This window comes from Coregonus lavaretus (genome assembly GCF_964263955.1).
Source record: "Coregonus lavaretus genome assembly, chromosome: 15".
In the NCBI taxonomy this organism is placed as follows: Eukaryota; Metazoa; Chordata; class Actinopteri; order Salmoniformes; family Salmonidae; genus Coregonus; species Coregonus lavaretus.
Window position 1 is genome coordinate 40122776 of NC_140002.1, and position 72089 is coordinate 40194864.

Here is a 72089-nt window from a genome sequence, read left to right on the forward strand (position 1 = left end):
TCACGCTGAGGAAGCTAAAGAATGGCATCCCATTAAAATAACTATATATACACCTCATGGATGGACAAACAGACAGACAGAGAGAGAGAGAGAGAGAGAGAGAGAGAGAGAGAGAGAGAGAGAGAGAGAGAGAGAGAGAGAGAGAGAGAGAGAGAGAGAGAGAGAGAGAGAGAGAGAGAGAGAGAGAGAGAGAGAGAGAGAGACAGACTGAGAGACAAACAGACAGACAAACAGACAGATAAACAGAGAGACAGACAGACAGATGAACATGTGCGCTAACTCAGGGATTGTGCTCATTTGAACAAATGGCTTCTGCTTCACATACATCTAGGTAAATTCACAGATCAGAGGTTAAGCTTGCAAAGGTAAGGCTCATTGATGTGAACAAATGGTAACATTGGCAAACTGACCACAAAAATTATTTTCAAGCAAAGTTTTGTTGGCAGACTAGCCCCACATAGACACTAATACAGTCTAACGTCCTGCAATAGTTTGTGACACCTTCAGAATCTTTCTAACGGACCACGCGTCTCAGACATTCTGATTGGAAATTGACTCTGGACAAACAATTACAAATTAATTAATTTACTAAATCGATTTTAACTAACTACAGGTATTAAGCCCATAACGGGGGTTCGTACTTGAATTTGATGAATGGGAAAATGTTTTCAAAGCTTTGATTTTGAAAACCTGAACACACTGTTGCCCATCAGAGAGGCAGTAGTGATTGAATCAGCCTCGACTGCAGCTTTGGCTCAGCCATTCTCTATGTCAGATCTCTGAACGTCAAGTTTAGGGTGTCCAAGAAATTCCAGCTATGTCCTGGAGTACAACAGCCAACTGGCTTTGATGGATGGTTGCCACTTCTCTCCCTCCTTTTCTCTCTCCCTCCTTTTCTCTCTCTCTCTCTCTCTCTCTCTCTCTCTCTCTCACACACACACACACACACACACACACACACACACACACACACACACACACACACACACACCTGCAGAGGATGAGCAGGTTGCAAGTTGGTTACACAGAGCCAAAGTCATGCAGGCATATGTTGGTTCCAGAGTCCCGGAGTCTGTCTCTCATGTAAAATGTTCACTGCAGGAGAGGCCTTATGAAAAGGCCTAGAGGAAAGGGAACCAAGGTGATCGCTGGACAGAAAGGGGAGGAATCACAAGCTCTCAGTGCTGTTACTTTCGACTTCTCTTCCTGGATCTCTCCCTCTTGAAAAGGAGCACGTTTTTTTCTTTGTATTTTCTCTTTTTTTCTTTTTTTGTTTAGGAGCATCTACTCCCCTCACAGGACACACACGCTTACACACACACGCTTACACACACACGCTTACACAGTTCTGATGGACCGCTCCACATGTACAGAATGCTGGCGGACTAAAAGAGGAGGCAGGAAGGTGATTCAGTATCAGCGTCTGACCGCTGAGAGGCCCTGTAGGCCAGCTGTCCATCCTCTGTATGAGGCAGCAGGGGGCTGGTTACTGTCTGTCACACAACCCCATGGAGCAGGGTCCAGCTCTGTGTGTGGACACACGGTGCCCCCTAGCGGCTGCTGTTCTTTATGGCTTCCTTGGCTGCGACAATCAGGGGACTCAGGCTGGACAGGGGCTTGGCTAACTTCAGGAACGAATGCTGCAAAGAACACAAGACAAGAACAGTAATGAGGGGAATGCTCTGCGTGTACAGACTGTGATTTAAGGTTAGAACTGTATGTTAGTAATGTAGGGGTAGACTGGTCAGGGTGGTCGAGTTTGGGTTATGTTAGAGTGGTCAGATTAAGGTCTGGGTTATGTTAGTGGTCAGTGTGGTCAGGTTGGGGTTAACATGGTGGTCAGTACCTGGAGGAGCTCCTTGGCTGAGCCTCTGCGGTCGACGTCCATCTCCAGGCAACGGTTGAGGAAGTCTCTGAACACGGAGGTCAAACGCTCAGGGTTCTGGAGCTCTGGAGTCCCGTTGGTGGCGATAAGGTACAGGGCCTGAGGGGGTGGGAGAGAGGGGTGGAGGGGGCCAATCAGTTACTAGCACTTACTGATCAAATAGCTCCAGTATATCCCTGGATGTGTGTGAACTGTAGATAGTGTGTCTTACCCTGAGAGGGTTCTCATTCAGGTAGGGAGGTTCTCCCTCCACCATTTCTATGGCCATGATACCCAGGGACCAGATGTCCACCTTGGGCCCGTAGGCCTTGCGGGTCACCACCTCGGGTGCCATCCAGTAGGGCGTGCCCACCATGGTGCTGCGCTTGTTCTGCTCTGGGGTGATCTGGGCACAGAACCCGAAGTCGGCTGCAGGGAGAGAGGAACATGTCAGACACAGCTTCTTCAACCCCACCACTCCCCACAGGCTCACTACCCACAGGACCACTACCCACAGGTCCACTACCCACAGGACCACTCCCCACAGGACCACTACCCACAGGACCACTCCCCACAGGACCACTCCCCACAGGACCACTACCCACAGGACCACTACCCACAGGACCACTACCCACAGGTCCACTACCCACAGGACCACTCCCCACAGGACCACTACCCACAGGACCACTCCCCACAGGACCACTCCCCACAGGACCACTCCCCACAGGACCACTACCCACAGGACCACTCCCCACAGAACCACTACCCACAGGACCACTACCCACAGGACCACTCCCCACAGGACTCTCTACCCCAACATCCAATTGACTATCATTCCACCCTGGTCCCTCCTGCCTGTCCCTTACTGGTGAGATGACTTACTGAGCTTGACCGAGCCATCCATGCCCAGTAGGATGTTGTCACTTTTGATGTCTCTGTGGATCACCTGGTTGGAGTGCAGGAAGTCCAGAGCCTGCAGACACTGTAGAGAGTGGGGACACAGACACACATCTGGATCAGAGGAAATGCCTAGGCTAGTGTTCAGAAGAGGCTCAGCTCAAGTCACTAGGGGGTATTTGTTGATAGTAGAGGGCTGGTCTCTTACCTCTCTGCAGACTGCAGCGATCTGGCCCTCATCCATGCAGGTCTCAGTCACCACATCAGTTAGTGAGCCTCCAGCCAGGTACTCCATCACCACCCACAGCTCATCCCCTACTAGGTAACTACAGACAGAGGAGGACAGAGAGATTAAAGGTAGACTCAGCGATATTAAGTAGATGCAGAAAGAAAACAGCATAGTTGGTCAATTTCTGCAAGAACTAAGAGCATTGAAGCTCGAGGCTTAACTTCTCCACTGTTTTGGTGCCCCTGGCTAACAGCGTGAAGCGAACCCTTGCACATGCGCAGATACTGTGTGTGACCGTGTAAGAGTGAAGTCTTGCATCTCGCTCATCTCAATATCTATGGTGCTGCTCGTGGCAATGTCATTTCGCTGAGTCTACCTTTAAGTATAGTCATTGCATGAAATTGTCATATTTACAGTAGCTGCTATACTTGTGGTTCTCCCCATCAGTAACCATGGCGATGAAGGTTACCTGTCCAAGTAATTGACTATGTTGGGGTTTTTGTTTTCCCTCATCACCAGGATCTCATTGATGATGAGCTCCTTCTTGGGCTGCTGCTGGAGGTTCATCTGCTTGATGGCCACCTAACAGAGGCACAACCACAAATAAGACATTAGATGGTGTCTTCAGTGCTCTTCTGACAGATTACACAGTTACTGTGATTAGCCAGAAGAGATGGCTAATCAGGGTGGCAGATAGACACGTAAGATGTGGATGTTTTTCTGAAGGGACTGTGGTAGTAACATTAGTTTACCTCCTGGCCAGTAGCAATGTCAATGGCTGTGTATACAGTGCCAGATGCCCTGAGGAAACAAGAGAACAACACATTAATGCCACATAGACACAAGTCAATATGTAAGGAGTTATAACAGACCATGGTGCACACAAGCTATCCTTCCAAAACATGTCCCTCCACTGTATCTATCTCTATAATATTAGAGTTATGCAACTCTCCAGAGCCTGGAGGACACTTCCTTATTTTTTTATTAACACAATAATCTCAAAGAAAACAATAACACAATGTCTTTGAATGCAAGCAGTTCAATTGATTTTTTCCATAGATGATCAGGTACAATTTAATTTGACCACCAGAGGGCAGCATTGATGATTGGCCATTGAAAAGGCAACACTAATGCTTCTGGGTCAGTAATAACTAATAGGAGTCTTAAACCTGTCAATAAAGTGACCTTTCCTCTGTGATTTCTATAAATGTCTTGCATAGGTTATGTCCCTACAGTATATAATGTGCACATTGTACCACTTGCATATGTTGATAATGTCAAGAGCTCATTCTGCTATGAGTGGTGTGTCTGAGTTGCATGTGAAGTTTGAGTGGAGCAAGGTTATTATAGTTTTTCGTATTTATATATTTTTTTATTTCAATAATTTTTTTTGATTTTGATTTTGAATTCAGTTTAATTTCAGTAAGTTTTCAAGACCTGATTTGCAAGCTTATATTTAGTTTTAGTTGTATACAAATATTTAGTTATTATATTGTTTAGTTTCAGTTTTAGATTTAGTTTTAGTGTTCGGGACAGAAAGCATGTGTGGGAGGCTAGGAACCATTTGGGTTGTATAATTTTTTGTGATGTCACTTCTTGCAACTGGGGGTCAGTAATACATAAGGTGATGGGTCAGGTCATAGGTTAGGTTAGCCCTTCTCATGACTCAGTCCTTCCACGTCCCGTTTGAATAGCTGAGATCATTTGGTCAAGTGTGAAATGCTCTATCTAGAAACAATTGATCCTTGATTGCGATACAGTTTTGGAAACATTGAACACTAAACTTGAACACTAAAGTTATCATCCAAAATCAACTTTACAAATAAAAAGTATACACTTACTGTTAGCTGTTTTACCACAGATATCCACTGAGGTTTTTTGTGTAACACAGCTTCGAGCAGACGTTTTGTTTTTGTTCCCTCCCGAGTTTCCATTAGGTCAGGAAGTGCAACGCAAAACACCTCCGTGGGAATCTGTGCTAAAATGGCGCACAGTAAGTGTATCTTTTGTATTTATAAAATTATATTGGGGTGATATGAAAGTATACTGAACAAAAATATATATGCAACATGTAAAGTGTTGGCCCCATGTTTCATGAGCTGAAATAAAATATCCCAGACATTTTCCATATGCACAAAAAGCTTATTTCTCTCAAATGTTGTGCACAAATTTGTTTACATCCCTGTTAGTGAGCATTTGCCCTTTATCAAGATAATCCATCCACCTGACTGGTGTGACATATCAAGAAGCTGATTCAACAGCATGATCATTACACAGGTGCACCTTGTGCTGAGGACAATAAAAGGCCACTCTAAAATGTGCAGTTTTGTCACACAACAAAATGCCACAGATGTCTCAAGTTGAGGGGGCGTGCAATTGGCATGCTGACTGCATTAATGTCCACCATAGCGGATAATTGAATGTTAATTTCTCTACCATTAGCCACCTCCAATGTCGTTTGTGAGAATCTGGCAGTATGTCCAACTGGCCTCACAACTGCAGACCACGTGTATGGCGTTGTGTTGGCGAGCAGTTTGCTGATGTCAACATTGTGAACAGATTGCCCCATGGTGGCGGTGGGGTTACGGTATGGGCAGGCATAAGCTACGGACAACGAACACAATTGTATTTTATCGATGGCAATTTTAATGCACAGAGATACCGTGACGAGATCCTAAGGCCCATTGTCGTGCCATTCATCCGCCGCCATCACCTCATGTTTCAGCATGATAATGCACGGCTCCATGTCGCAAGGATCTGTACAGAATTCCTGTAATCTGAAAATGTCCCAGTTCTTACATGGCCTGCATACTCACCAGACATGTCAGCCGTTGAGAACGTTTGGGATGTTCTGGGTAGACGTGTACGACAGCGTGTTCCAGTTCCCAACAATATCCAGCAACTTTGCACAGCCATTGAAGAGGACTGGGAAAACATTCCACAGGCAACAGCCTGATCAACTCTATGCGAAGGAGATGTGTCGCGCTGCATGAGGCAAATGGTGGTCACACTAGATACTGACTGGTTTTCTGATCCAAGCCCCTAACTTTTTTTTAAAGGTATCTGTGACCAACAGATGCATATCTGTATTCCCAGTCATGTGAAATCCATAGATTAGGGCCTACTGCATTTATTTCAATTGACTGATTTCCTTATATGAACTGTAACTCAGTAAAATCGTTGAAATTGTTGCATGTTGCGTTTATATTTTTGTTCAGTATAGAATTTCTGAAATTTCCAAAACCGTATTGCATTGATTATTAACAGTTAAACAGAGCGTCAGCTGTACACATTGGCCCCGCTGTGGTCAATTGTTCAATTGAGAACCCTATGGCTGTACGGCATTTGGTTCTGGAGAGCTCAGGTTACGTTATATTAGTTTCTAGCCCAAACCGTTCGGACTCTCCAGACGTTTTCGTGAGAAGACCGATTTTCGGGATGTCTCCTGGTCTGACAAACACTGCTGTAACTCTGCCACCTTCCACCGCAGATGCGGAAGGCCAACATCGGCGGATGCGGTGGATTGAGATGCAGCCCATGCAAAAAACCTATATTTCTAGCTTAAACAGATTGACGTTGATGGGGATATTTTTAGTATGCTAATTATATTGACGCGTGGGCGCGTCAATCGAATCTAAGGGTAACTTTAGTAGTACATGTAAGAATAATCAAATTTGATACTTAGCCATTTTTTTCCCATTAGCTAGTGATAGCTAGTGAAAGTGATGCCCAAGCTAGGCCTTTTTGAAACATCCCCATCATCTGGCCGCAATTACCCGCCAGATTAAGTAGTTTGAAAATCCCATTAGATCTTTGCCCCCTCCCCCCGAAAAAAGTACTAAAACTGAACATAATTCACAATGGTTTTCATTTTATTTTATATAGTTTTGGAGAAACAAATGTATAATAGTTTCAGTATAGTTTTAGTTTGCTCTGCACTGTTGGAGCTAGGAACACAAGCATTTCGCTACACCTGCAATAACATCTGCTAAATATGTGTATGTGACCAATAAAATCTGATTTGATTTGATTTTGTTAATTATTATATTTCAGTTTACTAATTTGTTTTATTATTAACTTAGTTTTAGTTTTAGTTTCAGTTTTAGTTTACTTTAATAACCTGGGTGTGGAGTGCCCATTCCTCTATGATGTGTTTATGACTCTGTAATGCATACACTTCATGACTGGCATATGAACCCACTCTGCCAAGTGTACAGCGTGTTTAAAGTGCTCTTTTTAACATGTACATTATGATTCATTGCAAAGTGTACAGTGGGGAGAACAAGTATTTGATACACTGCCAATTTTGCAGGTTTTCCTACTTACAAAGCATGTAGAGGTCTGTACTTTTTATCATAGGTACACTTCAACTGTGAGAGACGGAATTTAAAACAAAAATCCAGAAAATCACATTGTATGATTTTTAAGTAATTAATTTGCATTTTATTGCATGACATAAGTATTTGATCACCTACCAACCAGTAAGAATTCCGGCTCTCACAGACCTGTTAGTTTTTCTTTAAGAAGCCCTCCTGTTCTCTACTCATTACCTGTATTAACTGCACCTGTTTGAACTCGTTACCTGTATAAAAGACACCTGTCCACACACTCAATCAAACAGACTCCAACCTCTCCACAATGGCCAAGACCAGAGAGCTGTGTAAGGACATCAGGGACACAATTGTAGACCTGCACAAGGCTGGGATGGGCTACAGGACAATAGGCAAGCAGCTTGGTGAGAAGGCAACAACTGTTGGCGCGATTATTAGAAAATGGAAGAAGTTCAAGATGACGGTCAATCACCCTCGGTCTGGGGCTCCATGCAAGATCTCACCTCGTGGGGCATCAATGATCATGAGGAAGGTGAGGGATCAGCCCAGAACAACACGGCAGGACCTGGTCAATGACCTGAAGAGAGCTGGGACCACAGTCTCAAAGAAAACCATTAGTAACACACTACGCCGTCATGGATTAAAATCCTGCAGTGCACGCAAGGTCCCCCTGCTCAAGCCAGCGCATGTCCAGGCCCGTCTGAAGTTTGCCAATGACCATCTGGATGATCCAGAGGAGGAATGGGAGAAGGTCATGTGGTCTGATGAGACAAAAATAGAGCTTTTTGGTCTAAACTCCACTTGCTGTGTTTGGAGGAAGAAGAAGGATGAGTACAACCCCAAGAACACCATCCCAACCGTGAAGCATGGAGGTGGAAACATCATTCTTTGGGGATGCTTTTCTGCAAAGGGGACAGGACGACTGCACCGTATTGAGGGGAGGATGGATGGGGCCATGTATCGCGAGATCTTGGCCAACAACCTCCTTCCCTCAGTAAGAGCATTGAAGATGGGTCGTGGCTGGGTCTTCCAGCATGACAACGACCCGAAACACACAGTCAGGGCAACTAAGGAGTAAGAAGCATCTCAAGGTCCTGGAGTGGCCTAGCTCCAGACCTGAACCCAATAGAAAATCTTTGGAGGGAGCTGAAAGTCTGTATTGCCCAGCGACAGCCCCAAAACCTGAAGGATCTGGAGAAGGTCTGTATGGAGGAGTGGGCCAAAATCCCTGCTGCAGTGTGTGCAAACCTGGTCAAGACCTACAGGAAACGTATGATCTCTGTAATTGCAAACAAAGGTTTCTGTACCAAATATTAAGTTCTGCTTTTCTGATGTATCAAATACTTATGTCATGCAATAAAATTCAAATTAATTACTTAAAAATCATACAATGTGATTTTCTGGATTTTTGTTTTAGATTCCGTCTCTCACAATTGAAGTGTACATATGATAAAAATTAGAGACCTCTACATGCTTTGTAAGTAGTAAAACCTGCAAAATCGGCAGTGTATCAAATGCTTGTTCTCCCCACTGTATGTTCTGTAACATGTACAGTATATGTCTTGTGCGTAAATGATGTGTTATTCTGATCCCTGTGCCACAGGGGTGTTGAGGCTCCAGTGGAATCACAGATTTGATATTCCCTCTATAGTAGCCTGAGCAGCCTTTTAATTAGCCAGACAAAGATTACAGTAAGCTGATAAAAGCTGTGTGTGTTTGGCACCCCCGGCCGGGGTACAGTAATCTGCACCTTTATCCCAAGATGTCCCTCTCTCTGCCCTGACATTTTACACCTCTGAGTGCTGGAGGGCAGAGACATGCTGCTGTATACCACCACCCTGCACTCTGCCCTGGGGAAAGACACATTTTTATGATGCTTCCATTTCTGAATCAGCTGCAAGGGAATATAACACAGTCCCATGGTGAAGGAATATAACACAGTCCCATGGTGAAGGAATATAACACAGTCCCATGGTGAAGGAATATAACACAGTCCCATGGTGAAGGAATATAACACAGTCCCATGGTGAAGGAATATAACACAGTCCCATGGTGAAGGAATATAACACAGTCCCATGGTGACGGAATATAACACAGTCCCATGGTGAAGGAATATAACACAGTCCCATGGTGAAGGAATATAACACAGTCCCATGGTGACGGAATATAACACAGTCCCATGGTGACGGAATATAACACAGTCCCATGTTGAAGGAATATAACACAGTCCCATGGTGACGGAATATAACACAGTCCCATGGTGAAGGAATATAACACAGTCCCATGGTGACGGAATATAACACAGTCCCATGGTGACGGAATATAACACAGTCCCATGTTGAAGGAATATAACACAGTCCCATGGTGACGGAATATAACACAGTCCCATGGTGACGGAATATAACACAGTCCCATGTTGAAGGAATATAACACAGTCCCATGGTGAAGGAATATAACACAGTCCCATGGTGACGGAATATAACACAGTCCCATGGTGAAGGAATATAACACAGTCCCATGGTGAAGGAATATAACACAGTCCCATGTTGAAGGAATATAACACAGTCCCATGGTGACGGAATATAACACAGTCCCATGGTGACGGAATATAACACAGTCCCATGTTGAAGGAATATAACACAGTCCCATGGTGAAGGAATATAACACAGTCCCATGGTGACGGAATATAACACAGTCCCATGGTGACGGAATATAACACAGTCCCATGGTGACGGAATATAACACAGTCCCATGGTGAAGGAATATAACACAGTCCCATGGTGACGGAATATAACACAGTCCCATGGTGAAGGAATATAACACAGTCCCATGGTGACGGAATATAACACAGTCCCATGGTGAAGGAATATAACACAGTCCCATGGTGAAGGAATATAACACAGTCCCATGGTGAAGGAATATAACACAGTCCCATGGTGACGGAATATAACACAGTCCCATGGTGACGGAATATAACACAGTCCCATGTTGACGGAATATAACACAGTCCCATGGTGACGGAATATAACACAGTCCCATGGTGAAGGAATATAACACAGTCCCATGGTGAAGGAATTTAACACAGTCCCATGGTGACGGAATATAACACAGTCCCATGGTGAAGGAATATAACACAGTCCCATGGTGAAGGAATATAACACAGTCCCATGGTGAAGGAATATAACACAGTCCCATGGTGACGGAATATAACACAGTCCCATGGTGAAGGAATATAACACAGTCCCATGGTGAAGGAATATAACACAGTCCCATGGTGACGGAATATAACACAGTCCCATGGTGACGGAATATAACACAGTCCCATGTTGAAGGAATATAACACAGTCCCATGGTGAAGGAATATAACACAGTCCCATGGTGAAGGAATATAACACAGTCCCATGGTGAAGGAATATAACACAGTCCCATGGTGAAGGAATATAACACAGTCCCATGGTGACGGAATATAACACAGTCCCATGGTGAAGGAATATAACACAGTCCCATGGTGAAGGAATTTAACACAGTCCCATGGTGAAGAAATAGAACAGTCCCATGGTGACGGAATATAACACAGTCCCATGGTGAAGGAATTTAACACAGTCCCATGGTGAAGAAATAGAACAGTCCCATGGTGAAGGAATATAACCAGGAACAGACTGAGTCCCCTGCCAGGAGTCTGGTTTACTTTTTGGTTACACACCATGAACTTCAGCCTAGTTTCCACTACATTGACTTTACCAGTGCACCATGGCAGTCTAACCCATAGAGATCCTATTACATTACTAGAGGGGCTATGTTATAAACACTCAAAGTTCCATAAATTCCCATCATTAGAAGGTTCTTGTCCATTCTACTATTCTAATTCCTAATTATATGGCCTAACCCATGCCTTCCTCATCCTTCACTAAACCTTCCCAGTCTCATAACACCCCAGCAGTCTATCTGACTATAGACTGTTCTGTCGCAGCAGAGTGGCTTCGTTTGGATAATGAGGCTTCACAGAATGACCTTAGACCTTGAGTGGATCGTTGGTTAAAAAGTGAACTTAGAAAGGCTGAACATAAATGGAAGGCCTGCAAACTTCAAGTATTCTTTGAGATATAGAAGGATCTGATGAGAAATTACAATGTTGTTGTTAAAGATGCAAGAGCGAACTACTTCTCTATCCTGATCTCTGAGAACTCCCACAACTCGAAAATTCTGTTTAAGACAATTGAGCGTGTTGCTGGTGCCCCCACTAACAGTGACATGCTCACATCCCCTGACCTCTGTCAACAGTTTTTAAGATACTTTACAGAAAATATAGAAAATATTAGATCCCAGAATGACAGTAGCCGACACCATACCAGCATTTCCTGTCAGGATGCACTTCAGGTAACTACTCTGAGACTGTCTACTGCTTCCTTTGAGCGAATATCATTTGAGTCCCTCCTTGATCCTGTAGCCCACATGAAGACCTCCTCCTGCCCCTTGGACATGATCCCTACTAGACTACTAAAAAAGCTTATGCCTACTGTTGGCCCCAACATTCTGTCTCTTGTAAATAGCTCCCTGACCTCTGGCTCCTTTCCAGCCTATTTTAAAACTGCTCTGGTCCAACCTCTCCTTAAAAAGCCCAATCTAGAACCCTCACTGAGTAATTATAGACCTATCTCTAAACTTCCTTTTTTATCCAAGATTTTAGATGTTGCTTTCAAGCAACTGGTCACTTATTTGAGCATGGAAACTGCTTCATTGACAGTCAGTAATGACCTTCTGTTGGCTGACGATGAATGCTCTCTTCTAGTTATTTTGGATCTCAGTGATGCGTTTGATACTATTGGCCATAACATCCTTGTTGACCGGCTGCATTGCCCTCGACTGGTTAAGGTCATATCTATGCGGCAGACATTTCTCAGTGAGGGTGGGTGGTTCAGTCTTGTCCCCAGAACCTATTCACTATGGTGTCCCCCAGGGATAAATTATGGGGCCCATCCTTTTCCCCCTGTACATGCTTCCCCTTGGTGACATAATCCGCAATCATAACATTCAGTTTCACTGCTATGCGGATAACACATAGCTTTATTTACTAATCAAACCCAGTGGCTAAGCTGCGTAACTACCCTTCACAAGTGTCTTGCTGACATCAAATGTTGGATGTCTGACAATTTTCTCTATCTCAATGATAAGAAATCAGAGGTTGTTTTATATGGCCCCCACCTTGCTAGATCCCAGATTGTAAATAACCTTGGTCATTTGTCCACCAATGTAAAGCCTATGGCCAAAAACCTTGGTGTCTTCTTTGACTCTTACCTAAACCTCGAACTACATGTAAAGAAGGTTATCCAGTCCTGCTTTTATCCCCTTAGAAATATAGCTAAAGTCAAGTATTTTATTCAGTCACTGATCTGGAGAAAGTTATAGCTACATGCCATTAGGGCCCCTAGCCTTTGGGATGGTCTGCCAGAAGAGATCAGGCTTGTAGTTTCAGTGCCTCTTTGTATCCCTGCTGAAAACACACTTTTATAAAGATGCTTTTAATGTATGATTTGAATGTATGATTTGAATTAGCTATCTTGTTTTATTCTTCTTCCTCCTGTCTTTGTTTCTTTGTTAGTACTTTTATTTTATGAAGTGAAGCACTTTGTTACCTGTATTGAAAAGTTATATTTGTATTGCTATACAAATAAAGTTAATGTTCTTAAGTTATTATTAGACAGAATGAAGTGGAAGACTGATTTCACAAGTCACAAGTCAGAGCTTGAGTCAAGTCACACATCTCTCTCTCCCACTTCTCTCCATCACTCTGTTCTCCTTGCCCTCTCTCTTCTCCCTCCCTCCCTCCCTCCCTCCCTCCCTCCCTCCCTGAGACTGTCACGCTACACCAGTGTATTGCATTGTGAGTGTGTATTAATAATGAAAGAGTGTTAATGTTTGGTCCAGTCAGCTCTCGTGGAGGCAGGCCCAGCCCCCGGCCCAGACACTGATACCCTGCAGCCAGCCAGGTAACGAACACTCTGTTATGTAGCTGTGCAACCAATCCATACTAATTATTGACTTGACTCATCAGGAATAGTCTCATGTGATCTATCTCCTGGTTTGTTAACGGCTCACATCCTTAGATAACATCTTCCTGTGGTTTCAATCAGAGGGATCTGTGTGCAACCACAGCGTAGTGTTCTTATCTTTTTGCACAGCTGTTTTAATTTATAGACAGTGTGTGTAGATTGTCTGTCATTCCCACCCACATTGATCAGGGGAGCCCTTAGGGGTGTGTTAGATTAGGCTACACAGACATACAGAGTGCCTCTGCAGTGCTGGAGGGAGCTGGAAGCTGCTGTTGTTGTGTTCAGGACTGAGGTGGAGGGAGTGGTGATATCAGGGCTAAGCTCACCCCAAACTCCAGAGAGAGAGAGAGAGAGAGGGGGGTGGGGGGGTAGTGAGAGAGAGCAGGCTGAGCTCATCTGGCCCGCAGCCAGGCATGGATAAAGTTCTGTTTTCCTCTCTACTTCTCTCTATTCTCTCTCTCACCCTTCAACCTCTTTCTTTCTCTCCTCTCTGTCTCTGGTCACATCTGAGTGAGGCACTGTATTTATTACTCTCAGCTGGGCTGACTAGCAAAGACCACTTCATTCCAATAAGAGGCAGTAAGTAGCTAGTGGATTTGAATTGAAGGTGGACTTACCCTTGTCCTATTTTCTCAAAGCGTGTGTACTTCTTTTTGGGGTCCCCCACACTCACAATGCTCCCTGGGAGGACAGAGAGAGGTGATTGGTGGAGAGTGTAGAGAGTGTGAGAGCATGACAATAGGGGATCTAGGTCAGGCTGAGGTAGCTACTACACACACACACACACACACACACACACACACACAGCACGATCATGGAGAAGGCAACAGTACATTACACACACACTCCTCTGCCCACGCCACTCAGGGATGTGGCCCGCTGTGGGGCCTCGTATTGCAGCCAAATACACTGCTGCATGCTGGAAGGTTGGCCTGCTCAGTAGAGCACTGCTGATGTTTTTGGACAGGGACACGGGCAGACACTGCAGCACTCTGACTATGGAGGGGCGCTTGGCCATCCTAAGGCTGTAATCTCTGGCTTACTGATCAGTCCACACTAATCACTGCAGTAGGATGGGTTTGGAGGCCTGGACACACATCACAGTACAGTTACAGCATACTCTCTATGGGACTCTCCATGCTCCATAGGTCCACAGAGAGACAACATACTCAGTCGCTCCAGAATCTCCTCGTCTGTCATCTTGGACTTCTTCTTCTGCCGGTCGGTGTGGCGGTACAGAGTGCTGGACGTGTTCTCTGGCTGGACCTGGGACTCCGGTGGGGTTGTGACCTCCTTCACAGGGGCGGGAGGCGCCAAGGGCTCGATGACAGAGCGGGTATATATCTGTACGGAGAGGAGCAGGACACAGTCAGAGTCAGAGAGGAGCAGGACACAGTCAGAGAGGAGCAGGAAAACAAGCATACTCTACAGCTCTGTAGTGAGTTGAGTTGTTGAGGTGGTAAGACTGTAAGTCTGTCTAGCGTAGATCTGTAACAAGGTTTTAAGTCATCGTTCATAACCTCAGTGTGACTCACAGATTTAGTGTGCTCAGGTCGAGGTGCGATGACAGGCGGTAGCTCATCGTCATCCTCCTCCTCCTCCTCCTCTTCCTCCTCCTCATCATCCTCCTCCGACACAGGGGGCGCTATCGGGGGCTCTGTGGATGTCTTTGCACCCTGATGGGTAAAACAAGGTGTCAGTGAGGAGGTCTGTAGTACGTTGGACTGTGACAATCTGACATCACTGGGACAGACTGCATCACCTGCATTATTGTCAATGGTTAGTCCAGGGACTCCTAATGTTCCATGTAATGAAGCATGTCCAAGCTTACAATAAACACCTCCTAAGACCATCCCATTACAACAGGGTGCTCAGCTGTGAAATAGGATAGGGTAAAACAGAAAGATTGTAATGTATTACACATGTGTAATCAGGAATGTAGGTATTCGACATTATCAGCTTGCTTAAACCTGGACAGGATAGCTACTAGAATGGCTTATGATCATATGGGCTGAGGTAGTTAAAATTAGATTTAAAAACACAGTTAAAATGAGAGTTAAAAACAGAGTTAAAATGAGAGTTAAAAACAGAGTTAAAATGAGAGTTAAAAACACAGTTAAAATGAGAGTTAAAAACAGAGTTAAAATGAGAGTTAAAAACAGAGTTAAAATTAGAGTTAAAAACAGTTAAAAGTGAGAAAACATGCTACAACAAGGCTAACAGGGATAATCTCTGTCGTGATGTATTTCAGTGTCAGTTCATTGAACTGCATTATACAGCATGCAGTTGGGCCTAGAGCCAAACACGCAAAACAACCCGTATCCGAATACTCCAACTCCAACCATAGCCACTAAAAACATCACCCAGCCTTACAGTACAGTAGGCCACAATACCTACTCTGATGGTGGTGAAAGAGCCATGCAAAGGCACTCCCTATCACTACTCGCTCCTCTAAATTATTTATAATGTCTCTCACCTCTGTACTGTACTCCATCATAAAAACCATCATCTGGGTGAGCCTGTTCTGTAAGGTGGGATAGAATTCATCCATCCCTAGCCTAAGTATGCAATGTAAGATGGCAAAGAATAGCCAAAGCAGCACAGTATAGCAGTAGTGGTGACTAGCTGCAGGCTATGAAATGGTGGCAAGCCAGCAGTCCTTCGTTTAGCAGTGGAAGGTGGTTTGGTTTAAGCCCTGCCATGGGGGATAATAGGGGTCAGTGTTCTGAGGAGAGCCCCAGAAACCGAACAAATAGAGCTGAAGGAGGCAGAGGAGATGAGGGGCTAGCTGGCTAATGATAAGTAGCGCTAGGCTAGCAGGTTTCTACTGGGCCATGCGGTCAGATCTAAACAGCTGATGGACAATTAAAGCAGGCACATATTGGCTATGTGATGAACACGGGATCAGACATGCAGGAATTTGAGGATCGTCACAGCCCTCTTAGGCATGTGCCCCTGCCCTGCCAGTTAAAGGATGGGCCATTTGGAATTGTTTAAGGAAATGCTTACAGCCAAGTGGTGAAATAGAGAAGCATCCATTACATTAGAAAATTTTGCCAGATCCAATTTAAATATAGAGAATGATGATGTCTCTAAAATCTCAAACATTTGCAGATGGTAAGTTGTGTTCATTGGTAAGTCATGTTTATTTTCATCCAATGGAGTCTGGATATCTGGGCAAATCTAGCATCAACAACATTAAGAGTGCAAAATGGTTCAATTTAGAGTATAGCCAATGTAGAGGTATGTGGAAAGTAATATGGAGGAGTTACCTTGTCAAATAATGCGCTGCAGGTTCTAAGGCTGACAGGAGGCCCAGACGACAGCAGTCGGTTCTGAATGTGAAGGTTGAAAATGGGAGGATTTACTGAACACAGACCCACACAACATTACAGAACAATGGATTGGACTATAGAGGGATGGGACAGGGCAGAGGGCAGGGGACCGCTACAGAGGGATGGGGACTAATTTATATCATCAACATCTAACTACAGATTAATGGATCCTCACATATCAACTGAGGAGAGATTTTCATGGGTGAAGAGACACAAATCATATTTTGGGGACCTTCTCCTAATGACCAGACCTAGCTGCTGACATAGATGGAGATGCCAAGGTGATCAATACAGTGATACTAGTGGCAGAACCTTTTGCTTCTGGACAGTGACTTAACACCACCATATTATTACATATATCAGAGGGCTGAGCGATTCAGAGGTGTGGTACCCACTGCCAGGCTCTGAACTAGCTCCTTACTGACCTGCTCTACCAACACTTCATCAGGACCCTCAGAGTGCTGGGAGTCAACAGGCCGGCACCACCGCCTGGGAACAACAGCCTTCTCCAGACATAACAAAACCATAATAGAGAAAGAGCTCAGACTCTTCACACCCAAGCGGTAAAGTACCAACAGACAGAAAGACTGAATGCAGGTGAGTGCACACGACCTCTGAGTCTTCTTTCTCAGTCCACCAATGAAACATTACTCTGACAGCGACACTGTCCAAAGAATGTTTAGTCAATAGCAACTTACCTGTCTAGTTAACATACAGTGAGGAGATTGGTTCCATCACTTGTGTAGACAGTTACCCGTACACAACTACCGATTAAGGTCCTATAGGGACAATGGTTTTCAAAAGATATGAAATATGACAGAATGGTTCATTATTAAAATACTCTGAGACATTGTGGCAGCCCAGAGAGAGTCATTAGGCTGATTTCCAAAGGGACGTTTAGACTCTGAGACAGTCATGTGAGGTCAGGGTAATGATAATACAGTCTGGCTTACAGTCCTTACAAAAGCTCCACAGCACACTACAGCTGAGGAGAGAGTACTACAACTCATGTAAGCTAATATTTCTTTTTCTTTCAATAAATGTGGGCTAATTAGTTGTTGAGAGGAAAGGAACATGTTTGAAATGAATGAGCACTTACCAGAGTGTTGGCTGCTATGTATCCATGTGCTGATTTGTCTGAAAGAGAAAGGAATCATTGCCAGACGTCCCATTCTCTTACATTGACAACACGCTGACAGATCCGCATGTAGACTCTTCCATAAATAGTCAAAGCTTTTGCTCAGTAGCATATTCTTTATTCAGAAAATGTAAGACAGCAGCGTCTGGGCATTGTGTGTTTGTATGTTCTTACCTCCAGAGGTGAAACTCATGTATTTCTGGTTGTTGACCGTCTCTTTGGAGTCGTAGAACTTAAGCACGTCCAGCACGGCCTGAGGGTTCTTCTTCTGTTCCAGCTTGGTGATGTTGGAGGTCTGAAGGAGGCGCGCCCACTGCTCTGGGATGCCCTGGTGGAGAGAGATCAAAGGTCATAGGTCATGGGTTAGATCCATTCTTTGAACTCATCGCTACCACTGCACACCTTTTCATGTCTGGGTTATAATTAACAAGTAGTGGTAATATGGGGGATCTGCCATTTAAGGGTGTACTCATAGCTACCACTAGATAACTTCCTTGTCTGTGATATACTGTATACTGTATAAATACACTACCATTCAAAAGTTTGGGGTCACTTAGAAATGTCCTTGTTTTGTCCATTAAAATAACATAAACTTGATCTGAAATACAGTGGAGACATTGTTAATGTTGTAAATGTCTATTGTAGCTGGAAATGGCTGATTTGTAATGGCATATCTACATAGGCATACAGAGGCCCATTATCAGCAACCATCAGTCCTGTGTTCCAATGGCACGTTGTGTTTGCTAATCCAAGTTTATCATTTTAAAAGGCTAATTGATCATTAGAAAACTATTTTGCAATTATGTTAGCACAGCTGAAAACTGTTGTGCTGATTAAAGAAGCAATAAAACTGGCCTTCTTGAGACTAGTTGAGTTTCTGGAGCATCAGCATTTGTGGGTTCGATTACAGGCTCAAAATGGCCAGAAACAAATAACTTTCTTCTGAAACTCGTCAGTCTATTCTTGTTCTGAGAAATGAAGGCTATTCCATGCGAGAAATTGCCAAGAAACTGAAAATCTCGTACAACGCTGTGTACTACTCCCTTCACAGAACAGCGCAAACTGGCTCTAACCAGAATAGAAAGAGGAGTGGGAGGCCCCGGTGCACAACTGAGCGAGAGGACAAATACATTAGAGTGTCTAGTTTGAGAAACAGGTGCCTCACAGGTCCTCAACTGGCAGCTTCATTAAATAGTACCCGCAAAACACCAGTCTCAACGTCAACAGTGAAGAGGCGACTCCGGGATGCTGACCTTCTAGGCAGAGTTGCAAAGAAAAAGCCATATCTCAGACTGCCCATCTTAAACTTTTCTTTTTATTGGCCAGTCTGAGATATGGCTTTTTCTTTGCAACTCTGCCTAGAAGGTCAGCATCCCGGAGTCGCCTCTTCACTGTTAACGTTGAGACTGGTGTTTTGCGGGTACTATTTAATGAAGCTGCTAGAGTGAGAGGCGTCTGTTTCTTAAACTAGACACACTAATGTATTTGTCCTCTTGCTCAGTTGTGCACCGGGGCCTCCCACTCCTCTTTCTATTCTGGTTAGAGACAGTTTGCGCGGTTCTGTGAAGGGAGTAGTACACAGCGTTGTACGAGATCTTCAGTTTCTTGGCAATTTCTCGCATGGAATAGCCTTCATTTCTCAGAACAAGAATAGAGTTTCAGAAGAAAGTTCTTTGTTTCTGGCAATTTTGAGCCTGTAATCGAACCCACAATTGCAGATGCTCCAGATACTCAATTAGTCTCAAGAAGGCCAGTTTTATTGCTTCTTTAATCAGCACAACAGTTTTCAGCTGTGCTAACATAATTGCAAAAGGGTTTCCTAATGATCAATTAGCCTTTTAAAATGATAAACTTGGATTAGCAAACACAACGTGCCATTGGAACACAGGACTGATGGTTGCTGATAATGGGCCTCTGTACGCCTATGTTTAATAGATATTCCATTAAAAATCAGCTGTTTCCAGCTACAATAGCCATTTACAACATTAACAATGTCTACACTGTATTTCTGATCAATTTGATGTTATTTTAATGGACAAAAAAATTGTTAAACAAGGACATTTCTAAGTTACCCCAAACTTTTGAACAGTAGTGTATATGCACTGGAAATACCTTGATCTGTCACTCAAGGATGTACTGCCTTTCATTATTATACTTAAGATAAAATGTTTCTTCTATTCTACTGAGCCATTTACTTTATGTTCGTATTCTTATCTTTTATTATTTCTTATTGTTTTTACATTGTCGAGAAGGAACCTGCAAGTAAGCATTTCGTTAGACGGTGTATACCATGTGTATCCCGTACATATGACTAATACAACTTGAAACTGAAACTTACAGTGAACTCTCCTGTAACAGCGTCAAAACCGACATGTATGGTGTGCTCAAAGTCTGAAGGCAGGGAGATCTCAGGACGCTCCTTCTCCTTCTTCTTGTTTGCTGCATAGGGGAACAAAAGAACATTCAGATCTATTTCTAATACATACACAGGGATTTTAAAGAGATATACAGTGCCTTCGGAAAGTATTCAGACCCCATGACTTTTTCCACATTTTGTTACATTACAGCCTTATTCTAAAATTGTTTTTTTTTAAACAATCCTCAGCAATCTACACACAATACCCCTTTGCTATGAGACTCGACATTTTTGTAGTGTGTGTTGATTGATAGAACAGACCTAGCTACAATAATACAGTGCATTCGGAAAGTATTCAGACCCCTTCCCCTATGAGACTCGAAATTGAGCTCAGGTGCATCTTGTTTCCATTGATCATCCTTGAGATGTTTCTACAACTTGATTGGAATCCACCTGTGGTAAATTCAATTGATTGGACATGATTTGGAAAGGCACACACCTGTCTATATAAGGTCCCACAGTTAACAGTGCATGTCAGAGCAAAAACCAAGCCATGAGGTCGAAGGAATTGTCCGTAGAGCTCAGAGACAGGATTGTGTCGAGGCACAGATCTGGGGAAGGGTACCAAAAACATTTCTGCAGCATTGAAGGTCCCCAAGAACATAGTGGCCTCTATCATTCTTAAATGGAAGAAGAGCCTTCCTAGAGCTGGCCGCCCGGACAAACTGAGCATTCGGGGGAGGTGACCAAGAACCCGATAGTCACTCTGATAGAGCTCTAGAGTTCCTCTGTGGAGATGGGAGAACCTTCCAGAAGAACAACCATCTCTGCAGCACTCCACCAATCAGGCCTTTATGGTAGAGTGGCCAGACGGAAGCCACTCCTCAGTAAAAGGCACATGACAGCCCGCTTGGAGTTTGCCAAAAGGCACCTAAAGACTCTCAGACCATGAGAAACAAGGTTCTCTGGTGTGATGAAACCAAGATTGAACTCTTTGGCCTGAATGCCAAGTGTCACGTCTGGAAGAAACCTGGCACCATCCCTATGGTGAAGCATTGTGGTGGCACAATCATGCTGTGGGGATGGGAGAATAGTCAGGATTGAGGCAAAGATGAACGGAGCAAAGTACAGAGAGATCCTTGATGAAAACCTGCTCCAGAGCGCTCAGGACCTCAGACTGGGGCGAAGGTTCACCTCCCAACAGGACAACGACCCTAAGCACACAGCCAAGACAACGCAGGAGTGGCTTCGGGACAAGTGGCCCAGCCAGAGACCGGACTTAAACCCGATCTAACATCTCTGGAGAGACCTGAAAATAGCTGTGCAGCAACGCTCCCCATCCAACCTGACAGAGCTTGAGAGGATATGCAGAGAAGAATGGGAGAAACTCCCCAAATATAGGTGCTCTAAGCTTGTAGTGTCATACCCAAGAAGTCTCAAGGCTGTAATCGCTGCCAAAGGTGCTTCAACAAAGTATTGAGTAAAGGGTCTGAATACTTATGTGAATGTAATATTTCAGTTTTGTATTTTTAATAAATTAGTAAAAATGTCTAAAAACCTGTTTTAGCTCTGTCATTATGGGGTATTGTGTGTAGATTGATGAGGGGAAAAAACAATTTAATACATTTTAGAATAAGGCTGTAACCTAACAAAATGTGGAAAAAGTCAAGGGGTCTGAATACTTTCCGAAGGCACTGTATGTTAAAATCGGTGTCATTATTCTTGAACAGTGATTTTCAATATTTTTAGAGTAAGAACCGTGTTTACAAGGATTATATGGCTCTAGCAACTTTTATATAACTGAGATTCTTTCACTTTTTTGCTGAGGGCAGAGCTAAAGAATAAATACAATACCCATATCTCAAATTGCATAGCTCAGAGGAGGCTCCTAACCCTAATAAAACACTGATCAACGGGTTCCTTGTTGTCACTTGACCTTGTGAGCCAGTGGTGATGTCTTGGGCACAGAGTTTTTCCTGGAAAACCAAAACAACTCCAGGCCTAGTTTTTCCTGTTTAGGTCACGTGGTCAGGACAAACTCAGGGCCCTAGTTCTATAGTAAAGGGTGATGCAGATGTCTACTCACTCTTGTCTCCTCCAGGGAAGATGGAGCGCAGGCGGACCTTCTTGTTCTTCTCTTCAGGAGCCATTGGGAGAGGTTTGGAGCCGTGATTCACTGATGAGTCTCGGGAACTACTGTTCATTCTCAAGGGAGGGGCTGGCGGTTTCTCTTCAATATCGACACTATCGGACATCTTTAGTAACACTCACAGTATCCTAGGACGAAGGGAAAAAACAAGAGAGAGGGAAGTTTAGCATAAGGCTATGATAGAAAATAAAGTAAAGGATTCTTAGGATCAAAGTGGAAAGAGAGAAGAGAGCCATGCCTACAGGCTCTCCCCTGAGATATCAAAATATACTGAAATCCACCACTCCCTCTGCACACTGCAGGCTTTAAACAGATCAACATGCATCCCACATTGAACTAAATCAGGAAATGTGAGGAATGTTGAAATGGTTTTGAACTTGAGTACAAATGCTGTAAGACTTTGTCAGGAGTTCAACAAAACTCCACAAGGTAATAGCCTTTGGATGGCTGTCTGTCTCCCCCTCACTGTGTAATGTTTGCTGTCAGTAGAGGCATGAGCAGCCTCAAGTGTTTAAATCTCCATAGGTCACAAGAAGGGCTCTCTCTGTGCTCCAGGGGGGCACAATATCCCATAATCTGTCTCTACTAAGACTTACAATTTCCTGTCATAGTTTCACTCTCTGGTTCCTAATCTTTTTCTTGAAGGAAGGCCTCTGTGTTCAGGAACTACTCTGTGTAATGTTTTATATCTGCCGTGTGCCAAAGAAAAAACGATCCAATCACAAGATTTACAGACTGGAAAACATCTTGCTATAAAACCATGTTTAAATCTAAATTACTACATTCAACAGAAGATCCAAGTAGATTAATCATCTTTGCTGAGATCATCGTCTGCTGAAATGATGGAGAGAAACGGACAAAGTGTATACTATGGAGACTGCAGCCCATCGACTTACATTCATATAGGGGGAGATAAATCCACTAGTACACATCTGACTTCATCTGGCAGCATCTGTAAACAGACAATTTTGTCCTCAGCATAGTCAAACCCTTACATCCCTGATTGACAGATATTGCCATGTAAAATCCTGGACTACAGTACTACTGTAGTTGTAGCCTATACAGTATTTTCCATGTGTAACCTGATTATCTGAGATTCAACCAAGCCTCAGTACAGACACTCCCAGTTATTGAAACACACTGACATTCAAATCGATCAATGTTTATGTACACCCACAACGAAACATGTTTCAGGAACATATCTCACCATTTGCAGTGGATGTCACATTGTGTTCCATTACATTGCTGTCTGTTACATTTCACCCAACATTCTCTCAGGCATCTCTGTCCTAAATGTGAATATGTGAGGCAGACGTTTGGGCCAGCGATTTAGAATGTGTGTTATAGGGCATGGCTGCTCGGCTGCAGTAAGGGTAGGTCTCAATAAGGGTAGGTCTCAGTACGGGTAGGTCTCAGTACGGGTAGGTCTCAGTACGGGTAGGTCTCAGTACGGGTAGGTCTCAGTACGGGTAGGTCTCAGTACGGGTAGGTCTCAGTACGGGTAGGTCTCAATAAGGGTAGGTCTCAGTAAGGGTAGGTCTCAGTAAGGGTAGGTCTCAATAAGGGTAGGTCTCAGTACGGGTAGGTCTCAGTAAGGGTAGGACCTAGGGTAGGAGCTAAGGTTAGGGCAGTAATATAATATGAAGCAGAGATTCCAACAGAGGTTCTTATTTTTCTCTGCTGCTCTCTTACATTGTTATTGCAGCTGTAGGCTTTTGAAGCCCTCTCCTGGAGCATCAGGACCAGGGTAATATAATGAGAGTGACAGGAGCATGCTCTGCATAGTAAACAGTGGGCCCTGTAGGAATGGAAGCAGCATACAGGACAGTGAGACAGATCTGCAGCTTGCAGTAGAGCAGACCCCTAGTTAGGGATTCCAACTACATCAGGAACATTGGCCTATTTAGGTAATGTGGAGAGGGCTCTCAGATGAAGATGGGATAGCCATCTGGAAGAATCTGGGAGGATAAATCTGTGCAAGTAAAGGTTAGGCTCAAGACAGTATACTCATTGTCATCCTAAACCCTGTTGACTACAGTTTGAGATGAAGAAAACAGCTACAGATTCAGTTAAATTACAGTAATTCCCTCTCCCAATGTAAACAAGTGAAAGTCAATGAAGAGCAACCTTCAAGAGACAGCTATTTTTCTCAGGCTGTTAGAAGGACACGAGCTAATGAGCTGTTTGGTGCTGGAATGGTGCTAATGATGTTGTTCGACTGTGAAATCGCAACCGGGATATGGAGAGAGGGAGCTGGGCTTCATATCTCTCATCCATCCTCCATCTTAGGCTATTTTCACAGCCTCGCCCTGAGGCCCATCATGTGATGTACAGTCCAACAGTCTCCGAATCAGGGCCACACAGCCTCTCAGACTGGAAACCTACATTAGTAAACAAAGGCCACCAGGCAGCACAGGATTCACTCCCGGACCACCGGCAATCTCTCATTTAAAGTGGTAGAAGCAGCCTTTGAGAGATCAAATGTCTGTCTGTGTCAAATAAAATCAAAGCTTATTGGTCGCATATACAGTTTAGCAGATGTTATGGCGGGTGTGCGGCGAAATGCTTATGTTACTAGCTCCTAACAATGCAGTAAAATGTCAAACAAGTACAAAAATAATTTAAATGTTTAAAAAAAGTACAAAAAAGTACAACAAGAAATCAAGAACGAACGTCGGGACGAATCGAATTAACAAACCAGATAGCACTGTAACAGTAATCAAAATGCAATCTATACGTATGTACAGTGGATACATTTACACAAGATATATTAAGAATGATATGTACACTACCGGTCAAAAGTTTTAGAATACCTACTCATTCAAAAAAAATATATATTTGTACTATTTTCTACATTGTAGAATAATAGTGAAGACAACAAAACCAGTGTTGCCAACTAATTTTCAGGGGAAGTTGCTAGAGGCAGGTCGAATTTTGTTGGTAAAAGTTGCTAAATGACGTTGTGATGTCATTGCGTGATGACGTCATTACGTAATAACGTAAAACTGCGTCATTCCGTAGAATACACAATAATGTTACTCAAATAATGATGTGTGTGCTAGGCATCTCTCTCCAGCTCTCTCCAGGTTGTTGTGCTGCTTGGCTGGCCTGCTGCTGCCTGTGCACGAGCTGAGCGCCTGCTGCTGACGTCACTCACGATACACTTTTGCAGCCAGGCACGTGTGTTGTGACTGAGTGTGTGACAGAGAAAATCGTTTTTGTGTCATGTAGAGGGAACATGCGTGCATTTTAGCGTTTGAGTCACTTTTTAAAAGTTGCTAAAAGTTCCAAATACATTTTTTAAAGTTTCTAAATTTGTTGCTAGGTGCTGTTTGAAAAAAGTTGCCAGGGTAGTCTGAAAAGTTGCTAAATCTAGCAACAAAATTGCTAAGTTGGCATCACTGATCAAAACTATCAAATAACACATAAGGAATCATGTAGTAACCAAAAAAGTGTTTAACAAATCAAAATAGATTTTATATTTGAGATTCTTCAAATAGCCACCCTTTGCCTTGAGACAGCTTTGCACACTCTTGGCATTCTCTCAACCAGCATTATGAGGTAGTCACCTGTAATGCATTTCAATTAACAGGTGTGCCTTCTTAAAAGTTAATTTGTGGAATTTCTTTCCATCTTAATGTGTTTGAGCTAATCAGTTGTGTAGTGACAAGGTAGGGTATACAGAAGATAGCCCTATTTGGTAAAAGACCAAGTCCATATTATGTCAAGAACAGCTCAAATAAGCAAAGAGAAACGACAGTCCATCATTACTTTAAGACATGAAGGTCACTCAATACGGAAAATGTCAAGAACTTTGTAAGTTTCTTCAAGTGCAGTCGCAAAAACCATCAAGCGCTATGATGAAACTGGCTCTCATGAGGACCGCCACAGGAATGGAAGACCCAGGGTTACCTCTGCTGCAGAGGATAAGTTCATTAGAGTTACCTGCCTCAGAAATCGCAGCCCAAATAAATGCTTCACAGAGTTCAAGTAACAGACACATCTTAACATCAACTGTTCAGAGGAGACTGTGTGAATCAGGCCTTCATGGTCGAATTGCTGCAAAGAAACCACGACTAAAGGACACCAATAATAAGAAGAGACTTGCTTGGGCCAAGAAACACAAGCAATGGGCATTAGACCGGTGGAAAGGTGTCCTTTGGTCTGGAGTCCATATTTGAGATTTTTGGTTCCAACCGCCATGTCTTTGTGAGATGCAGTGTGGGTGAATGGATGATGGAGTGCTGCATCAGATGACCTGGCCTCCACAATCCCCCAACCTCAACCAAATTGAGATGGTTTTGGATGAGTCGGACCGCAGAGTGAAGGAAAAGCAAAAGTGCTCAGCATACGTGGGAACTCCTTCAAGACTGTTGGAAAAGCATTCCAGGTAAAGCTGGTTGAGAGAATGCTAAGAGTGTGCAAAGCTGTCATCAAGGCAAAGGGTGGCTATTACATATGGAATAAACAAAAACGTACAGTCAATAACACAATAGAAAATAGAAAATCTATATAAAGTGTGTGCAAATGTAGTAAGTTATGGAGGTAAGGCAATAAATAGGCCATAGTGCAAAATAATTACAATTTAGTATTAACACTGGAGTGATAGATGTGCAGAAGATGATGTGCAAATAGAGATACTGGGGTACAAATGAGCAAAATAAATAACAACGTAAATAACAATATGGGGATGAGGTAGTTGGGTGGGCTAATTACAGATGGGCTGTGTACATGTACAGTGATCGGTAAGATGCTCTGACAACTGATGCTTAAAGTTAATGAGGGAGATAAGTGTCTCCAGCTTCAGAGATTTTTGTAGTTCGTTCCAGTCATTTGCAGAAGAGAACTGGAAGGAATGGCGGCCAAAGGTATGTCCTTGTAGGTAAAAATGTCACAAGAATAATTTAATTTAGACAAAGCTTTTTCATTCTTAAAATAGGCCTACACATTCTTTCTCCAATGATGAACACTCACTCAAGTAATCGAATACTAACGTACATTTGTAAATCCGGATATTCGATTAACCGCGCCCATCCCTAGCGTGCATGTATGCGCGCTTGCATGTGTTTGGATTAGAAGCCTTTATGTAAATGTTTGTGGAGAGTTTGTTACATCATCAAGCCTCAGCATGGGAAAACAGTGTGTTAGATTTTATCTGCTCATTCCCATGAGAAACCACAGATTCATGTCTGTCAGAGAGAGGTAGACAGAGGTGGTTCACTCACAGTGTGGGGAGATGGGCTGACTCCACCTCATAAAGCGGATTAGTGCTGCAGTGTGTGTATGTATGTATGTATGTATGTATGTATGTATGTATGTGTGTGTGTAAGTGAGTGAGAGAGTCTGTTTTCAGTGAAAAGAAACTAAAGTAGCCGTGTCCCCGCCCACATGAAAAAATACTACAGTTTACTATAGAATACTACAGTACTTACTATAGAATTCTGTAGTAAACTGTAGTATACTACACACTATAGTATCCCTCAATCATGTGTACTACTTACTATAGAATTGTGTAGTAAACCTTAGTAAATTGTAGTATACCGTAGTATACTATACTGCACACTGTAGTATCCCTCGATCATGTGTAGTACTTACTGTGGAATTATGTAGTAAACTGTAGTAAATTGTAGTATACTGTAGAATACTATACTACACAATGTTGTAACCCTCGATCATGTGTAGTACTTACTGTAGAATTCAGTAGTAATCTGTAGTAAACTGTAACATACTATACTACAAACTGTAGTAACCCTCGATAATTTGTAGTACTTACTATAGAATTGTGTAGTATACTGTATAATACTATACTACACGCTGTAGTATCCCTTGATAATGTGTAGTACTCAGGCCTACTATAGAATCCCGACTGTGTTGATATGATAATATCGAATTTGCATACAACCCACCCATTCCTCTCCCCCATAGCCCAATTTGTGCCCCCCATGAGTGAGAAACCTACATCCCAAGTATAGACCATATTGTGTTGCCTACAGGTTATGGAAAATGTGCTCTTTTAGTATATGTCCAGTTCAATGTCAAAGATAGTAAAACAAAAACACTATAGTAAATACTACAGTAATGTAAAAACACTGCAGTGAATACTATACTATAGTTTGTTATATAGTAAACAGTAGTCTTTTTTAATGTGGGTGGGCCTGAAACAGTCAACACAAAGCTAGTTCCTGCACTTGTTTGGGTGTGGTGAGTCACTCTATATCCCCCATCTGAAGCAGTTTTTCTGGATATACCTGAATGCACATGAGGGCTTCTGTTTTGATTGTGTTACTCTCCCCACCCCACGAGGCGTGAGAGATGTCGTTAGTTTCACTTTTACAGACTAGAGGACTGTCTGTCTCCCGCCCTGCAGTATGGTTACCCTGCACACCATGTGGGAACAGCTTAGAGTACAGCTGAAATACTGAAATGAAGCTTTGAACTTAACTGAACATACTGTAGTTCGTTTTTTCCATCCCCCCAAAAACGGCTTGTGTTAGATTGATCACAAGCGGCTAATGCTAGCCGGTATCTTTGATCAGAAAAGATCAACTGATTTCCAATGTCTCTAACCTAACTTATTTACTTTATCCTCTTTGTTCCTGGAGGAATTTAGGGCCTGTATCCCTGTCCAGTTAATCATTAAATATTCCATGCTAGACTCAATAGCCTACCTCTGAGAAAGATATCAATACTGTGGATACCATGATGTCATTATGATGTCATCAGTCATGGCCCTTGTTACGTAAAAACAGGCACAATGTTGAGAGACCTGATACACTACCTTGTGGTAAAACAGTTGTGCTTGCGTTAGGTCACTATAATAGAGCAGTGTTGTACTGTAGTTCATATCCAGAGCCCAGACGCAGGCCATATGTAACCACTACAGTAATAACACAGACCAATCAGGTCCCTATCTGGTCAGCCAATCAAAGTGAAAGGAAGTTCAAAGCCTTCCGCACGCAGGTCATTAAAACAACACTTATGAATGCATCCCATTATTCCTCCACAGACAGACAGCACCACAGAGACACAGCACAGGGCTTCACCAATGGCACCTCTGACTCATGGTCCTCTACAAGGACTACATCATCAAGACTACACCTGCGTAAGCACTTTGAAGGCCACAGGGCATATTCATGAAAATGATGATTTGTGTCAACAACCGCAGGCTTTGGGGTCTGTAATATAAAGCACACTCAATGATTGTTGCCATGAGTACCCAATCTATTCCTCAGGGAACGTACAATACACTATACTGTAAGCACTGGGAGCTAGAATCAATGCACTAAAAGTGAAAGTAAGTACATAGAAAGTAAAAGCATTTGCACTGTTAGTTAACTATATCTCTTCTGTACATGTATGATGTCATCAGCAGGTTGACTGCAGGAAGATCCCTTCCTTTCCCTCCCCCATGGGTGTGGCCCTCTGGCTAGTCACCTGACTAATGGATGCTCCAGGACTGCTGAGTGGTCAGTCTCCACAGGGACCGCTAAAGATGGACGTTTCACAGGCACCCTTACATTTCTTATCCTTCACTGACTGTAGCATAAAACACTGACCTATTTACTGTGCAATGTCAGCAGACTGGCAGGCAGGCAGGCAGGCAGTTAGTGTACTTTTTACTGTATGAGTGCAATGCCCCTAAGGAGCATCTCATGTTTCTGCATCTAGCCCTGTTTCTCTGATCCCATCTAACATAAAAAACAACAGCACCGGCAATCAAAAAACTACTATCTTTTTTCTATGTACATGATGGTAGGGTTAGATAACATGAGGTTTTTGTAATGCTGAAATATGTCAACCACCCGGGAGGGAAAACAGAATCACTCTGTCATCAAGAGACTTCGCTCTGTGATTCATCAATAAATAGCGCAATACTTTTTATTTTTTTATTTCTTCTATTGGATTATTCATCTGTGGATATGCAGCATCGTCAAAATGATACCATGATGCCAACTTAAGACCACAAGCTGTGAAGAAAGGCAGAAAAGTAGCAACGGGGACGTGAGGAATTGATCTGAACATGCTAACGTGCCTTAAATTGCCCTTCCTCTTCTTGCTTGGCAGGGCTTGCATTACAGTTGCCACATTAGAATATGCTGTCTTGACAGAAATAGGACTGTACACCTGTCAGAAAAGCCACAGAGAGCCAGCACACACACCACTGCCTACTGCCTGTGCACGGCCCACCAGTCTCTGAGATATTACTGGGGATGTTTTCACATTTCTCTTCCATAAACTATTAATATATCCATGAAGAGCTGTTATTTTCCCTGCTCTGTGATGCGGATCAAACATTTATGCTGAATTTCCCTGGCTAAAGCAGGAGGAGCTGTAGAAGGACTGTGATCTAGAGCTCATGGTAGCCCAGTGATGAGGATGAGGATGAGGGCTGGCTGTAGAAGCCTCCCTAAGCTGAGCCTCACTGAGCAGGATAGGCAGGCTCTGCCTCTAGATCTGGCTCAGGCTCATGGCTCTGTGTAGTATTAGGGCTGGTGGAGGGGAGGGGGGACAGGCCAACTGGGGAGTGGGTCTGTTGTGGACGTTGAAGAGGCATATCCAGGTTCTCCTCTGTTACAGTGGGGAGCTGTTAGGATAACCAATCATCACCTCTTGAGACTAGGATGACTAGCTGTGCAGAATGTCTCTGCAGGATTGGAGTATTTCTGAGTGCTTACGTAGTTCTGAAAATGTTGGATGACAATAAATCCTTAATGTAATTTTGTACATTTGTATTCGGACACACGTTATTTCAAAGCCTATAAAATGATGTGTCAAAACAACAGCCTTTTCTCCATTCGCTCTCTCCTCACAGCACAGGGGAGGGCGCACAGCACAGACCCTGATCACAGCAGAGAGCAGACCAACACACACAGGCCAAACCACAGCAGATGTCATCTCTTTACAGCCCAAACCCTCACCTCTCGCGTGATTTCCCTTTCAAGGTCACCACGGAAACAGTTCTTCTACAGAAGTCATTGAAGGAATGAAAATATTATTTTATCCCCCTCTTCACTTGAACAAACAGAGAGAAAACAGTCCTCGGTTCAGCTGACAACAACGGCTTTCTTTGATGGCGCCTGGGCCAATAGAGGGACCAGTCACAAGGTAGAGAGTTCCAAAACTCTCCGAGGTCCACACTGATAGCTGAATAGGCTATAGTTTTATTTTTGTACAGTAAATGCTACCTCATGTCCATAATGTAGAGATAATCATGTAAGAGGGAAATGTACATGAACAAGTAAGCTCTTAGATTGAAACTTCTTTCATTCAATTCCCCTAGAAATGTAATAGATAATTGACTCCATGTGATTCTGATTCTGTATAATCTGTCTTTCTGTTCCTCTGACTGATATATCAGTCTTTGTCTCTAGAAGCTCCACCTCCTCCCAGAGTTCCTTCCTGAATCCCCCCTCCTCTAGGTTCTGCTGGGATACTGAGCCTGCTTTGCATACAGCCGCTAGACCTCCGTTAGGTTCACAATGAGCCACAGTTCAACTGCAGCACAGAACAGGTGACAGGTGGGATGTGTGTGTGTGTGTGTGTGTGTGTGTGTGCGTGTGTGTGTGTGTGAGAGAGATCGTTTGTGTGCAATTAACTCTTCTTACTCTGAGATCCCATTGAATCCCAAGGTCATTCACTACAATGCAAGTGAAATATTAATCTTAGCAATTGCCCTATCCAGCTGACCAACTAGAAGTGTTCCACTTGCTCCTCTGATGCAAAATTAACTAAAAAGGCATACAAGTATTGTGTCTGTACTCAATGACAGCTCAAAATAATTACCCACAAAATAATAAAATAATAACAGGATAATCATTCCTGCCATTTCTTCTGGGTCAGTTCTGTTATAGTGATCTCTGTCCATGGGTAATACTGTAGACTCGTCATACTGGTATTCACACAACCCTACACATTATTCAGTGTTCTTAGCACACTGTGAACCTACTTGGTAGGTTTCCTATACAATTGGCTATGGTGTTGAAATAATACAGCTTTCAGGGGGTCTCATTTCAATATAGCAACCCCAACTTTTATAGTGTGTGTTGATTGATAGAACAGACCTAGCTACAATAATACAGTGCATTCGGAAAGTATTCAGACCCCTTCCCTTATGAGACTCGAAATTGAGCTCAGGTGCATCCTGTTTCCATTGATCATCCTTGAGATGTTTCTACAACTAGATTGGAGTCCACCTGTGGTAAATTCAATTGATTGGACATGATTTGGAAAGGCACATACCTGTCTATATAAAGGTCCCACAGTTGACAGAGCATGTCAGAGCAAAAACCAAACCATGAGGTGGAAGGAATTGTCTGTAGAGCTCCGAGACATGATTGTGTTGAGGCACAGATGTGGGGAAGGGTTCCAAAAACTGTCTACAGCATTGAAGGTCCCCAAGAACACAGTGGCCTCCATCATTCTTAAATGGAAGTTTGGAACCACCAAGACTCTTTCTAAAGCTGAGCAATCGGGGGAGAAGGGCCTTGGTCAGGGAGGTGACCAAGAACCCAATGGTCACTCTGACAGAGCTCTAGAGTTCCTCTTTGGAGATGGGAGAACCTTCCAGAAGGACAACCATCTCTACAGCACTCCACCAATCAGGCCTTTATGGTAGAGTGGCCAGATGGAAGCCACTCCTCAGGCACATGAAAACCCGCTATGAGTTTGCGAAAAGGCACCTAAAGACTCTCAGACCATGAGAAACAAGATTCTCTGGTCTGATGAAACCAAGATTGAACTCTTTGGCCTGAATGCCAAGCGTCACATCTGGAGGAAACCTGGCACCATCCCTACGGTGAAGCATGGTGGTGGCAGCATCATGCTGTGAGGATGTTTTTCAGTGGCAGGGACTGGGAGACTTGTCAGGATCGAGGCAAAGATGAATGGAGCAAAGTACAGAGAGATCCTTGATGAAAACCTGCTTCAGAACGCTCAGGACCTCAGACTGGGGCGAAGGTTCACCTTCCAACAGGACAATGACCCTAAGCACACAGCCAAGACAACGCAGGAGTGGCTTCGGGACAAGTCTCTGAATGTCCTTGAATGGCCCAGCCAGAGCCCGGACTTGAACCTGATCGAACTTCTCTGGAGAGATCTGAAAATAGCTGTGCAGCGACGCTCCCCATCCAACCTGACAGAGCTTGAGAGGATCTGCAGAGAAGAATGGGAGAAACTGCCCAAACACAGGTGTGCCAAACTTGTAGTGTCATACCCAATAAGACTCAAGGCTGTAATCGCTGCCAAAGGTGTTTCAACAAAGTACTGAGTAAAGGGTCTGAATACTTTTTTATTTTATAAATGTGCTAAAATGTCTAAAAAACTGTTTTGCTTTTTCATTATGGGGTATTGTGTGTATATTAATTTTAGAATATGACTGTAACGTAACAAAATGTGGAAAAGGTCAAGGGGTCTGAATACTTTCCGAAGGCACTGTATATGGGATTTGTAGCAAACCCTTGTCTGCTCACAGACCCCGAACCCAGAGCTGTGGAGCTTCTAAATCAATCAAATCAAATGAAAATGTATTGGTCGCATACACATATTTTGCAGATGTTATCGCAGGTGCAGCAAAATGCTTATGTTTCTAGTTCCAACAGTGCAGTATAACTAACAATACAAAACAATACACACAAATCCCAAAAATAAAAGTCTGGAATATAAATACACAGTATACAGTGGAGAAAAAAAGTATTTAGTCAGCCACCAATTGTGCAAGTTCTCCCACTTAAAAAGATGAGAGAGGCCTGTAATTTTCATCATAGGTACACGTCAACTATGACAGACAAATTGAGAAAAAAAAATCTCCAGAAAATCACATTGTAGGATTGTTAATGAATTTATTTGCAAATTATGTTGGAAAATAAGTATTTGGTCACCTACAAACAAGCAAGATTTCTGTCTCTCACAGACCTGTAACTTCTTCTTTAAGAGGCTCCTCTGTCCTCCACTCGTTACCTGTATTAATGGCACCTGTTTGAACTTGTTATCAGTATAAAAGACACCTGTCCACAACCTCAAACAGTCACGCTCCAAACTCCACTATGGCCAAGACCAAAGAGCTGTCAAAGGACACCAGAAACAAAATTGTAGACCTGCACCAGGCTGGGAAGACTGAATCTGCAATAGGTAAGCAGCTTGGTTTGAAGAAATCAACTGTGGGAGCAGTTATTAGGAATTGGAAGACATACAAGACCACTGATAATCTCCCTCGATCTGGGGCTCCACGCAAGATCTCACCCCGTGGGGTCAAAATGATCACATGAACGGTGAGCAAAAATCCCAGAACCACACGGGTGGACCTAGTGAATGACCTGCAGAGAGCTGGGACCAAAGTAACAAAGCCTACCATCAGTAACACACTACACCGCCAGGGACTCAAATCCTGCAGTGCCAGACGTGTCCCCCTGCTTAAGCCAGTACATGTCCAGGCCCGTCTGAAGTTTGCTAGAGTGCATTTGGATGATCCAGAAGAGGATTGGGAGAATGTCATATGGTCAGATGAAACCAAAATAGAACTTTTTGGTAAAAACTCAACTCGTCGTGTTTGGAGGACAAAGAATGCTGAGTTGCATCCAAAGAACACCATACCTACTGTGAAGCATGGGGGTGGAAAAATCATGCTTTGGGGCTGTTTTTCTGCAAAGGGACCAGGACGACTGATCCGTGTAAAGGAAAAAAATGAATGGGGCCATGTATCGTGAGATTTTGAGTGAAAACCTCCTTCCATCAGCAAGGGCATTGAAGATGAAACGTGGCTGGGTCTTTCAGCATGAGAATGATCCCAAACACACCGCCCGGGCAACGAAGGAGTGGCTTCGTAAGAAGCATTTCAAGGTCCTGGAGTGGCCTAGCCAGTCTCCAGATCTCAACCCCATAGAAAATCTTTGGAGGGAGTTGAAAGTCCGTGTTGCCCAGCGACAGCCCCAAAACATCACTGCTCTAGAGGAGATCTGCATGGAGGAATGGGCCAAAATACCAGCAACAGTGTGTGAAAACCTTGTGAAGACTTACAGAAAACGTTTGACCTGTGTCATTGCCAACAAAGGGTATATAACAAAGTATTGAGAAACTTATTGACCAAATACTTATTTTCCACCATAATTTGCAAATAAATTCATAAAAAATCCTACAATGTGATTTTCAGGGGAAAAAAATCTTATTTTGTCTGTCATAGTTGACGTGTACCTATGATGAAAATTACAGGCCTCTCTCATCTTTTTAAGTGGGAGAACTTGCACAATTGGTGGCTGACTAAATACTTTTTTCCCCCACTGTATATACAGTATATATATATATATATATATATAGTTTGGACACTATTTTCTACATTGTAGGTGTGAAATATATGAAATAACACATATGGAATCATGTAGTAACCAAAAAAGTGTTAAAAAATCTATATATATATATTCTATATTTGAGATTCTTCAAATAGCCACCCTTTGCCTTGATGACAGCTTTGCACACTCTCGGCATTCTCTCAACCAGCTTCACCTGGAATGCTTTTCCAACAGTCTTGAAGGAGTTCCCACATATGCTTAGCACTTGTTGGCTGCTTTTCCTTCACTCTGCCGTCCAACTCATCCCAACCCATCTCAATTGGATTGAGGTTGGGGGATTGTGGAGGCCAGATCATCTGATGCAGTACTCCATCACTCTCCTTCTTGGTAAAATAGCCCTTACACAGCCTGGATGTGTGTTGGGTCGTTGTCCTGTTGAAAAACAAATTATAGTCCCACTAAGCCCAAACCAGATGGGATGGCGTATCGCTGCAGAATGCTGTGGTAGCCATGATGGTTAAGTCTGCCTTGAATTCTAAATAAATCACAGACAGTGTCACAAGTAAAGCACCCCCACACCATGACACCTCCTCCTCCATGCTTTACGGTGGGAAATACACATGCGGAGATCAACTGTTCACCCAAACCGTGTCTCACAAAGACCCAAGCAGGTCTCTTCTTCTTTTTTTTGTGTCTTTTTCTTTATTTTTTTTTATTTTTTGGGGGGGGGGGGATAGATCAGCTTAATATTGCAGATAGATTGTAACTTCCATCAATGTAATTGTCTGCATCACTTCCAATCCCCCATGTTTTATATACATATACATATTTACATACATTCATACATTCATACACACATACATACATACATACATACATACATACATATATATATATATATATATATATATATATATATATATATATACACACATACATAAACATATACACACACACATACACACACACACATACATATATATATACATACATATCCTTTTTTAAAATATATATATTCCCCTTTATTTCTTTCCAACCCCGCCACCCTTTCTCCACTTGGAGTAAACTAGTGAACAACAACGCCTAGGCCTCTACTTCCAGCACATACCCACTATCTACATTTTATGGACACAGTCTCTTCTTCTTGTTGGTGTCCTTTAGTAGTGGTTTCTTTGCAGCAATTCGACCATGAAGGCCTGATTCACACAGACACCTCTGAACAGGTGATGTTGAGATATGTCTGTGACATTTATTTGGGCTGCAATTTCTGAGGATGGTAACTCTAATGAACTTATCCTCTGCAGCAGAGGTAACTCTGGGTCTTCCATTCCTGTGGTGGTCCTCATGAGAGCCAGTTTCATCATAGCGCTTGATGGTTTTTGCGATTGCACTTGAAGAAACTTTCAAAGTTCTTGAAATGTTCCGTATTGACTGACCTTCATGTTTTAAAGTAAATCAAATCAAATGTTATTTGCCACATGTGCCGAATATAACAGTGAAATGCTTACTTACAAGCCCTTAACCAATAATGCCGTTTTTTAAGAAAATAAAAAAAAGTGTTAAGTAAAAAATAGAAAATAACAAATAATTAAAGAGCAGCAGTAAAATAAAATAACAGTAGGGAGGCTATATACAGGGGGTACCGGTACAGAGTCAATGTGCGGGGGCACCGGTTAGTCGAGGTAATTGAGGTAATATGTACATGTGGGTAGAGTTAAATTGACTATGCATGAATAATAAACAGAGTAGCAGAAGCGTAAAAGAGGGGGTTGGGGTGGGGTGGGGGGACAATGCAAATAGTCCGGGTAGCCATGATTAGCTGTTCAGGAGTCTTATTGCTTGGGGGTAGAAGCTGTTAAGAAGCCTTTTGGGCCTAGACTTGGCGCTCCGGTACTGCTTGCTGTGCGGTAGCAGAGAGAACAGTCTATGACTAGGGTGGCTGGAGTCACGGCCAGGTCTCTGACCTCCTCCCTATAGGCTGTCTCATCATTGTCGTTAATCAGGCCTACCACTGTTGTGTCGTCGGAAAACTTAATGATGGTGTTGGAGTCGTGCCTGGCCATGCAGTCATGAGTGAACAGGGAGTACAGGAGGGGACTGAGCACGCACCCCTGAGGGGCCTCCATGTTGAGGATCAGCGTGACAGATGTGTTGTTACCTAACCTTACCACCTGGTGGCGGCCAGTCAGGAAGTCCAGGATCCAGTTGCAGAGGGAGGTGTTTAGTCCCAGGGTCCTTAGCTTAGTGATGAGCTTTGAGGCCACTATGGTGTTGAACGCTGAACTGTAGTCAATGAATAGCATTCTCACGTAGGTGTTCCTCTTGTCCAGGTGGGAAAGGGTAGTGTGGAGTGCAATAGAGATTGCATCAATAGAGATTGTATCAATAGAGATTGTATCAATAGAGATTGCATCTGTTGGGGTGGTATGCAAATTGGAGTGGGTCTAGGGTTTCTGGGATAATGGTGTTGATGTGAACCATGACCAGCCTTTCAAAGCACTTCATGGCTACAGACGTGAGTGCTACGGGTCGGTAGTCATTTAGGCAGGTTATCTTAGTGTTCTTGGGCACAGGGACTATGGCGGTCTGCTTGAAACATGTTGGTATTACAGACTCAGTCAGGGACAGTTGGTCAGCGCATGCTCGGAGTACACGTCCTGGTAATCCGTCTGGCCCTGCGGCCTTGTGAATGTTGACCTGCTTGTGAATGTTGACCTGCTTAAAAGTCTTAATCACATCGGCTACGGAGAGCGTGATCACATAGTCATCCAGAACAGCTGATGCTCTCATGCATGCTTCAGTGCTTGCCTCGGAGCGAGCATAGAAGTGATTTAGCTCTTCTGATAGGCTTGTGTCACTGCGCGGCTGTGCTTCCCTTTGTATTCTGTAATAGTTTTCAAGCCCTGCCACATCCGACGAGCGTCAGAGCCGGTGTAGTACGATTCAATATTAGTCCTGATCCTAATCCATGGCTTCTGGTTGGGGTATGTACGTACGATCACTGTGGGGACGACGTCATTGATGCACTTATTGATGAAGCCAGTGACTGATGTGGTGTACTCCTCAATGCTATCGGAAGAATCCCGGAACATGTTCCAGTCTGTGCTAGCAAAACAGTCCCGTAGCTTAGCATCTGCGTCATCTGACCACTTCCTTATTAACCGAGTCACTGGTGCTTCCTGCTTTAGTTTTTGCTTATAAGCAGGAATCAGGAGGATAGAGTTATGGTCAGATTTGCCAAATGGAGGGTGAGGGAGAGCTTTGTACACGTCTCTGTGTGGAGTAAAGGTGGTCTCTGGTTGCACATTTAACATGCTGTTGAAATTAGGTAGAACGGATTTAAGTTTCCCTTCATTAAAGTCCCCGGCCACTAGGAGTGCTGCCTCTGGATGATCGTTTTCCTGTTTACTTATGGCCTTATACAGCTCATTGAGTGCAATCTTAGTGCCAACATCGGTTTGTGGTGGTAAATAGACAGCTACGAAAAATATAGATGAAAACTCTCTTGGTAAAGTGTGGTCTACAGCTTATCATGAGATACTCTACCTCAGGCGAGCAAAACCTTGAGACTTCCTTAGTATTATATTTTATGCACCAGCTGTTGTTTACAAATATACACAGACCGCCACCCCTTGTCTTACCGGAGTCAGCCGTTCTATCCTGCCGATGTAGCGTATATCCCACCAGCTGTATGTTATCCATTTCGTTGTTCAGCCACGACTCGGTGAAACATAAGATATTACAGTTTTTAATGTCCCGTTGGTAGGATAACCTTAATCTTAGGTCGTCCAATTTATTTTCAAATGATTGAACATTGGTTAATAGGATTGATGGAAGAGGCAGTTTACTCGCTCGCCATCGGATCATTACAAGGCACCCCGACCTACGTCCACAATATCTCTGTCTATTTCTCATGCGAATGACAGGGATTTGGGCCTTGTCGGGTGTCTGTAGAATATCCTTCCCTCCGACTCATTGAAGAAAAAAATATTTGTCCAATACGAGGTGAGTAATCGCTGTCCTGCTATCCAGAAGCTCTTTCTGGTCATAAGAGACGGCGGCAGAAACATTTTGTACAGAATAAATTACATATAACGTGAAAAAGCACACGTAATAGTACAATTGGTTAGAGGGTTGTAATGATGGACTGTAATTTCTCTTTGCTTATTTGAGCTGTTCTTGACATAATATGGACTTGGTCTTTTACCAAATAGGGCTATCTTCTGTATACCCCCCCTACCTTGTCCCAACACAACTGATTGGCTCAAATGCATTAAGAAGGAAATCAATTCCACAAATTACCTTTTAAGAAGTCACACCTGTTAATTGAAATGCATTCCAGGTGACTACGTCATGAAACTGGTTGAGAGAATGCCAATAGTGTGCAAAGCTGTCATCAAGGCAAAGAGTGGCTATTTGAAGAATCTCAAATATAAAGTATATATTGATTTGTTTAACACTTTTTGGTTACTACATGATTCCATATGTGTTATTTCATAGTTTTGATGTCTTCACTATTATTCGACAATGTAAAAAATTGCAAAAATAAAGAAAAACCCTTGAATGAGTAGGTGTGTCCAAACTTTTGACTGGTAGTGTATATATATATATATATATATATATATATATATATATATATATATATATATATATATATATATATATATATATATATATATATATATATATATATATATATAAATGGTGTGTATCGACAGTATGGACAGTATATGAATGGAAAAGGTGTGTACAGCAGTAGTTATATAGGATGCTCCTTGACTAGAATACATTTGAAGTGGGTAAAACAGTATGTAAACATTATTAAAAGTGATCAATGTTCAATGACTATGTTGCGCCTTCTTCACCACACTGTCTGTGTGGATGGACCATTTCAGGTTGTCAGTGATGTGCACGCCAAGGAACTATAAGCTTTTCACCCTCTCCACTGCGGGCCCGTCGATGTGGATGGGGGCATGCTCTATCTTCTGTCTCCTGTAGTCCACGATCAGCTCCTTCGTTTTGTTGATGTTGAAGGAGAGGTTATTTTTCAGGCACCACTCCGCCAGGGCCCTCACCTCCTCCCTGTAGACTGTCTTGTCGTTGTTGGTAATCAGGCCTACCACTGTGTCGTCAGCAAACTTGATGATTGAGTTGGAGACATGCATGGCCACGCAGTCATGGGTGAACAGGGAGTACAGGAGTTGGCTAAGCAAGCACCCTTGTGGGGCCCCTGTGTTCAGGATCAACGTGGCGGAGATGTTGTTACCTACCTTCACCACCTGGGGTCAGGACCCAGTTGCACAGACCGGGGTTCAGACCCAGGGCCCTGAGCTTAGTGATGAGCATTCTTACATAGGTATTCCTCTTGTCCAGATGGGATAGTGCAGTGTGCCGTGCGATGGCAATTGTGTAATCCGTGGATCTGCTGGGGTGGAATGCAAATTGTAGTGGGTCTAGGGTGTCGGGTAAGGTGGAGGTGATATGATCCTTATCTAGCCTCTCAAAGCATTTCATGATGACAGAAGTGAGTGCTACGGAGCAATAGTCATTTAGTTCAGTTACCTAGGGAGGACTGGTGGCAGTCCTCCCCAGGTATCTTTCTTGGGTACAGGAACACTGGTGGACATCTTGAAGCAAGGGGGGACAACAGACTGGGATAAGTAGAGATTGAATATGTCCGTAAACACTCCAGCCAGCCAGTCTGCACATGCTCTGAGGACGCAACTTGGGATGCCGTCTGGGCCGGCAGCCTTGCAAGGGTAACACGCTTAAATGTCTTACTCAAGTCGGCCACGGAAAGTGAGAGCTCAGAGTCCTCGTTAGCGTCAGTGGCCCGCGTTGGCGGCTCTGTGTTTACCTCAAAGCGGATGAAGAAGTTGTTTAACTTGTCCCGGAGCGAGGCGTCAGTGTCTGTGACATGGCTGGATTTCCCTTTATAATCCGTGATTGTCTGAAGTCCCTTCCAAATATATCTAACGTTTGAACCGTTAAATTGTGATTCCACTTTGTCCCTGGACTGTCGATTTGCCTCTTTGATTGCCTTACGGAGGGCATAGTCTGTTTGTACAAGTCCATGTTCCCAGTCACCTTGCTGTGGTTAAATGCGGTGGATCACACTTTCAGTTTTGCGCGAATGCGGCCATCTATCCACGGTCTTTGGTTTGGATAAGTTCTAATCGTCACAGTGGGAATAACATCCTTTATGCACTTCCTGATGAACTCCATCACTGAGTCAGTGTATACGTCAATACTATTCTCAGAGGCAACCCTGAACATTTCCCAGTCCGTCTTGAAGCATAGATTCCGATTGGTCAGATCAACGTTGAACAGTCCTTACCACGGGTACTTCTTGTTTAAGTTTCTGCCTATAGGACGGGAGGAGCAAAATGGAGGCGTGATCTGATTTGCCGAAGGGAGGGCGGGGAGGGCCTTGTAGCCGTCCCGGAAGGGGGAGTAGCAATAGTCCAGAGTTCTTGATGAGCAAGTAACACAGGAGATGTGATAGAACTTCGGTAGCGTTTTCCTTAGATTTCCTTTATTAAAGTCCCCAGCTACAATAAATGTGGCCTCAGGATATGCAGTTTCCAGTTTGCACAGAGTCCAGTGTAGTTCCTTGAGAGCCATCGCGGTGTCGGCATGGGGGGGATATACACGGCTGAGATGATGACCGAAGAAAATTATCTCGGGAGGTAATGCAGTCGCCATTTAATGGTGAGGTATTCCAGATCGGGAGAACAAAATAACTTTAATTTCTGTATGTTATCACAACCACACCATGAGTAGTTAATCATGCAACAAACACCTCCACCTTTCTTTTCCCCTGTAGAGTTCTTTCATCCTGTCTGCGTGATGGACGGAGAACCCCACTGGCTGAATGGACAGGGACAGTATATCTGTTGAGAGCCATGATTCCGTGAAAAAATTGTATGTTACTGTCCCTGATGTCTCTCTGGAAGGAGATCCTCGCCCTGAGCTCGTCTACTTTATTGTCCAGGGACTAAACGTTAGCGAGTAATATACTCGGAAGCGGTAGATGGTATTCATGCCTCCTGAGTCTGCCTAGGAGCTCAGACCCTATTCCTCTTCTCAGCCCCGGGATGAATGGAATTGCCTCGGGGAGTTCAAACAAAGGATCCAATTCAGGAAAGTCGAATTTCGAATCAAAATGCTGGTAAATGACCACCAATCTAATATGTGACCCACCACCTGGATTCGGTCCTATGTAGCAAAATTTGAAATTGTGTTTTTTACATTGGATAAAAGCAGAGACTCCAAGTTAGAAAATTGTATATCATACACTGCAGTTGAGGAACAATGATAAAGTAATTATGCTTTGAAAGTTGATAAACTTGTAACCCCACTTTTGAGAAAATGGCCCGTGAATGTTTTGGTACACCTACTGGAGAGCTCTTCTTTGTTTACACACATTCAGCATCATTCACACCCTCTTAAGCCGTAGCCCCACCCATCTCTTTAAGGATTCACAGTGTAGTAAACAACCAAAGATTTCAAGACTAAAATTGGTGCAAAAAGTAGTAGTAAACATAAACTTTATCTAGTCCTTGGCCTATATCCTAATCTGACTTTGGTGTAGGTCATGTTGTTCTTCGCATTATTGTCTCTGGTAAACACACACTATATCAAATAAAATGTAATGTTTATTTGTCACATGCACAGGATACTGAAGGCGTAAACGGTACAGTGAAATGGTACCTTGCATAGTGCTGTCTTTTGTTTAGACATGTAGCTAAACAATGAACCATAATCCCAACTCTAATGCCGCATTCAAAACAACTGGGAACAAAACAAAAACAAAAAACAGACTGGGAAAAATCGATTTGAACGGTCATCCAAATCGGAATTCCAACTTGGGAACTCGGGCCTCTTTCTAGAGCTCCTACACAGATCATACACGTAACGTTAGCTAGCGAGCCACCAGCTAACGTTAGCTAGCTAGCTAGCTAGCTAACAGTACGCTTTAACTTGCAATGAAAACACGTTTCTGACTAAATTTGAAACTATAATATCTGAAAATGTATCTAGACTCTTACCTGTATACATGGATGAATGCTTCTCCCTCTCTCATGGATGCCATGGTTGCCCTTAGTTTGAAGATGTAATCCGGAGACAGGTGTTTTATTCAACAGTCTTCTTTCTGTGTTTTCTTTTTGGACTCTCTCCGCATTTGGCAATCATCTCTCTGCTTCCACCGGGCATTCCACTGATTTCAAAACTCTGTCAACTTCTTCCGTGACAACAACACCGTTTTTCCCCCACCAATGTCTGGTTCAATGAAAATGCTTTTACCTAAATCAGGGATTTCCTCTTTGATTCATTTTCATAGTCAGAGAGAGTCAGCAAGGCACAATCATCCTTCAGAAAGTAGTCCATCACAACCTTTTCCCACTGAGCTTTGTTGATAGCGCTATTAACTTCAGGGCAGCAATGTTGAGAGCATCCATGGCTTGATTTTCTATCCTCTGCTAAATAACATTATATACCATGGCATAGTTGAATATTTGTTTCTGATTGACTTGAAGGGCATTCTAGAGTGTGCATTATTTCGCTATAATGCACAGTATATTGTCAGGGTAGAACTCAATGGCTATAGTTAATTCTTACATGTTTTCTTTGAGCTGCTTTTGAACTCAAAAGTCGAATTGAAAACATTATTGGTATTGTTGAATTAGATTTTCATAATAGCAAGCTAGGACTGATGGTTTGGTTAGCTAGCTAAACTAGCAAGTCTGCAAGTCTGTCACGGCAACTACTGTAGCTATAGTAAACTTGCTAGCTACTTCAGTGGATGTTGAACATTTCTACCGGCAAATTAACACATTTCTAGTGGCAAATGTGTTAAATTATAGCCATGGTATAAAAGGGATAATCAACTCTGGGCTTTATGCGTTCTCTGGAAAATATTGCAACTCAGTGTAAGGTCAGTTCCGCTCCGCTGGCATGTCGTGGAAAACACCTTCCACGTCGTTCATTATTTTCCATAGAACACATAGCCCCTCGTTGATTATCGCTTACTTAAACAACAAGCTAGCTACGGTTTAGAAACATCACATTTTAGTAGAATAAAGTGTTAATATGTCTTATAATCAGTATTAGTAATAGAAGTTACCCTAAAAGTAGTACTGTGGTATTATGAGTGTTATGTGTTGTGTTGCTGTGTCTAATATTAGTGGTAGTAGTATATATAATCACATGGCATGGCAGTCGGTAGATGAAAGTAGGTCTTGTGGAGTGGGCCTAAAGCTAATGGGAGTCTTTCCCTCTCTCACCATATAAGCCATTGTAGTAAATGAGTCAGTCAGTCAGTCATTGGGGCAGACAGACACGAGCAGCCTGGCCTGTTGTAGTACAGGAACAGATTGGGGCCGATCCTTCATTAACCCCATACTGTCATTGGCCAGCACTACTTTTCTCTGCCACCAGTCCTCTCCATAATACCATGATGAGAGGAAACAATCATTGTAGATTTTCAAATGAAAAGGGAGCTTTGGAATAGCATGGTTAGCTAGTAGTCTGATGGTGACATGGTTACATCTGTCAAGTGCTATGCAAACTGTCCTCTCCTTGCAGGCTTGTAGTCTGACCACAGTGTGGTCGATGTGGTCTGGTAAAATGTGATATTGGTAAAAGCTGCACAGGTTCCCATGGCGGCCAATGACTGATCTTTACTGAACATGCCCTGTCCTCAAAGACATCATAGTGCCCACAGTCTATTTTTGCATGACACAATGAGGGGTGGCAGGTAGGTACTGTAGATGAATGAACCATGTGTGTACAACAAACCACAAACACACCAACACATGCACGTGAACACACACCAACCACCAGCAACAGACAGAGAGCATGAAGATTAGGGAGGGAGGTCAATGTGTCAGTGTCTGAGTGTGCTTCCTCCACCCTCCCTCCACCCCCAACCTCTCTCAGGCAAAATGGCCAGATGGCTCTCAATCCTCCATGCTAATCCAGCACACAGACCATGGCCCTGATATCACCTAGCACTACAACACTACAGCTCCACACACTACACTACAACACTGGAGCACAGCACACTTCTAAAGACTTGGCCATTTCACTACTACATCTGCCCAAAGCACTACTACCCTATCCCACTCTGGCAGAGCACATTGCCCACTGCCCAACAGTCGTCAGCACCAGAGTGTCATAAGGCTATACGTTACTATCCTAGCAGACTGTTGCAGGCCTATTTGTATGTAATATCACATTTCAGATAGCCAGCTGACAGGCTGCAGGCAGAGACAAGGCGCTGGATCTACTGGAGCTTTTGTTAGCAGTTGGCTGAGGTGATGTAAGAGAAGCCCCATGTGTTGGGTTACATTCACCAACCAACCCCCATCCTGTCCTGTCCTGAGGTAGCACAGCAAACTGAACACAGCGCTGTACAGCACACACACACACAACACAACCCTGACTGGACAAGCAGCCAGGCCACAGCCAACCAGTAGGCTAGGTTGGACAAGCCTTTTGTTTGTTTATGAATAGACTAGTGCAGGCTAACATCCACACAGCTCTTATTCTGATCTCATCTCTTATTTCACTCGTATAACTGACCTAAGAAATGTGATATGTTCTGATCTAAATCTGGTTGCCTCTGTTGGTCCAAGGGACTACTGAATTAGTTGTGTCTTAAGTCACGAGGAGCATACAGTATGTGGTTAATGTGTTCAGTCAGGCCTGGAGGTGTGATGTGTCAATGAGGGTGAGACACATTGAGCTGCACGGGGGAAGTGAAGTGAACAGCCAGTCTCCTCTCTTCTGATTCCAGGAGGTTAACCACCACCATTCCTGTCCCGCAACCTCCTAATCCAATCACAGGTGTCCTGCAACCTCCTTATCCAATCACAGGTGTTGTATCCTGAGCCAGGGAGAGGACCTTTTTGTACAGCTGCAACACTGGGCCTTGTTATTCTGGTGTCAGGAGAAGTTGTGTTTATTTGGATGGAGATTGTCACTGCTGCTCAGTGATTACTAGCCTGGGCTTGAGCACAAAGCAGAAACTGTCAGTGGACTCCTCTACATCCAGCTCCTCATCAAGCCCCCCTTTACACAGCCTCCCTCCTGTGGGGATAAGCCTCAGCAGCACCACGCTCAGTCCTACTCTTCAATAATGACAGCCCCCTCCCTCACTGTCACACACATGCACACATGCGCATGCACACACAAAGTCTCCCCTCATCACGCTGTGGTCTTGCATGATTATTGAGATCTACACCAGTCGAACAAATTATTATTAGCCATGGCTTTTGGATTTATTCACACTAGGGTCAAATATAAAGCATTGACATACTAGAGCTTGTGAAACGTTCCATGTCATTTCATGGAGGACTGGCTTGAATTGTGAGGAAATGTTGTGATCTATTTAATAAAGACAAGAGACCAGCACAATGGATAAAGGATTGTGGCGATATAGCAGGAACAGCTGCATCTAGTGGTCAAAACCTGGTACTTTCACACTACTTTATGGCAAATAATGCAATCGACTTCAATGACTACTTTCTCTGAACAGGGGGAAAAAACATCACCAGATTCACAAGGAATACATGACATAGTATGGAGAAGCAATATTCCAAGCCACAGCTTCATACTGCTTGTCATATTTTCTTCACAATACAACAAACATTGTCTCATTCTGTTCAGGACAACCCAGGGTATAATGTAACTGTAGATCAAACGATCATAAATAGCGATATAGCGATCATAAACGTTGACACTGTTTGTTACATTTGTTTTATGATATGGAAATGCTTGTATGACATGAAAGTGGTATTTATTATAATTCTCAAAGTCTCATCTTTTAAAATACATAAGAGTCCTCATAATTAACAGCATGTCCCTCACTCAGACAACAGAAAATGTGCAAAAGTTGCCCAATTAGTGGGAGGGATGGGGACAACTTCTTTGTCGCACGCGGTGCTGAAGTTCAAGCGGAGTCATTTAGCAGACGCTCTTATCCAGAGCGACTTACAGTTAGTGAGTGCATACATTTTTCATACATATTTAGGCGCTTATCAGTGTCCAACTCTGCCATTTTCAACCCGTATACGGGTACGAGTGTAAAGGGCTACACAATGCCCATTATAGTCAAGTAGGTGTGAGTAAACACCCTAACTTCTGAGATGTCTGTCTGTGTGGATGAGTAGACAGTGAGCCGGTACATCCATTGATAGTGCATCTGTCCTATAAGGCCCAGTGTTCCAGGCTCCCAACACAGTGATCCATCTGCCAGAGCCAACCTCTAATCTGGGATCAGACACTGTGGGTGTTTCTCAAAATGCATACTACCGTGCTCTGAGCATGCAAATTGGAGCACGGGAGGGTTGGAGTATGAGTCCAAATCAAAGTATGCGAAACGGAGAACGGAGGGCACTTCTCGAACGTGTACTCCGTTTGTACATATTTTGAAGCATGCATCGACGCAAGCTTTAACGGAAAGTATGCACAGACATATGACTCAACCACGTAAAAAATTACGCAACGTTTCTTGAAATCAATGGCGGCCATTATTTGAGCTGAAGTGAGAGAAAATAAACTCTGAGTTCGGAATTCAAATGTTGCTCCTTCACATCTCATAGGTTGCCTGACTACAATATTTTATCTTGATATGTTAATAAATACATACTGCGTTAGTTTTGGCATGTTTACCTGCCTACAATACCTACTGTAGTGTGTGTAGATCCCAAGCCACAGTGAGTCAATAGGGCTAACTGGCTAGCTACTACTGTTAGCTAGCCAGATAGCCATTAAGAATTGTTAGCTACTCATGAAGAATTGACATCTACCTTGCATAACATTAGTTTTAGGTCATTTTTACCTGTTTAACTAGCTGGCTAGCTAGATTATTACAATTCACATATAGCTAGCTGAAAATTATTAAGTAAAAAGTTTGCTTTGTGTATATTTTGGTTTGTCTCTATTGTTGCCATTGTCCTGGCTGGAAGAAGGAAGGTTCAGTGAATGGGAGGTGCAGCGTGAGATAATACAGTAGGGGGAATGCGAGTGCTTCTCAAATGTATTGTTTTATGCATTATCCACGACACTCACGTCCTCACAAGAACGTACTAAAGAGAACATCCTCGGAGAATGCACTCTGAGCATAAGAGTGTGGAGCACGGTAGTACGCAAATTGAGAAACACCCTATGACTCCAGACAGACACTACAGTGGAAGGTGTGGATACAGATACACACTCTCTAAAGGACTATTACACGCAGCCTCTCCTCCGGTCTGGCCTCCCACACCAACAACACTGTCTGTCTGTCCTCCCTCTGTCACACACCAACAACACTGTCTGTCTGTCCTCCCTCTGTCACACACCAACAACACTGTCTGTCTGTCACTCTCTCTGTCACCCAGCAACAACCTAAGGACTGCTGTGACAAGAGGTCTTCAGTTTCACTAGATAATACTGTAGATAAACAGCTGGTATAATCATAGTGTTTCTATGGCTATACATGCATAGGTTAAAGAAAACAAAGGGAATTAGAATGGCCAGCAGGATCTATGTTTACGTGTGATGAGAGAACTTGCACCTTTCACACACACAAAAGATAAGAGCTCCTCTTAATAGCTGAAGTGGTTCCTAATTTTACAGGCCATGCTGATAGCAATATTGAGGGTATGTGAGGTCTAGAGGCTGTGTTAGTTCTGTGTAATTGTTGTCAGTGAAGAGCAGAGAGAGAGATGGAGCAGGTGTTGGGGTGGATATTGAATAGATGTAACACTCCTGATGTCTGCATCAACACCACAGCCCAACACAGCCCAACACAGCCCAACACAGCCCAACACAGAGTAGCACCCACTCCCACATCCTCCTCTTCCTCACTCTGTCATCACCCAGATGCCTTCCCAGCAACCTTCACTTAAAGAGAAGAACAGCTTTCCCAGACGGTTGTTCTTCACACAAACATGGGGATGACTGTGCTTCCAGGAAGAGGTGGAATCTCTCACCCGTCCTCTCAGCCCTTCTCTATCCTGCCCTGACACCAGCGTGTAAATGAACAGCAGCCGAGTGTGATGGATAGAATGGATAGATGACTGACTGACCCAATCCCACTCCCTCCCTCCCTCACTGAGGCTGAGGCAGGATCGCTCAGCTCCCACAGGAGCAGCCCCCGCCCCCATCCCGATCGCTGTCAGGTGACCAGACGCTGTATATCTCCCTGTGTCACCACAGCCGGCAGGGCCGCCATGAAAGAACTCCACACATACATGTTTAAACCAGGAGAAAGACAGCCTCATCACACACAGCTCCCTGTGTCTATGTGTGGAGAGAGAAAAATCTCATAAAAATCCCTCTCTAAAAAAGTGGGTCCAGAGGCAGCAGCCCAAAGATAACAAAGGGCCATCCCTTTGCACATAATAACCATCCATCACTCCCCATCCACAGCATCTACTGCTCAGATCCATCCGACAGCTTCGCACAGCCTCGCACCTCAGCACCCAAAATACAATTTCCTCTTTTTGTTACCGTGTTGCCACTGCAGCTGCTGCTTTGCTACAGGGCTGGCACACACACACACACACACACACACACACACACACACACACACACACACACACACACACACACACACACACACACACACACACACACACACACACACACACACAGCTCTAACAAACGGCACCGATTCAGGCTCTCACATCAACAAAGATGCTTTTTTTTAAACACAAGGGTGAGGGTCCATAAAATCCAGTGAAGGAGGGAGGGGATGGTTGGTTGATAACATTGAGCTGGCCAGTAACGGCATCGAAAGCCAATCCACACAGATGCAGGCATACATTTCCTCTCTCTCTGTGATAAGACACAACATAGATAAACACAGCTGCCTTCTCCTCCTCCTCCTCCTCCTCTCCAGCAAGGCAGAATGCAAGGATGAAGGAAATAAGAGTACAAAGCACCCCCCCCCCCCCCACACATGCATAGCCCCCCTCCCTCTAATATCCACATCACCTATCGCATACACAGACAAGGGATTACCTGAAATATGTCTTGACATTTTCTTGTTCGGTGTGTCGCCTTTGGAGCCAGTGTTCTGGTAGGTTCATCCTCAAATGTATAGTCCTATTGACAGTTTACAGGCAGGATTGCCATTCTCTTGTCAGACCGGTTCCTGACCCCAAACTCAGGCTTGTTTGGCAGGCTGGGTGCTTCACTGGCTGCTCACTGTTCCCTAGCTCATGATGTCATCTGCCTTGCTCAGTCCATTGGCTGGGAGGCTGCATATTAATGAAGGCAGTAGCTCTGGGGGAGGAGGCAGAGAGGGAGAGAGGCAGACACAGTTGGTATTTTGTTTCACAGACCAAACCAGCTCAGCCAGAGACAGAGGAAGGGTGGATTATATTTCCATATCTATCTATTTTTATCGAACACTCTCAAGTTTGAATGGCAAAAATATTTTCCTCCTTATTTTGCTAGTTATTACTTTATTTACATGTGCTACTTCCCAGAAGTGTGCACATTACATATAGACATACAGTAACAATACCTGTATACCTTCACATTTTATTTCTGTGTTATTTCTTACGGCAATAATTAGACCTGCATCGATTAACACTCAGTTGGTAATAGTTTCACAACATCAGGTTGCATTGAAATGCTATCAATATCATGCTGCATAAATGTTGACTATTTGAGTTATAGTTCCCTTACAGTTCCTGGACCCTGCCAGTCTTATGGTCTATAACCATAGTGGACTGTAGTTGTCCCCCAGACAGCGGTAGGTAGCTAATGTAGACTGTGCGTTCTCTCTCTGCAGCCTCACCAGTCTCTGATAGATGCTATTTATCTCTCTCTGGCTTCCTGGATGGGCGGTGATGACAAACCACAGACTCACTCCATTTTCCCTAATTTGCCTATGATGTCATCTTTTTCCCCTTGCTCACCTGTGATTGGCTGGCTGGCTCAGCATCTGCTCAGATCTCAAGGCTAGTGCTTCTTGCTGGAGGTGGAGACCTATCCCAGGCACTCTGAATCACAGCTGGTTGTCGTGACAACCCGTGTAATGTCAATTCCTCATTGAAGAATAATATGTCTGTTCTGTGACAGCGTTCACTCAAATGGAGGACAGAGCCTTTGAGAAGGACCTCTCTTCCTTCTGATGCCTTAAGGAAACCTCCACTAGTGTGACATAATAGAACATATCTCCATGATGGCCTTATAATTTATACAGATTATTGTGGGCGTGGAGGAGAAATTAAGATTTTGTGAAATTATTTTAATATCAGAATCCCAGAAAGTATGGGATTAATCATATGAAGGAAGAACATTTTGAGGAATTATTCTACAAAACAACAACAGCATGGTAAAATAGGCTGAGGTTCATGTTTGGCATCACATGACTGGAATATAACTGACGTCACACATAAGCTGCAGCAGGCTAAATCCATACCTATGTCCATGACAAAAAGGGATTCTAAATATAGATACTGAGAAGGAAATGTATTTTCAAAGTCTGCTTTTTTTTCTATGGCCTTGGTGATTGATTTACGTAGACAATTAAGGCAACTAGCTGAGAGCTTTCTTTGGAGAATAAGCCCAATCATCCCGATAACACTGAGATACACAGACATAGTGAAAACCCTGGTGACATCATTTGCATCGCTTATATCCTGGTTATGTTGCTACTTAATATTAAACTAACTGACTAGGTTCTGTTTTACAATGAGCTATTTAGAAAGACAAAAAAAACAGAGCTGATTCATCCAAGTAGCAGAGAGCAAATACCAGAGCCCATGTTTGATTTATATTTAACAGTACATGCAGACACTTATTTTAGTGCACTGATGCAGAGAGATGAAGGGGATTTAGTCTGTCTCCCTACAGTCTCAACTAAGGTTATTTTAAAACTATAAAACTGAAACTACACAACTGAAACTCCCATCCACTATGCATTTTTGTTCATACGTATACAGTGGCGACAGGGGTTATTAATGTTAACTGTACCGCTACTGTGAATTATAATAACTCCCAGAGAAATGACACTGAGACACAGCAAAACATATTTTCATTAAGGTATACGCAGAACAAGTCCCACTCAGTTGGTTGTGCCTGAAACCAAAGTAATGGTTCTGATTCAGTTATTATGCTCTCATCACCCTCTATCCTCATGGTCACCTCCTATAGCCAGCTGTAACCAAACCAAGCACAGCCTCTGTGGTAATACCAGACAGACAGTACTGTGGTGCATTCCAATGATCTTCACCAAAGCGTTTTTCCCAAAAAGTGAGATGTGGTTAACTGACTTATAGTCTAAGAGAGGGTTAAGTCTATAGGGGAAAGAGTATGGCATGTGGTATGGGGAGTTGGGTACCTTTGAGAGATGGCTGGTGATGAGACAGTGAAAGAAGACACAGGTGTTCTTCAGCAGCAGACAGCATGGAGGCAAACAAAGAGTTTTCCTTGATGAAATAAGACTAGAACAAGAATGAATTCTTAATATTGTGCTCTGTGGAATGTGTTTGCTACAAAGAAAATAAGAGCTAAACCTATTTCTATCTCAGTATCATGGGGCTAAAACTCACCGTGTACAAAATGAGGACTCTTCTTTACTCTAACAGTGAAGACATGACACATTACAGAGAATGAGAACACTACACTGATGGCTAATTAACAGCACATCACACCATCTCCCCTGGTGCTGGGAAAGACAGTTGCCCAAATATGCAGCACATAAAATCATTACACAAAAAAAATAATACATACATTTTATATTTCTTAGTTGTGTATGATACATTCTGTATTGTTCACATCACATTCTTCTGAGATGTCATGACTCAAACCAAACCAACTTCCTCTTCCAGTCTTTGACAGGAGTGACTGAATGTGAGACTATAGAGACTGGCCTGACCTTCAGGAAGACTGATGACCCCCTCAAAGCACCGTGTGTTAGAGATGGACACACACTGAATCTAGTGTTCCTTCACTACTCTACAGACACTGCCCTTTCACCCAACTGATTTCCCATTATGACTAAATGATTCCAATACAGCCCTGATCAAACTGATTCAGCATTATTTTGCCACGTAAACAGAACGTACAAAACATGATGAACACCATTCCATGACAGACTGACCAGGTGAATCCAGGTGAAAGCTATGATCCTTTATTGATCTCACCAGTTTTTTTTGGTATTTGGTATTTTATTAGGATCCCCATCAGCTGTTGCAAAAGCAGCAGCTACTCTTTCTGGGGTCCACACAAAACATGAAACATGACATAATACAGAACATTAATAGACAACAGCTCAAGGACAGAACTACATATATTTATTTATTTATTACAAAAACCACACGTAGACTACATATCAATATATACACACAAACGATCTAGGTCAAATAGGGGAGAGGCGTTGTGCTGTGAGGTGTTGCTTTATCTGTTTTTTGAAAGCAGGTTTGTTGTTCACTTGAGCAATATGAGATGGAACGGAGTTCCATGCAATAATGGCTCTATATAATACTGTACTCTTTCTTGAAATTGTTCTGGATTTGGGGACTGTGAAAAGACCCATGGTGGCATGTCTGGTGTGGTAAGTGTGTGTGTCAGAGCTGTGTGTAAGTTGACTATGCAAACAATTTGGCATTTTCAACACATTACTGTTTCTTATAAAAACAAGAAGTGATGCAGTCAGTCTCTCCTCAACTCTTAGCCAAGAGAGACTGGCATGCATAGTATTTATATCAGCCCTCTGATTACAATGAAGAGCAAGACGTGCCGCTCTGTTCTGGGCCAGCTGCAGCTTAACTAGGTCTTTCCTTGCAGCACTGGACCACACGACTGGACAATAATCAAGATAAGACTAAACTAGAGCCTTTCCATCTAAGTTGTCAAGGAGGTTTGTCATTATTGATCGATAACAATAATCTTTCCCCCTCTCCCACACTAACTTTACAAAATTCAAACTTGCAATTATTTTCTTTCATTATTTGTTTTTTATGCATGAATACGATGGCTCACTGTTCGTTGTTGGCATTTCCTGCCTAAGTTTGCCCACTTTGCCAATGAAATAATCAATAAAATAATTGGCAACATCAAATGGTTTTGTGATGAATAAGCCATCTGATTCGATGAAAGATGGAGTTGTATTTCTCTTTCTGCCCATAATTTCAACTCAAAAGTTGTTTCTCCATCATTCTTTATAATACAGTTTCCTCTTCTTTTTGTTGAGTTTAGTCACATAATTTCTCAATTTGCAGAAAGTCAGCCAGTCAGATTTATTAAATGTTTTGGTCATTTAGCAGACGCTCTTATCCAGAGCGAATAACAGGAGCAATTAGGGTTAAGTGCCTTGATCAAGGGCACATCGGCAGATTTTTCACCTAGTCGGCATGGGGATTAGAATCAGCGACCTTTCGGTTACTGGCACAACGCTCTTAACCACTGAGCTACCTGCCGCCTATATTAGCCACTCCTTTTGCCCCATCTCTTTCAACCATACAGTTTTTCAATTCCTCATCAATCCATGGAGCCTTAACAGTTCGAACAGTCAGTTTCTTAACAGGTGCATGTTTATCAATAATTTGAAGAAGCAATTTTATAAATTCATCAAGTGCAGCGTCTGGATGCTCCTTATTAATCACATCAGACCAACAAATGTTTTGAACATCATCCACATAAGAGTCACAGCAAAATCTTTTCTATGATCTCTTATACACTATTTTAGGTCCAGCTTTTGGAACTTTGGCTTTCCTGGATATAGCATCCAATGGGTACAGATACAGCTTCAGAACAAAGTTCTACAGTATTAGTAAAAATGTGATTGATACATGTGGATGATCTTGTTCCTGTAGTGTTTGTAAACACACTGGTAGGTTGATTAATAACCTGAACCAGATTACAGGCACTGGTTACAGTGAGAAGCTTCCTCTTGAGCGGACAGCTTGATGAAAACCAGTCAATATTCAGGTCCCCAAGAAAGTAGACCTCTCTGTTTACATCACATACACTATCAAGCATTTCACACATATTATTTAGATACTGACTGTTAGCACTTGGTGGCCTATAGCAACACCCCAAAAGAAAAGGCTTTAGATGTGCCAAGTGAACCTGCAACCACAACACTTCAATAACACTTGACATAAGATCTTCTCTAAGCATTACAGGGATATGGCTCTGAATATATACAGCAACTGTCACACCCTGGCTCTGGGGACTCTATATGTTGAGCCAGGGTGTGTAGATTCTATGTGTTTGGTTTCTGTGTTGTTGTTCTATGTGTGCTATTTCTATGTTGGCCAGTGTGGTTCTCAATCAGAGGCAACGAGTGTCAGCTGTGGCTGGTTGTCTCTGATTGGGAACCACATTTAAACAGGCAGTTTACCCACAGTAGTTGTGGGATCTTGTTTCCGTTTGGTTTGTTCCGTGTTGGTTGTGTTAACCGTAGGACTGCACGTATCGTTTGTTGTTTTGGTTATTGTTCGTATTATCACTAAAGATAAATAAACATGTTCGTTCATCACGCTGCGCCTTGGTCTACTCCGTCTAATGATCGTGACAGCAACACCTCCCCCATAAGCATTTCTCTCTTCTATAGATGGTATCATCAAATGAATTATCTAAGTGAGTCTCAGAAATTGCTAATATATGAATGCTATCGGATGTTAGCAAGTTACTGATTCCATTAACCTTATTTCTAAGTCTACATATATTAATATGGGCTATTTTCAGCCCTTTCCTGGGTAGCTTATCACAGATAGACATAATATGGAAAAGAGCAAAGAAAGCAAGATTTAAAAAAATCAGCAGTCCATTAATCAATTGGTGTGTGTGTGTGAGAGTGTGTGCTGCAGGGTTGAAGCTATGAACCCATAGGCTTGGCTCTCTCATCCCTTCCAGGCTTCTGGGAGGGAGGGTGGACAATGAGCCTGTCATAGTGGATGTAAGCAATGTCCCCACGCGCTCTGGCAGCTTTCATGGCAGGGATAAGTTCTTTCCTCTTCTGGCGCACAGCTTCAGGATAGTCCTCGTTGAGGAAGATATATGTTCCTTTCAAGTTCTTGGCTCTTTCCAGAACAGCAACTTTGTCCTTGAACCTCAGGAACTTGACCACTATCGGGCCTGTCACCTGGGCCGGTGGTGGGTTTTTCACCTCAATCTTCCTGTGGTCCATCTTCAATTTCTCAGCGATCATTTCCCTCACTTTGTCCTCCGACTCTGTCCAGGTCTCATGTGGAGATTCTGCAATTCCGTCCACAACCATGTTAATCCACCTTGATTGTTAAATCCACTTCAAAACAATGTAGATGAAGGGGAGGAGACAGGTTAAAGAAGGATTTTTAAGCCTTGAGACAATTGAGACATGGATTGTGTATGTGTGCCATTCAGAGGGTGAATGGACAAGACAAAATATTTAAGTGCCTTTGAATGGGGTATGGTAGTAGGTGCCAGGTGCACCGGTTTGAGTGTGTCAAGAACTGCAACGCTGCTGGGTTTTTCATGCTCAACAGTTTCCCGTGTGTATCAAGAATGGTCCACCACCCAAAGGACATCCAGCCAACTTGACACAACTGTGGGAAGCATTGGAGTGAACATGGGCCAGCATCCCTATGGAACGCTTTCGGCACCTTGTAGAGTCCAAGCCCCGACGAATTGAGGCTGTTCTGAGGGCAAAAGGGGGTGCAACTCAATATTAGGAAGGGGTTCCTAATATTTTGTACACTCAGTGTAAATGCTTTAAGGTATCTGGCCCTATCCATTGAGATGTACAATTATCATTACATTTCATACAGTATCTCTGCGAGCCCGGAGGACCTGATGGAGCAGAAGACCAGTCCTAGTAGAGACACGCCGTCTGTGAAGGAGAGTGGTGAAAGCTGTGGTCAGGACAGGTCAGCCTGCAGCACACATCACACACATCACAGAGCTGCTGATCAGGTTTATGTAATGAAACCTATAAATATCCTCTATGAGACAGTGCAGTGAGCCCATCTCCCTTTGTGGTGACATTTAGTAATGAGCACCAGCTGTCTGGAATTGGCCCGCTCTACGAGAGCTACGAGTCACCAGGGCATCCTCTGTCAGCAGCCTCCACAACCTTCACAGCCAAATCTACATCAGCCACACAGCAGCCACACAGCAGCCAAGTCTATATTAGCTGTACCACACACAAGCCCACAGCAAGGGCACAACAGTCAAAGGTACTTCACACCACAGCCAAAACACCACCTCCACCTCAAATCCAGTGCCAGAACACTGCCAACAGCCAGAACCACAGCCACCAGTATACAGTGCTGATGCATGATGACATCATGACAACACTGAGGGGGTCACTAGGTCCCCACCATGAGACAGTCCATGTGGGAGGAGTCAGAGGAGAAGCCCACAGCTCTAACAGCCATAGAAATAGAATGAATAGAACAGGCGTCCCCATTCAAGTCAACAATGGCATAATGGTTGGACTGGCAGGAAGTAAAAGCAGGAAGTGTACCCATCAATCTGTGCTGTGATTTGTTGAATCAACTCAACTGACATGACCAACTCTCTCCGCTCAAGCTATGAACTGACCCTCTCCATCTTCGGAGGATGCAGCTTTCAAAGACTTGGCCTCTATTGGTTGACCTGTCATGATACATTGCTTGTTTGTTTTTTGCTCTTGAAGCGCGTTGAGATTCTATGAAAAGCTCTATAGAAATGAAATAAACTATTATTATTATTATTATTATTATTATTACAAAAAATACATTCCATTGTCTGAGCCACATCAGTTAGTCTAATTTGAATTAACATTCTGCATTCCCATGAAAAGTATTGCATCACAATGCCAGGCAGCCATTGCGAGTGTACCACCACCAAACTGACCTGGAGGAAGTGAAGGACAACAGAAAGGAAGAGAAAACCTAACCTGACCCTCATACTGTATGTACTGTATGTACTATATGTACTATATGTACTGTATGTACTGTATGTACTATATGTACTGTATGTACTGTATGTACTGTATGTACTGTATGTATGTTAATTACTGTCCTTTACTTTCGTTGAAAAATATCCTTTAACTTTGTTGCGCTCGTCAGAATTTCCTTGATTCTCTGCTAGGGAAGACTATTAACTAATAACCCCGCCTGCAACCTAGCCAGACTGAATACTGCAATGAATCACTGCAGGTTGTCATGGTAACCCCTCCATTGCCTCTGCTCACCAGGCAGCTATATTATCATCACTAGGGTTGTAGTAGAGTAGAGTGTAGTGTAGTATAGTGGATGCTGGGGTAGCACTGACTGCACCCCTGCCAATGTACAAGAGCCTGTACTGTGACGAGACTATTAAATAGGTGGTACAGGGGTACTGCAGTGATGATGCAGGAATGCTACATAATTGTACAAGCAATAATTGTAATTTGCAGTAAATGACACAGTCATGTTGGGTATATGCTGCTGGTGGACAGCGGGGCACTGCTGTGGTACAGAACTGTACTCCCACTGCCTCTGCCCCAGGTAATAGCCTCCCGCTGATCCACTGGGGCCTATATTTAGCTGTCCGGGGTAGAGCCTGCTCTGCTCTGCGATGGTGTGTGTGAAAATATCACCCCTCGCTGGGGGGTAGTCAATTATTTTCAGAGTTATTCTGGAAGAGGAGCCATGCTAACAAAGCCTGCTTAAGTGATGTAAAACGCAATTGCTCTGGATTATTCACTTTGCTGGGCCAAAATACTATTACAGTGTTCTAAAAAGCATTTAAAATATGATTGTGATATCATATTTAGTATCAATAGGCTACAATATGAATATTTTGTTGAGTTATTCAATAATTAGCTGTTCTTTTTTTTCTACATAGAGTAGAGTTGCAAAGAAAAAGCCATATCTCAGACTGGCCAATAAAAAGAAAAGATTAAGATGGGCAGTCTGAGATATGGCTTTTTCTTTGCAACTCTGCCTAGAAGGTCAGCATCCCGGAGTCGGCCTCTTCACTGTTGACGTTGAGACTGGTGTTTTGCGGGTACTATTTAATGAAGCTGCCAGTTGAGGACCTTTGAGGTGTCTGTTCCTCAAACTAGACACTCTAATGTATTTGTCCTCTTGCTCAGTTGTGCACCGGGGCCTCCCACTCCTCTTTCTATTCTGGTTAGAGCCAGTTTGCGCTGTTCTGTGAAGGGAGTAGTACACAGCGTTGTAGAATAGACTGACGAGTTTCAGAAGAAAGTTCCTGTCACGAATTCCGCCGAGGCTGCTCCTCCTCCTTGTTCGGGCAGGCTTCGGCGTTCGTCGTCCCCGGAGTACTAGCTTCCACCGTTTGATGTTATCTATGTTTGTTTGGTTTTGTCTGTTTAGTGCACCTGTTCCACATCACGTCTTAATTATGTCACCTATAAGTTTCCTCTGGTTTTGTTTGTAGTTGTGTGTCGTTGTTCTCCTGTCGGGTTGGTTTAGTGTATGGGTTTACTTATTGTTAGTGCCGTGCGCACTTTACGCACTGTTTTGCGTATTCGCCTGATGTATTTTGAATTTTGCTCCGGGTACTATTAAAAGTCGGATCAACTAAGCTTCTGTGTCCTGCGCCTGACTCCAACACCGCATCCACATCAGCCTTGTGACAGTTCCTTGTTTCTGGCCATTCTGAGCCTGTAATCAAACCCACAATTGCTGATGCTCCAGATACTCAACTAGTCTCAAGAAGGCCAGTTTTATTGCTTCTTTAATCAGCACAACAGTTTTCTGCTGTGCTAACATAATTGCAAAAGGGTTTTCTAATGATCAATTAGCCTTTTAAAATGATAAACTTGGATTAGCAAACACAACGTCCCATTGGAACACAGGACTGGTGGTTGCTGATAATGGGACTCTGTACGCCTATGTAGATATTCCATTAAAAATCAATAGCCATTTACAACATTAACAATGTCTACACTGTATTTCTGATCAATTTGATGTTATTTTAAAGGACAGAAAGATTGCTTTTCTTTAGAAAACAAGGACATTTCTAAGTGACCCCAAACTTTTGAATGGTAGTGTATATATATAATATATATATTTAGCTATTTTTTGGAATCAAAAGATACTATTTGCATCAATACAATACATCACATTTCATAATACAAAAAGGATTTGAGATTGATTGCAAGGAAAGTTCAAATATCAAGAATATTCCATTATTCATCCCCTCCGCATTCTTAATCACTGTCAACATCTTACCTATAGAAACCACATACGTTCCTCTTACCCATATATATATATATTTTTTTACTTCGTTTTACTATTAGATCTTCCAGTCGGAGTTCTTGTGCAAAAATAATTTTAATCAACGTATTTGTTTTATATATTTAGGGTGGCTTACTATGTAGGGATAGGTTTCTCATTGCCCAGTAGAGTCAGCACACACTGTATTTCACTCTCAGACTTTCAGACATTGACCATTTCAAAAGGGCTTTAAAAATACATTTGATTGATTGATTGATTGAATGCATTCAACCTCTGAATCAGAGAGGTGCGGGTACAGAGATGATCAGTACTATACACAAGCGTAATACACAAATGTGTGATAAAAGGGTGAAGGTTTTGACACCCAGGCCTATAGTAGTATTGCAGAATAAGCGGGGGTGTACATATTGGCGTAGTAGTGCAGTTGTGTTTTTATCGTATGTCTGTAAATAGCCTGTAAATACCCTATTTTTCTGTATTTTTCGTACATATTTCCCTATCAGACTTTTCATCCTTCTACAAAATATACTTTCCTGCAACCCGCCTCACCCAATGTGGAACGGATTCTATTATTGACTTACCTTTATCTAGAATCTAGAATCTCCAGTTGAAACTAGCTAGCCAGCTAGCCAGCTAACTAGCTACTTGCTATTAGCCACAGCTAGCGGTATTTCACCCAGAACATTGGATTTTTTTCTGCGGGATTAATTTTAATCACTGGACATTAATCACCGGATATTCGGCCAGTCTGCACAGCGCGTTATCGACCCAGAACATATCAGTTTTTCCGCCGGAATCACTGAATCACTGGACCTTTAACTCCGGATTCATCGCTACCAGCTAGCTACAACAAAACGGACGCTGTGGTCTGGCTAATCATCCTGAGCTAGGCCCATCTCCCGGCTATCTACCTCTCTGTCAACCGGACGGGACCACCTAGTGTTGACACGGAGCCCCGCCGATCCTACACGACTGGTCTGCCGACGAAATCGTCTGATGTGGTTACGACGTTAACCACGAAGATTCCATCCATCTGCTAGCCCCGGCCCGCTAGCACACGCTAGCCGTGGCCTCTTACTCACTATTGCTTTACCCCCGGACCTTATGATAACTCAGCTATACAGCTGATGTCTGCTGGACTGTTCCTTTTTACGGTACTACATCCTGTTTATGTTTAGCCTCAGCCCAAACATGGTTAGTTTATTGTTGTTTCGGTTATTTCTAATTGTACTATATCACTGTAGACCCCCCAGCCTAGCTAAACCTGCCTTAGATAGCTCCTTTGCCCCTCCCCCTATACACGCGGAGACCGACTCAATTGATGCCTCCAGCGATGCTATCTCTTTCATTGTTACCCAACGCTTAGGTTTACCTCAACTTTACTCATATCCTTCCATATCCTTGTCTGTACATAATGCCCTGAATCTTTTCTATAACACCCGGAAATCTGCCCCCTTTATTCTATGTACCCAACGCACTAGAAGACCAGTTCTTAAAGCCTTTAGCCGTATCCTTATTCTAGTCCTCCTCTGTTCCTCTGGTGATGTAGAGGCTAACCCAGGCCCTGCAGCCCTCAGTATCACTCCTACTCCCCAGGCGCTATCATTTGATGACTTCTGTAATCGCAAAAGTCTTGGTTTCTTGCACATAAATATCAGAAGTCTACTTCCTAAGTTTGAGTTATTCACTGCGTTAGCACACTCTGCCAACCCTGATGTTCTAGCAGTGTCTGAATTCTGGCTCAGGAAGGCCACCAAAAATTCTGAAATTTCCATCCCCAACTATAACATTTTCCGTCTAGATAGAACTGCCAAAGGGGGTGGAGTTGCAATCTACTGTAGAGATAGCCTGCAGAGCTCTATCATACTATCCAGGTCTGTGCCCAAACAGTTTGAGCTTCTACTTCTAAAAATCCACCTTTCCAGAAATAAGTCTCTCACTGTTGCCGCTTGCTACAGACCCCCCTCAGCCCCCAGCTGTGCCCTGGACACCATATGTGAATTGATTGCCCCCCATTTATCCTCAGAGTTTGTACTGCTTGGTGACCTAAATTGGGATATGCTTAATACCCCAGCCATCCTACAATCCAAGCTAGATGCCCTCAACCTCACGCAAATTATCAACGAACCTACCAGGTACAACCCTAAATCCGTAAACTTGGGTACCCTCATACATATCATCCTGACTAACATACCCTCTAAATACACCTCAGCTGTCTTCAACCAGGATCTCAGCGATCACTGCCTTATTGCCTGCGTCCGTAACGGGTCCGCGGTCAAACGACCACCCCTCATCACTGTCAAACGCTCCCTAAAACACTTTAGCGAGCAGGCCTTCCTAATTGACCTGGCCCAGGTATCCTGGATGGATATAGATCTCATTCCGTCAGTAGAGGATGCCTGGTTGTTCCTTAAAAGTAATTTCCTCTCAATCTTAAATAAACATGCCCCATTCAAAAAATACAGAACTAAGAACCGATATAGCCCCTGGTTCTCCTCAGACTTGACTGCCCTTGACCAGCACAAAAACATCCTGTGGCGTACAGCATTAGCATCAAATAGCCCCCGCGATATGCAACTTTTCAGGGAAGTTAGGAACCAATATACACAAGCAGTCAGGAAAGCAAAGGCTAACTTTTTCAAACAGAAATTTGCATCCTGTAGCACTAACTCCAAAAAGTTTTGGGACACTGTAAAGTCCATGGAGAATAAGAGCACTTCCTCCCAGCTGCCCACTGCACTGAGGCTAGGAAACACTATCACCACCGATAAATCTACAATAATCGAGAATTTCAACAAGCATTTTGCTACAGCTGGCCATGCTTTCCATCTGGCTACCACTAACCCGGCCACCAACTCTGCACCCTCTGCTGCAACTTGCCCATGCCCCCCCCGCTTCTCCTTCACACAAATTCAGACAGCTGATGTTTTGAAAGCGCTGCAAAATCTGGACCCCTACAAATCAGCTGGGCTAGACAATCTGGACCCTTTCTTTCTAAAACTAGCCGCCGAAATTGTCGCAACCCCTATTACTAGTCTGTTCAACCTCTCTTTCATAACGTCTGAGATCCCCAGAGATTGGAAAGCTGCCGCGGTCATCCCCCTCTTCAAAGGGGGTGACACTCTAGATCCAAACTGCTACAGACCTATATCCATCCTGCCCTGCCTTTCGAAAGTATTTGAAAGCCAAGTTAACAAACAGATCACCGACCATTTCGAATACCACCGTACCTTCTCCGCTATGCTATCCGGTTTCCGAGCTGGTCACGGGTGCACTTCAGCCACGCTCAAGGTCCTAAACGATATTATAACCGCGATTGATAATAGACAGTACTGTGCAGCCGTCTTCATCGACCTGGCCAAGGCTTTCGACTCTGTCAACCACCGCATTCTTATTGGCAGACTAAATAGCCTTGGTTTCTCAAATGACTGCCTCGCCTGGTTCACCAACTACTTCTCAGATAGAGTTCAGTGTGTCAAATCGGAGGGCCTGTTGTCTGGACCTATGGCAGTCTCTATGGGGGTGCCACAGGGTTCAATTCTTGGGCCGACACTTTTCTCCGTGTATATCAATGATGTCGCTCTTGCTGCTGGTGACTCTCAGATCCACCTCTACGCAGACGACACCATTTTGTATACATCTGGCCCTTCATTGGACACTGTGTTAACAAACCTCCAAACGAGCTTCAATGCCATACAACAATCCTTCAGTAGCCTCCAACTGCTCTTAAACACTAGTAAAACTAAATGCATGCTTTTCAATCGAACGCTGCTGGCACCCGCCCACCCGACTAGAATCACCACTCTCGACGGGTCTGACCTAGAGTATGTGGACAACTACAAATACCTAGGTGTCTGGTTAGACTGTAAACTCAACTTCCAGACTCACATAAAGAATCTCCAATCCAAAGTTAAATCTAGAATCGGCTTCCTATTTCGCAACAAAGCCTCCTTCACTCATGCTGCCAAACATGCCCTCGTAAAACTGACTATCCTACCGATCCTTGACTTCGGCGATGTCATTTACAAAATAGCCTCCAACACTCTACTCAGCAAATTGGATGTAGTCTATCACAGTGCCATCCGTTTTGTCTCCAAAGCCCCATACACTACCCACCACTGTGACCTGTACGCTCTTGTTGGCTGGTCCTCACTACATGTTCGTCGTCAAACCCACTGGCTCCAGGCCATCTATAAATCACTGCTAGGCAAATCCCCGCCTTATCTTAGCTCATTGGTCACCATAGCAGCACCCACCCGTAGTCTGCGCTCCAGCAGGTATATCTCACTGGTCATTCCCAAAGCCAACACCTCCTTTGGCCGCCATTCCTTCCAGTTCTCTGCTGCCAATGACTGGAACGAATTGCAAAAATCTCTGAAGCTGGAGACTCTTATCTCCCTCAATAACTTTAAGCATCAGTTGTCAGAGCACCTTACCGATCACTGCACCTGTACACAGCCCATCTGAAATTAGCCCACCCAACTACCTCATCCCTATATTGTTATTTATTTTGCTCTTTTGCACCCCAGTATCTCTATTTGCACATAATCTCTTGCACATCTAGCATTCCAGTGTTAATACTATTGTAATTATTCTGCACTATAGCCTATTTATTGCCTTACCTCCATAACTTGCTACATTTGCACACACTGTATATATATTTTCTGTTGTATTTTTGACTTTATGTTTTTTACCCCATATGTAACTCTGTGTTGTTTTTATTGCACTGCTTTGCTTTATCTTGGCCAGGTCGCAGTTGTAAATGAGAACCTGTTCTCAACTGGCTTACCTGGTTAAATAAAGGTGAAATAAATAAAATAAAAAATTATTCGAACTTTGAAAATGCTACGTGCATGGTAAAAATCTGTCTTACAGGCACTTGCAGGTCTAAAGGTCAAGCGTGTGCGTGTCTTCAAACTGATATGATTACAAACATTACAGCCGGTCAGCTCAGCCCAACAGGAGGATAGGGGGAATTCTTTGACAGAGCTACATGTTTTAACCATGAGACACAGACACTGTGTCATTACTGGCTGGGCCACATCCACACTGCTACTAACTCCCCAGTGGCATGGAGGAAGGCTATTGTCTGAGGCCCTCCCCTTGCACAGGGCAGGCCACTCCTAAATCCTAAACCTGCCTCATTTGCATGGCCGCAGGGGATGGGGGAGGAGGGGGGAGGGCTGGTGAGCCCAGGTATTTGCATGTAAGGGTGATATAAGGTGGTATTTGAATGGGAGGGGATGCAGTTTCCTCACATAATAAAGACAAGCTTTTTCTTCTCTCGTAGGTGGGGTAGAGTTTTGTGTTTCCACCATGGCCAGTTAGATATAACTGAAACCCTTGATCATTCTCTATCTCTCATTGAAATGCTTTACACAGCTAATGAAGGGTTAGGAAAACTGGCTCACTCCCCTCTTCCTCATAGGATCCATCCCAGAGGCTGTATGATGCCTAGATGGAAGCGTAATATGTAGAAGACAGTTAACAACATAATTCTATAAACATCTCAATGTGATAAAGCAAAATCAACTTATTTTATATGCAATTATATGGTCAATTGAGTGAGACAGGAAAAATAATAAATTACACGGTTTGATTTGACTCAATTCTCTGAGAGAATATGTGGCATAAAAATCTATATTTCAGTGGGCTTACCCAGGATGAGTAAATGGGTTGTTTGGTGACAGTAAAACGACATTTACCTCCATCTCACAACCATTTTAGGCTCAATCATAGAGGCGCTCAAAAGACACTACAAATTACAGTACTTCTCCACTCACCCAAATATACAGCTGACAGAAGCATAGATCTGGGAGGAGAGGAGGTTGCTGGGGTGAGAGAAAGATGAAATGTCTACAGTTTAAATAGACAAAATAGTATAATAACTATGTAATAGAATTGAGTATAATAATGCACATACTCTATACCATCTACTCTATACACATACTGTATACCATATGTAGATGTCATACTATAAAGGGCAGCTGGTCTGAGGGGTGTGAAAAATGTATGCACTCACTAACTGTAAGTCGCTCTGGATAAGAGCGTCTGCTAAATGACTAAAATGTAAATGTGTGGTCAGTGGGAGTCAGGGCTGGAGCAACCAGTCTAGTCAATACAGTGGATTATGGAGAAGAACCAGAGAGTGGTTAAGTGGATATTTTTGTGATTCGTCTTTAAGGCTTTAACACTGTATTTTACCACTACAGATTAAATCACCAAACTGTGGTCTGGGCTTACCCATGTACAGTAACAGACAATGTTGTCACACTCACATGAGACTGATACCCATGCTGCAGCCATGTTCACTAGCAGGGGAACCAAACTATCCTCTGTCAGTGTGTATGGGTATGGAAGAGATTATTCATAAAGCATCAAATGAGGTCAGCGGGCCACTGTCTCAGACACTCAATGACACATATAAGCCATAAACCCAATGTCATATTTACTCTCTACGCGAACACCCACATAAAAGTACACACACACACATTTCATGGAATACATTATACTTCCGTAACCCAGGTTCTCTGATATTATGAGTGAGATATCTCACATGTGGGATTCACCTGAATCTCAGAAGCTCGAAGAAGACAGACAGGTAGAGTGGGAAATGAGCCCATCCCCTCATTATAAGTAGCCACTTGCCCGCCCTCTGGTCATTCTCGAGCATGCAGAACTTCCTCACACTCTGGCGAGTAGGGGAATGCGGTGAGATATCTCACTCATAATATCAGAGAACCTGGGTTACTTAAGTAACCTTGAGTTCCCTTAATTATTTGTTCTGATATCTCACATGTGGGATATGGCCAACTCCCGTATCGCAACATGCTCTCCGAAGTCAGGTAGTCTCAACGTATCAACCCTCGGAGGCCCCGAAACTGAGGACAGTATGCGCCAATAAAGGTGCAGTGACGTCTAGTCGGTATAACTTCTTAAAAGTATGAGGGGATGCCCAACAAGCCACATCACAAATCTCCTTAAAGGAGATGCCCTTGAACATGCTCAAGAGGTAGCCATACCTCTTGTGGAATGAGCTCTCTGGCCCTCCGGAGGCTGTAACCCTTTGCTATTATAGGCCAAAATAATAGTTTCCACAATCCGACGTGATAACTGTTGACGAGAGAGGGGCCTCCCCTTGCAGGGACGTGCCCAGGACACAAAGAGTTGGTAGAGCTTGCGCAAAGCTCTCGTTCTATCCCAAGTATATGCGCAACGCGCGTACTGGACATAAACGGTGGAGCTGCTCTTCTTCAGTAGAAGGGAAGGGCGGCGGGTGGAAAGCCACAAGCTCCAAGGCGAGACAATTGTAATTGCTCCTAACCTTAGGCATAAAGGCGGGGTTGGGCAACATAAAAACTTGGAAAAAACCTGGGCAAACTGTAGGCACGAATGGTGACCTGACAGTGCATGTAGCTAACTCACTCGCTTTGCAGTAAAGCGGTCTTAAAGGAGAGATATTTAATCTCCATGATTTCCAGCGGCTCAAAAGGCTGCTGTGAAATAGGCTCAAGCACAACAGACAAATCCCATGATGGGACTAAAGGCTTGGAAACTAGACGTAAGCAACGCACCCCTTCATGAAACGACATAACAAGGGGTGTTTTCCCACTGTGTTAGTGTCAAAGCGTATACGGCAGGCTGAGATAGCGGCTAGATAGACATTAACAGTGGAAAAAGCCTTCCCTCTGTCCATAAGGTCCTGCAAAAAGCCTAAAACCTTGGATACAGAGCATAGGTAAGGAATTATCTATTTTTGGTCACAACACTTCTCAAAAATGCACCAATTGTTGCCATACAGTGAGCGTGTAGAAGGAGCCCAGGCATTCTGGATAGTCTCAATGACTCTGAGAGGCAGGCCTGTCGCACCCAGATTTAACCTCTCACGGGCCAGGCCCAGAAGGCCATGGTGTCTGTGTGAGGGTGGAAATCTCTGTGTTCGCTTGGGTCCGAAGATCCCTGCGTAACAAGAATTGCCAGGGCTCATCGTACAGCAGGAGAATGATCGCCGAGCGAAAATGTTCCTTTCGGTCAAGTCCCCCAACACAGAAGACGAGAGCTGAAAAACCTGCGCTTGGTGGTGTAACCTCGTGGCACAACTGCGAACAGTTGAACAGGAAAACAGATCAAGTTTTGCTGTGGAGAGCTTAGAGTAGTACTCCTCATGATGAAGAGAGGTGAGAATGACCAGAGGGCGGGCGAGTTCCTCCTTATCATGAGGGGAGGGCTTATTATTATTATTATTATTATTTGCCACTCAACCTTTCTGTATCCATCAGACGTGTGTAATTGGTTCTTCGAGCATTGAGATTCAGGTGAATCCAACATGTGAGATATCTAAACAAATAATTGTAAGAAAACCATATACTTACTTCATGATAAGGTTTTTGTCACTTTGTGGATATATCTGAGGCCCTTTTGACTTTCACACAAGATCTACTTTCACTACCAATTCAGAAAAATCCTCCCATATTTTTGCTCTTATCATTTCTTTCCACTTTGCATGTCTTACCTTCTCTGGGAAACAGATGGGAACTTTACACTTGGGCAAAACCAGGCCCTTAGACAAACAATGAGAAAGCAAATGAAGCACAGCCTTAGGAAATCTCCTAACCGAGTAGGGTGGAAGAGACTATAGGGAATTATGTGTGTGTCCTGTTCTCACACATCAGATTATGTATCAACTGTTTGGTGAGGAACTCTTTCGCCAAGGCAAAAAGCAAACAGAGAAACCTGGACCCTTGCATCTTCATCTTCATTACTAGGAGTAGAAAACACTTCATAACTACACTGGTCCTCTACAACTGTACATATGCCTACAATGTGGCCTAGAGAGTTGGAGACACTGCATCGCAGTGCATCGCAGTGCTAACTGTGCCACTAGAGATCCTGGTTCGAATCCAGGCTCTGTCGCAGCCGGCCGCGACCGTGAGATTCATGGGCGGCGCACAATTGGCCCAGCGTCGTCCAGGGTAGGGGAGGGAATGGCCGGCAGGGATGTAGCTCAGTTGATAGAGCATGGCGTTTGCAACGCCAGGGTTGTGGGTTTGATTCCCACGGGGGGGGGCAGTATAAAAAAAAAAATTATATATGTATTCACTAACTGTAAGTCGCTCTGGATAAGAGCGTCTGCTAAATGACTAAAATGTAAATGTAATGGATGAGCCTCTCCTGCATGGTCCTGTAGTTTAGTGGTGGAGATAGCAGCTGCTCTTCACAGGGCTGCCCGCTGTGATGCCTGAATAATTCAGCTAGTCCCATGTTACCAAAGTCAACAGAGCTGCCCTCCACTCCAAGCCTTGGGGACTCAGACCGCCAGAGCCTTCTGTTTACTGGGGAGGAAATAGAGGACAATACTACTACAGCTCAGCCAGACAGGAGGCCTCAGCTCAGTTAACCCTCAAACACTCCCAATGTGGAAGAAGAGGTTTCCCCTCATTCTAATGTACCCTGGTCACTCTTACCAGTTCTCTCTCCTTGTCAGGGAAATACTCAATCCATAACTCTGAGCTATACTCTGAGCTATTCCACCCTGCAAGCTGAATTGAGTGTGAATGCTAATTCTGAATTGAGTGCAAATCCAGCTTTAGACTGAGACACTGTTGTCCCCTGTAGCTCAGTTGGTAGAGCATGGCGCTTGTAACGCCAGGGTTGTGGGTTCGTTTCCCACGGGTGGCCAGTATGAAAATGTATGCACTCACTAACTGTAAGTCGCTCTGGATAAGAGTGTCTGTTAAATGACTTAAATGTAAAAAAATATATATAAAACAATGGGGAACTTTCCATTAAATTAAATTGTTTTCAAGGGAATATTTCTTCAATGGCCTTTGGTGAAATAATCAGACAGGATTCTAGTGCATATTGCCTTTTCAAAGTCTAACCAGAAAGCTTTCATCTTAAAAAGTGTGTTGTCAGTCACAGGCAAAGTCAATACTTCATCAGCCAGAGCAGACATCAGTCAAGCCTAGTACCACACAATGTATTAGAAATAGATCATTGGAGTGGTGGGTAGCACGATATCCTACTGCAATATGGTTCGTTCAACAAGGAGATCTCAAGTGCTGTTCAGAGTGTGGCTATGAGACGCACCTTTGAATGCAAAGTAAGGGTGGGGGTGTTGTTAAGTGGACACTTCCCACTGGGCATAGACGTCAGTTCAACGTCTAGTTTTGATTTACATTTAGTTGAGTTGTCAACTAACATGAATTCAACATGAAATCAACAAAACATTTCACCATGTCATTGGATTTAGATTAAAAGTTGGATAGAAAAAAATACAATTCTCTTACATTGATGACTTTTTTCAAATCCAGTCAGTTTTCCACGTTAATTCAACATCATCACATTTCATTTTTTGATTGAAATGACATGGAAACAACATTGATTCAACCAGTTTTTGCCCAGTGGGTTGGGACCCATGGGGAGGGGTGTGTATGTAACTGTGTGCGAGTGTGTGTGTATGTGTGTGAGAGAGAGCACCATGTCACATCAACACCATATGTGGCATTATCAGATTTAAGGAAGAACTACGGACTCAAATCCCCATCTGATGAGGATGTGATTGGACATCCATTTCTAATAGAGAACATTAACAGCTTCATCGTCCTGTGCACCTTGATCTGCTCTCTTATACGTCAGATGTCTATAAATTCGATACCCTCCAGTCCAAACTGATTTAAGACGGTTGAAAACCTCCTGCTTCTAAAAATCCAGCGGCAGAATTACTGTCTAGAGAAACCCTCTCCAAACATGTTGAACAGAATGTTTAGGATTTGTCTGGCATTGTGACAGCAAATACCAAGTAGACAGTAGCTTAGACCAACTAACATGTTGATCTCTGTCAAAAGACCATTCAGCACATTGCCGCAATCGGAATGCTTAAGAAGATGTATAACCTAGTATTTCACTGCACCACTATCGTTATAGCATCCATAGTTTACATATTCAACAACTGAAATCAAACTAAGTCAAAATATATAATATACTGAAGAGCATGCAAGTATAATGAAATAAGTGCGATTTTTGTTGGTTCTTTTCTCTATTCTGAAAACGTAATTGTCAGATCGGGCGTAGGTGTGGTGTAGGAATCAGATGCAGGACACAGATGCTAGTCCAAAAATACTTTAGTAAAGTCCACAGAATGAACGGCTACAAACAGAGCCGGAGGCACGAGAAAAATAACGCACACAGCGTATACATGCAAAACACGCACAACAAGTGCGGACTCTCTATCTAATACAGAATAGAGCACAAACTGACTGGAAGCACCTGCTGACAAAGAACAACTACACACA

At 43.4% G+C, this 72089-nt stretch overlaps 1 protein-coding gene across 1 annotated transcript; it reads right to left on the minus strand.

The window, feature by feature from the left end:
- Nucleotides 1–1276: 1276 nt before the first annotated feature.
- LOC311142877 (serine/threonine-protein kinase PAK 3-like) lies at nt 1277–50739 on the minus strand. Its single transcript, XM_084178582.1, has 16 exons — nt 50645–50739; nt 22287–22477; nt 20183–20283; nt 18019–18172; nt 17806–17843; nt 16644–16706; nt 14907–15047; nt 14541–14715; nt 13989–14052; nt 3743–3791; nt 3460–3572; nt 2970–3087; nt 2747–2846; nt 2097–2293; nt 1847–1984; nt 1277–1640 (listed from the first exon to the last, which is right to left on the minus strand). Exons 2-16 carry the CDS (start codon nt 22453–22455, stop codon nt 1551–1553), a joined length of 1710 nt encoding a protein of 569 aa, XP_084034708.1. The 5' UTR covers nt 22456–22477; nt 50645–50739; the 3' UTR covers nt 1277–1550.
- Between the last annotated feature and the right edge of the window lie 21350 nt (nt 50740–72089).

Coding starts and splice junctions, on each gene's coding strand:
- LOC311142877 (XM_084178582.1), bottom strand. CDS start 22,455: ATGTCCGATAGTGTCGATATTGAAGAGAAACCGCCAGCCCCTCCCTTG. Junction 14,053..14,540: donor GGAGATTCTGGAGCGACTGA/GTATGTTGTCTC, acceptor CTGTCCTCCCAG/GGAGCATTGTGAGTGTGGGG. Junction 2,294..2,746: donor GGATGGCTCGGTCAAGCTCA/GTAAGTCATCTC, acceptor CTCTCCCTGCAG/CCGACTTCGGGTTCTGTGCC.